General features: G+C 40.5%; 4 protein-coding genes across 8 annotated transcripts; 2 read left to right on the top strand and 2 right to left on the bottom strand.

Moving 5' to 3' along the window:
* The first annotated feature begins 12,775 nt into the window (after positions 1-12,775).
* LOC131233631 (enolase) lies at positions 12,776-21,481 on the top strand. The gene is made up of 17 exons (XM_058230413.1): positions 12,776-12,933; positions 13,194-13,257; positions 16,406-16,470; positions 16,785-16,832; positions 17,006-17,092; positions 17,209-17,289; positions 17,372-17,473; positions 17,598-17,678; positions 17,762-17,836; positions 18,664-18,726; positions 19,792-19,872; positions 20,040-20,234; positions 20,315-20,365; positions 20,553-20,641; positions 20,744-20,795; positions 20,931-20,987; positions 21,081-21,481. Exons 1-17 carry the CDS (start codon positions 12,868-12,870, stop codon positions 21,159-21,161), a joined length of 1,338 nt encoding a protein of 445 aa, XP_058086396.1. The 5' UTR covers positions 12,776-12,867; the 3' UTR covers positions 21,162-21,481.
* A 2,107-nt stretch (positions 21,482-23,588) lies between these two features.
* On the bottom strand, positions 23,589-49,032 carry LOC131233632 (protein cornichon homolog 4-like). 3 transcript variants are annotated; one of them, XR_009165303.1, is made up of 6 exons: positions 48,622-49,032; positions 36,003-36,184; positions 24,378-24,500; positions 24,207-24,285; positions 23,854-23,962; positions 23,589-23,749 (listed from the first exon to the last, which is right to left on the bottom strand). XR_009165303.1 is itself a non-coding variant. In XM_058230414.1 (5 exons), exons 1-4 carry the CDS (start codon positions 49,024-49,026, stop codon positions 24,255-24,257), a joined length of 741 nt encoding a protein of 246 aa, XP_058086397.1. In that variant the 5' UTR covers positions 49,027-49,032; the 3' UTR covers positions 23,589-23,749; positions 24,207-24,254. The 3 variants fall into 3 exon arrangements, 1 of the variants encoding a protein (XP_058086397.1); XR_009165302.1 differs by having other exon boundaries at positions 23,854-23,947; XM_058230414.1 differs by lacking the exon at positions 23,854-23,962.
* A 3,436-nt stretch (positions 49,033-52,468) lies between these two features.
* Positions 52,469-62,522, top strand: LOC131233079 (proteasome subunit beta type-1-like). Its single transcript, XM_058229678.1, has 7 exons — positions 52,469-52,789; positions 52,886-52,993; positions 58,724-58,805; positions 61,427-61,556; positions 61,665-61,807; positions 62,071-62,157; positions 62,264-62,522. The coding sequence occupies exons 1-7, from the start codon at positions 52,740-52,742 to the stop codon at positions 62,336-62,338; spliced, it is 675 nt and encodes a 224-aa protein (XP_058085661.1). The 5' UTR covers positions 52,469-52,739; the 3' UTR covers positions 62,339-62,522.
* Positions 62,421-71,073, bottom strand: LOC131233080 (uncharacterized). Of its 3 annotated transcripts, XM_058229679.1 has the most exons (7): positions 70,856-71,068; positions 70,712-70,768; positions 65,374-65,499; positions 63,559-63,637; positions 63,018-63,110; positions 62,792-62,905; positions 62,421-62,669 (listed from the first exon to the last, which is right to left on the bottom strand). In XM_058229679.1, the coding sequence occupies exons 1-7, from the start codon at positions 70,960-70,962 to the stop codon at positions 62,616-62,618; spliced, it is 630 nt and encodes a 209-aa protein (XP_058085662.1). In that variant the 5' UTR covers positions 70,963-71,068; the 3' UTR covers positions 62,421-62,615. The 3 variants fall into 3 exon arrangements, with proteins under 3 accessions (XP_058085662.1, XP_058085664.1, XP_058085665.1); XM_058229681.1 differs by lacking the exon at positions 70,712-70,768 and having other exon boundaries at positions 70,856-71,073; XM_058229682.1 differs by lacking the exon at positions 65,374-65,499 and having other exon boundaries at positions 70,856-71,072.
* Positions 71,074-71,866: the final 793 nt, after the last annotated feature.

The raw sequence follows: 71,866 nt of genomic DNA, 5'->3' as shown, positions 1-71,866 counted from the left end.
GACACACATACCTGCTCATGTCTAAGCAGCCGATCATGCGAGCTTCCACAATCAGAAAAAGATCCTTTCTTAAAATGTATTTGCAGCATGTTCATTTGATATGAATTTTTTATATGTATTAGCCGGTTGGGAGGGTTTTACTTCAGATGCGAGGGTGCTACATAACGCTTTGACCCGATCTGATGATCCCTTGTCTTACATGGTACTGGTTATCTGTTCAAAGATTACCCATCTGATTACTACTCATGAATAATTTGATTATTCGCTTAATGCAACATTCATTCAAATATGTAGGAAAATATTATGGTGTTGATGCTAGATACGCTCATTCACCTAGTTTTATGGTTTCATACCCGGGAGTTCGATCCCGCTTACAGGAATATCGAACCGGGAGAGCACTTGTAAATATGAAGGAGTTGTTTAATTACCGATATGCACAACTGCGCAATGCCATCGAGCGTTGTTTTGGTGTTATGAAAGACATATTTCCAATACTGAATACGACAATGTAACATGAATCCCATACACAAGTGAAAATTATGATGGCCTGTTATGTCTTACATAATTTCATACGACCTGGAAATGAGTCTCATCAAGATCTACATGACGCTGGTATACCTATGACTGATGTGGAGAGTAACCCAACACCGCATGAGGTATTAACGAATGATGAGAAGCAATGGTTACTGCGATTTACTCAATGAGAGAAGGAAGCGTGGATTAGAGTACGCGATGATATTACAACTCGAATGTGGGCAGATGCGCAACAAAATAGTAGGAGTAAATAGTCGAATTATTTATAGTTTTTCTTTTTTTATGTAATCTCTATAACCAAAACATTATATGTTTTGTTTCTTGTAATATTAAGTACTCGTCAATGGAATTATGGTTTCAAAAAAATTTAGAATATAATTTCAAATAAGTATGTCCGATGTCTGATTCTTCTTACTACCGTCATATAAATTCTAACCTAGTGGGTTGACATGAGATAAGCTTCATCTATTCTTGACACGTATTGCATGCGTAGCTAGAATGTCAGACTTCTGGTCAAATGATACACCGGTGCTCTCAACTTGATTTTCTTTACGGGGGAAGGACAGTGAAATCTCTCGCCGAGCCTCCATCCCGAGCAACAAAAATCAAATAGAGTAGAGCAATGGATCAAGTATTATTCGACATGTTACTCGAACAGGTTGCATTGGGACGTAAAGCTGACAATGGTTTCAAGAGGGAAGCTTACTAAGCAGTTGCTGAAAAGGTGACGAAGCATACAGAGATTGTTATGAACTGGCAGAATGTGCAGAACGGGTTGAGGTATTACAAGAGAATATAATGTCGTCAAGGACATGCTGACGACCAGTGAGTTTGGATGAGATAATGAGCAAATGATGGTTACGAACCCTGACGAGGTCTAGGAAGAACATCTTAGGGTAAGATCTACAGAAGTAGAGTTTACAAAATAATTTCGTGTATTTCCATATTTTAATGACCTTATATAAATATTATTATTTCATTACTTACAAGTGGTCATTTGGTGCAGTCTCACCTGCACGCTAAAAAACTATGCGGTAAAAGAATCGAGAAAATGGATGACTTGACGGTTATAGTCGGATCCGATCAGGCCACGGAACGTTACGTGCAAGGAAGTAGGAGTATAGTTGCATCCTCCTCTCGAATTCAACGAGATCTAATGAGGCCTGAATGGACCTCGAAGATGATCTTGAAGATACCATTAACCTCTCGGAGGATAACTACGCAGACTCGATAGGGAACAATCAATTTTCATTGGATACTCCCTCGATGGAAAATCGAATGTTCCGCGGCGCTCCAACTCACACATCTGATTCAGATAGTAGCCGGGGTGAGACTGCATCAAAGAAACGTATGCACCCTCCTCGTCCCTGTGATATACTCAGCATCTTTCTTAAAACTGTTGCAGAGGCTATGCATGATTTTGGCCTAGGCAAATAGGTAAATTGTACTAGTAAAGTACTTGATGTCCTCGAAAGGTGCAGGGGTTAACCAACTCAGAGTTCATCGAAGTTGGTCAGCTGTTGAGTAGGAATGAGAAGCTGACATCATTCTTTGTTGGTCTTTGACCTGAGCGCCGCGTCGAGTGGTTGAAGAAAACACTCCGCGATAAGTTTGAAGATGTAGGTGTTGGATCGGTTTAACATGGACTGTGCCCTGTTTCTTACACTTTCTTTTGTAGATCTGTAATAACTTTTTTTTAATGATACTTTTACTTTAGGATTGGTATATTTGGTATACAATGTATACCAAATTGAATGTTGTTATAATGAATATTTTGAAGATGTTATAACTTTAATAGATATATTCATATGCTTGCTGGATGCACATTAAGACAAATAGGACTACACACTTTCATCGGAGAAAGGGTACGTACTCACAGCTTTTTCAATACATTTGATCACAAACACTACTCTTTTTAGTCAATGGATATGCCTCATAATTTTTGTACGTGTTTATATTCAATTACATTTATATACATTTTGATAATGGACATGTCAATACAGATGGGTAAAGAAAAATATTACGTCATACTTGTGGAGCGTAGACCGAGCATATATCTGTCATGGGATGATGTTAGATTAGAAGTTGAAGGATACAACGATAGCAGATATCGAGCTTTCAAGAATTGGAAAGAAGTGTCTGCATGTTAGGACAATCACTTCGGTAAAACAGTGCTTAATTGGGACTTGGACGAGGATCTCATGCGGGATATGTTGCCGCATGTTGTGACGAGGTTGACATCCTTCATTTGTCAACTTCGTCTATCCAACAGACGACCTGAGCCATGGTTTCTAGGGCCACATCGACTGATGATCCCGCCATGTCTTTTTGAGAGAGGTTGGGTGCATTTGTGACGACCATCTTAGTTCTTTTCTTCACTTTGTATATTATAATTAAACTATATGTACATGTGGTAGTGTTTTGGATTCAAGAATACTACTTTTCAACTTTCTTGTTGGTGGGTGATTTTATCACATGGGTATCATTTGGTGTGGTCAACTGGATATCTAGGCTTGCTTTAGGTAGATTGTGATTTTATCACTACTGTTCCATTTGATGTGGTCCATTGGATATCTGAACCTGCTAAATGTGTAGGTGATTTTAATGCCGCCGAATCATTTGGTGTGGTCCACTAAATATTTGGACCACATTCATTTTTTAAATAATGTCATTTATACCATCTGTCATCTATATTGGACGTCTTCATTTGGTGTGGTCCACTCGAGACTGTTTTTTCGAGAATTTCTGGTGTTCGGCGTACCACACACAGCATGCATTTTGAGTTGGAAAATCAATCTCGGGATAAGGATCTATATATACAGACGGGTAGAATAGTTTCACCTCTGATTACTTCAATCCCATGCCCCATCCAAACACAAATCACAATCGTCCTTTCCGGATATTTCAACCTATCCAAACAGTCCATCAAAACCTGTCCCGGGGTATTGTAATACTTTGGAACTTAAACCCATCCACTAACAACATTATCATTACCTTAAAAATAGTTTCATCCCCTCTAATCCCACCTAATGCAACCGGCCAAACATGCCTTTATAGATTTAGGATTATATATACAACCTCTCCAGTCTATCGATTTTTCTTTTAAAGAGCAAGTGAAGTGGGTTTCTCCCAAGGTAAAGGAATTACAAACTGCATATCAAGTTCCTGCAGTGTTTTCTCAATACACAGTCTGACGGAATTACAAACTGCGTGTCAGGTTCCTGTAGTGGTCTCTCCATAGTTGCTCATGTAAAACCGTTAAAACTTGTGTCATCCTGAAAACGGTTCGCTAGCAACTTAATAGCAATCTCGTATTAACAAGAAAAAGTGAATAACACTTCGATTAAAAATTCCCTTTTTTAAAAAAAAATTCCATTTCTGCCTCTATTTCGTTCAACAAACACCTAGTTGAACATCGATTTATTGTTAGGTCCACAAATGTGATTTTAATAGCAAGTTAGTTTGCCAGACATTTTGATAAGAGTCCCGGCACACGCAGATATAAGATATTCCTGTGCTCCGTTTGTCGGAAGCTGTGTGGGGCCACATAGATGGCGTGACGAATCCTGTCCATCAGTTTTGCAGGACCACATTAGGATAGGAATCTGAAAATCAGAAAGATCTAAAACTAAGGTGGGCCATGCCAAATAAGACTTAGGAATGGAAACGTCCACCGTTGAAACCTTCTTAGAGCTGATCATGATGTTGATATGTCATCCAAACCGTTCATAGGGTTCTTACCACTCAGATAAACCGTAGACACAAATACCATACTCATAAAAAAAAACTGTGGCCCCACAAAGTTTCCAATGTTGGGCATTCAATCTCGGTGTTTCCTGTGATATGGCCTACGTGAATTTGGATATGCCTAATTTTTAGATCCTGGACTATTATTATCCTGCAAAACTGATGGACAGAGTGGATTGATACCGGGCATCTCTGTGGCCCCCACACAGCTTCGGGAATAGGAATTTCTCTGTCCCGGGGGACAGGCAATCGGCTTCAGTTTTCGTCAAAGTAGCTCACGTATGGAAGCATATTGGGTGGTGTACCACACACCAGCGATCTAGCTTATGTGTTTACGTCAGCAAGTTTTGTGGGTTCCATCACGAGGTATGTATTATATCCAAACCGTCCATCCATTTTTTGAGCTAGTTATAAGACTTGAGTAGAAAAATAAGACAGATCTAAAGATCAAGTGGACCACACTGCAAAAAGCAGTGGGGTATGGAACGTTTACCATTGAAACCCTTTTGGTGTCACAGAAGTTTTAGAGCAATATGATATTTTTTTACTCTTCATCCGGATCTTCGTGATTTTATTAACAGATTGGATGGAAAATAAACATTATGGTGGAATAGACGAATGTTTTAACAGTGAAAGTCATTATAGCTATTGTTATTTGTGGTGTGTTTCATTAGAGCTTTTTAAACGTTTCATTTTTTGGCTCATGCAGTAAAATAATCTTAAAAAATTGATGAACGGTGTGAATATAATAAATACATCATTTTGGGGCCACGTAACTTTGATCTCCTTTAAACCGTTGGTACAACTTGGAGCTCGAGGAGCATCAGCGCTCTTTTTCGCACGACACGTACCCATATAGCTGGTGTGTGTTACACCAGCCAATCCGCTTCCCTCATGTATGTACCATCTGATCCTTTTGTTAGGTGGACCTAACCACTTAAGTGCACCTAAACCTGATCCAGTCCGAACACGTGCGCCTCGTCGAGAAAGAGCACCTTCTCCTCCCGCTCATCTCACACGTGGCCACATGAGGGATACGTGTATGGAAGAACTCATCAAGCGATCACCACTAGGCATTCATTTTCTCACCGAAATCATGCAATCTGATGAGAGGGTGGGACGGACAATCATTCACTTTCTATTCTCAAGTGGGTCCCACCCCAATAATCAGATCAAACTCTTTTTTCATAAAGATACTTTCACAGGGTGGATCGCCGGATGAGCGGCTCCGATCTCACGCACGTGTACTTCGTTGCCACGTGTATTTGTCAGGCGAGTGCCAAAAGAAGTGGACTTGCTCCAACCTGCGCGCTGAAAAACTCCGTGGCAAAAGAATCGAGAAAACGGATGACTTGATGGTTATAGTTGAATCCGATCAGGCCACGGGACGTTACGTGCAAGGAAGTAGGAGTATAGTTACATTTTCCTCTCAGATTCAACGAGATCTAATGAGGCTTGGATGGACCTCGAAGATGATCTTAAAGATACCATTGACCTCTCGGAGGATAACTATGCAAACTCGATAGGGAATAATAAATTTTCATCAGATATTCCCTCGATGGAAAATCGAATGTTCCGCGGCACTCCAACTCACATATCCGATTCAGATAGTAGCTGGGGTGAGACCGCATTAAAGAAACGTATGCACTTTCCTCGTCCCTGTGATGTACTCGGCATCTCTCTTAAAAATGTTGTAGAGGCTATGCATGATTTTGGCCTAGGTAAATAAGTAAATTGTACAGCAAAGTACTTGATATCCTCGAAGAGGTGTAAGGGTTAACCAATTCAGAATTCATTAAAGTTGGTCAGTTGTTGAGTAGGAATGAGAAGCTGACATCATTTTTTGTCGGTCTTTGACCTGAGCGCCGCATGTTCACACCCCAAGTGCAGGGTTGTGATGTAGTAATAAACTCGGTAAGACCGAAGTCGAATCCACAGGGACTGAAACCTGTACGTTATCTGAAAATAACCAGATCTAGTACTAGGCCAAGATGAAATCTAAACCAATTGTGATTTGAGGAATAATGGTGAAATATTAATCTAAACTTAAAGAATTCAGAGAAAGGGAACTAGGGATTCAGAGGATCCACTTGTAGAGATCAGGGAGATCTTATGCCTGCTTCATGGATATTATACTGAACTTACTTGATATAGTTTTCAAGAGATGAAAGGTATAAGAATTAGGTATGATTCCATCACAAATCCATGCCTAAGAGACAAGGTAAACAATAGAACTTAGACCAATCCATAACCAACCAAAAGATGTATGAGTATTAGGAAGAATTCCATCATCCAACCATGTCTATGAGACGATGGTGAACAACAGGGTTTCCGAACATCAAAATAAAAGGAAAGGAATTATTCAAGCCATCACAGATCTACTGTAATTTAAATCACAACAAACCATTAATGACTAAAAGAATTTCTTAAATCAAACAAAGTCAATCAGTTCAGTTCAATCAAACCTGTAGAAGCTCCCATCATGCCACAAGCTTCACCTCTTAGCCCTAGTTAAGGGATTTAGCCTAACATAATCATAGGAAAAAGAAGAAAAATAAAGAAAAAATACATAAAAATTCCAAGCACTTCTCTCTTCGCCTCTCTCTCTCTCTATCTGACGTCCCCTATTCAAGCATACCCTCTTCTCCACGTTTGGAACTCTTTTTATAGCTTTTGGAGTGGTGGAAATCGGATTTGGGAAGCTATCGTACGCGCAGCGAAAGCCTTTTCGCAGCCAAGTTCGGAGTTTCATAACTCTCGCGTTCCTTGCATTATTTCTATAAAATCAGCGTCTCTTGGAATTGTTTTGGCTGGCCTACACGATGGACGGTTCAGATTTGCCATATTATCAAAGATGGTGGGCCACAACTGCTTGGAAAGTCTGATTTGGCGCTAACGTGATTGGTAGGGCTCACAGAGGTATTTTCTGGGAAATCCACCCCGTCCATTGGATTCAGGACGAAATTTTGGTCAAGAATGGGTGGTTTTGAACGTCCATTGACGCGGAATCAGAGAAGAAATCACCCAAACATCAATTTGAACGTTGCAAGACAGTCCACTTATGGCCTCTGTATCGTGCACGTGTGCTTGCATGGGTCCAAAAGTTTAGCATGGGTTTGAAGAACTCATGGCCCTCTACAAGATGGACGACTTGGATCATTCACTAGGACAATGTGTGGGGCCCACTGGCGTCCGCAAAACGGACAGCGTCCGTCCGTTTACAACGTGAAACGGCAATTGCCGTTTTAACGAAGAAGATGCGGGTCAGCAACGCTGACCCGCTTTAGCTGGTTTGGTGCGGCTCAGGTACGTGTGTACCTCATGTACACACGCTATATATACGGGGCCCATTGTGATGTTCTATCAAAATCCAAACTATCCATTTGTTTCCTCATCTTATTTAAACCGCCGAGACCAAAGTTGAGACAGTTCCAGATATCAGGTGGGCCTAGAATCAATGGTTTATGGGCTGATCTGTCAGTTGGGGCACTTTCATAGTGATCCGAGGGCTGAAATTTGATATGTACGGTTAATTTATGGCCCTCAGGCCATGTATAAAGTTTTGAGCCAATCAGATGGCGAGAACTATGTGATCTTTCATTTTTTACCAATTTCGGGCCTCTTTAACGTGAATGGCTTGATTTCCTCGGATCCCTGGTGTGTAATTCCATCGATCTTGGTCCCCTGGAGTCCGTCCCTTGCCTTGGGTGTCATCAGAGCATTAAATCCATGGTTTAAGCACCCTTTTTCAGTTCATGCTTGTAAATACACTCTGCATCACAAACACGATTAAATCAGGCTATTAAACGGTATCAATGATTGTAAATCCATGCAATAACTGGGTCTGATATGCAATATTTGACCCTCAACACGCGTCGAGTGGTTGAAGAAAACACTCCGCGATAAGTTTGAGGATGTAGGTATTGGATCGGTTTGACATGGACTGTGTCCTGTTTCTTACACTTTCTTTCGTGGATCTGTAATAACTTTTTTCAATGATACTTTCACTTTGGGATTGGTATATTTGGTATACAATGTATACCAAACTGAATGCTGTTATAATGAATATTTTGAAGATGTAATAACTTTAATAGATATATTCATATGCTTGCTGGATGTACATTAAGACAAATAGGACCACACACTTCCATCGGAGAAAGGGTACGTACTCACAGCTTTTTCAATACATTTGATCACAAACACTACTCTTTTTAATCGATTGGATATGCCTCATAAATTTTGTACGTGTTTATATTCAATTATATTTGTATACATTCCGATAACGGACATGTCAATGCAGATGGGTAAAGAAAAATACTACGTCGTACTTGTGGGGCGTCGACCGGGCATACGTCTGTCATGGAATGATGCTAAATTGGAAGTTGAAGGATACAACGACAATAGACATTGAGCTTTCAAGAATTGGAAAGAAGCGTATGCATGTTGGGACAGTCACTTCGGTAATACCAGTGCTCAATTGGGACTTAGACGAGGATCTCATGCGGGATATGTTTCCGCATACTGTGACGAGGTTGACATCCTTCATTCGTCAACTTCGTCTATCCAACAGACGACTCGAGCCATGGTTTCTAAGGCCACGTCGACTGATGATCCCGCTGTGTCTTTTTTAGAGAGGTTGGGTGCATTTGTGACGGCCATCCTGGTTCTTTTCTTTGCTTTGTATATTATAATTAAACTATAGGTATAAGTGGTAGTGTTTTAGATTCAAGAATAATATTTTTCAACTTTCTTTATGGTGGGTGATTTTATCACATGGGTATCATTTGGTGTGGTCAACTGGATATCTAGGCCTGCTTCAGGTAGATTGTGATTTTATAACTACTGCTCCATTTGGTGTGGTCCACTGGATATCTGGACCTGCTACACGTGTAGGTGATTTTAATTCCCCGAATCATTTGGTGTGGTCCACTGGATATCTGCACCATATTCATTTTTTGAATAATGTCATTTACACCATCTGTCAATTATATTGGACAGTGTGGATACTGCAGTCTTCATTTGGTGTGGTCCCCTCGAGACCATTTTTCTGAGAATTTCCGGTGTCCGGTGTACCACACGCAGCATGCATTTTGAGTTGGAAAATCAACCCTGGAATAAGGATCCATATATACAAACGGGCAGAATAGTTTCACCTGCCAAATTACTTCAATCCCATGCCCCATTCAAACACAAATCACAATCGTCGTCCCGGGATATTTTAACCTATCCAAACAGACCATCAAAACCTGTCTCGGGATATTGCAATACCGTGGATCTTAAACCCATCCACTAACAACATCATCATTACCTTAAAAATAGTTTCATCCCTTCTAATCCCACCTAATGCAACCGGCCAAACACGCCTTTACAGATTTAGGATTATATATACGACATCTCCTCTCTATCAATTTTTCTGTTAAAGAGCAAGTGAAGTGGGTTTCTCCGTTTTCTCAATACAGGAATTACAAACTGCGTAATAGGTTCCTGTAGTGTTTATCTCAATGCACAGTCTGACGGAATTACAAACTGCGTGTCAAGTTCCTGTAGTGGTCTGTCCATAATTGCTCACATAAAACCATTACAACTTATGGCATCCTGAAAACGGTTCGCTAGCAACTTAATAGCAATCTCATATTAACGAGAAAAAAGTGAATAACACTTTGATTAAAATTTCCCTTTTTTTTTAAAAAAAAAATTCCATTTCTGCCTCTATTTCGTTCAACAAACACCTGGTTGAACATCGAGTTAAGTCCGAGTTTGTTAGGTCCTCAAATGTGATTTTAACAGCAAGTTAGTTTGCCAGACATTTTGATAAGAGTCCCGGCACACGCAGATAGAAGATATTCCTGTGCTCCGTTTGTCGGAAGCTGTGTGGGGCCACAGAGATGGCGTGACGAATCCTGTCCATCAGTTTTGCAGGACCACAGTAGGATAGGAATCTGAAAATCAGGCAGATCTAAAACTAAGGTGGGCCATGCCAAGTAAGACTTAGGAATGGAAACGTCCACCGTTGAAACCTTCTTAGAGCTGATCATGATGTTGATATGTCATCCAAACCGTTCATAGGGTTCTTACCACTCAGATAAACCGTAGGCACAAATACCATACTCATAAAAAAAAAACTGTGGCCCCACAAAGTTTCCAATGTTGGGCATTCAATCTCGGTGTTTCCTGTGATATGGCCTACGTGAGTTTGGATATGCCTAATTTTTAGATCCTGGACTATTATTATCCTGCAAAACTGATGGACAGAGTGGATTGATTGCGGGCATCTCTGTGGCCCCCACACAGCTTCGGGAATAGGAATTTCTCTGTGCCGGGGGACAGGCAATCGCCTTCAGTTTTCGTCAAAGTAGCTCACGTATGGAAGCAGATTGGGTGGTGTGCCACACAACAGCGATCTAGCTTATGTGTTTACGTCAGCAAGTTTTGTGGGTTACATCATGAGGTATGTATTATATCCAAACCGTCCATCCATTTTTTGAGCTAGTTATAAGGCTTCAGTACAAAATAAGACAGATCTAAAGATCAAGTGAACCACACTGCAAAAAGCAGTGGGGGATAAAATGTTTACCATCGGAACCTTTTTTGGTGTCACCGAAGTTTTAGACCAATATAATATTTTTTAACTCTTCACCCCGATCTTCGCGACCTTATGAACAGATTGAAAATAAACATTATGGTGGGACTGACAAATGTTTTAACAGTGGAAGTCATTATCGCTATTGTTATTTGTGGTGTGTTTCATTTGAGGTTTTTATACGATTTATTTTTGGCATATGCACTAAAATAATCTTGAAAAACTGATGAGCGGTGTGAATATAATAAATACATCATTTTGGGCCACGTAACTTTGATCGTAACTTTGATCTCCAACTTGGAGCTGGAGGAGCATCAGCGCTTTTCTTCGCACGACACGTACCCATATAGCCGGTGTGTGTTACACCAGCCAATCCGCTTCCCTCATGTATGTACCATCTGTTCCTTTTGTTAGGCGGACCTAACCACTTGAGTGCACCTAAACCTGATCCAGTCCAAACACGTGCGCCTCTTCGAGAAAGAGCACCACTCCTCCCGCTCATCTCACACGTGGCCACATGAGGGACACATGTTTGGAAGAACTCATCAAGCGATCACCACTAGGCATTCATTTTCTCACCGAAATCATGCAATCTGATCAGAGGGTTGGACGGACAATCATTCACTTTCTATTCTCAAGTGGGTCCCACCCCAATAATCAGATCAAACTCTTTTTTCATAAAATACTTTCACAGGGTGGATCGCCGGAAGAGCGGCTCCGATCTCACGCACGTGTACTTTGTTGCCACGTGTATTTGTCAGGCGAGTGACAAAAGAAGTGGACTTGCTCCAACCAAACCGGACGCTGATTGCGTCTTACCCCGCCCGTCTCTAGCCACGAACGGGCACATCCGTGTGGCCCACCGTGCCGTGATGTATCTGTCGTCATCCTTTTCTTAAGTCATTTTAATGTCTGAGTTCAAAAAATAGGCAAATCCAACGCTCAAGTGGACCACACCACAGCTTCGTACATATGATGCAACCCAAGCTTACTATTTGGTGTGGCCATCTGCTTCATTTTTTGCCTTATACCTTAAAATGACCTGAGAAAAGGAATGGACGGCGTGGATAAATAGATACATCACGATGGGCCCAGCACAGATGTGCCGCTCGAGGCTAGAGACGGACGGGGTTAGGACACAATCCACGTCCTACCAAACCACATGAATGTAGTCGCGCTTTTCTACCGGTCGCCCGTGACGGACCGCGTGCAGCCCATGTTCATAGTTCTCGACCGAGAAGGGTATTTTAGTAATTAGCCCAAGGAATTTTCACCTGAATTCCGCGAATATGCTCCTCCCAGAGGACACGTCGACTGACTTAGTGATGATCAGGGAAGAACCACGCCGCCTTAAAAAAATCAACGGCCAGGAAACATTTACCTTGGAGAGCGGATCAGGTGTTGTTATAGTGGGTGTTTTCCTGACCGTGGTGCCCACCTCGTTGTATTGGTTGCATATCCACGACGCGCATCTATTTCTCCAGCTCATTTTAGGAAATGTTCCCAAAATTATAATATAATCAAATCTCAAATGGACCACACCACAGGAAACAGTGGTCATTGGACGCCCACCATTAAAACGTTTTTAGAGCCCAACGTAAATTTTATTTTCCATCCAACCTGTTGATAAGATCACACAGACTGAATGAAGTGAAAACATAAATATCAGCCCGATCCAAAACTTTTTGGTCCACAGGAAGTTTTTAATTGTCAATATTCACTGTTTCCTTTGGTGTAATCCACCTGAGAATTGAATACCATTTATTTTTTGGAATATAGACTAAAATAATATTAAAAAAGTGATGGACGGCGTGGATTTATAACAAATATATCAAGGTGGGACCCACGGTCAGGGAAACACCCACTATGGTGTTACACGGGTAACACCTGATTCGTTCACTTTACCTTGGTAGCTGATCGACTCGCGGCAATAAATAACCCGTTTTTACCTTGGTAGCTAGACTTCATTTGCAGTAGATCGCTAGAGAGAGAGATAGAGAGAACAAATGGCGACGATCAAGGCCGTTAAAGCTAGGCAAATCTTCGATAGCCGTGGAAATCCAACCGTTGAGGTGATTTCTTCTGTTTCTCATTCTACCAGCGATTTGCTATTCTCGTGTCTAGGTTTTCGATTTCCATTCCACGCCTGGATTTAATCTCTACCGTCTATTTGTCCTTTTCATCTTCCCGTCTGTCGTCTTTCATACATGATTGGATCAGATCGTAATCAAGCATCCGTTCATATGGTGTGATTCTGTCATCTGATGAAGAAGTTTTGGTTTCCTGTTCTTATATTCGATGGATGATTCTCTCTGCCTGTTTATTTCATCAGGTGGATGTTTGTCTGAGTGATGGAACCTTAGCTAGGGCTGCTGTTCCGAGTGGTGCCTCGACAGGTAAAAACCAAGAACTCGTTTCGTAGTAGAATCTGTACTGCATCGTATGATTTGGATCTGTATCAGATCTCTTGAAATTTTAGCTATCTTGAGGTTTTAGTGATTTTAATTATTTTAGTTTGATTGTAGAAATAGTGGACAAGATCTTGAGGTTTCCAGTTAATTGCATATGAAATGATCTGTTTTTTCAGACTGAAAGATTGGATAGTTCCTATTGTTTTGAATAGAAGTTGATCTGGAGAGCTTGTAAGAATGGCCTGTCTATTGATGTTTCCAGTGCAATTCGTATGAAATGTACCCGTTTTCAGATCATAGGATTGGAGAGTTTGTCATGGTGGGCCAGATCTTGATGTTTCCAGTGCAGTTCGAATGGAATGATCCTGTTTTGAGATCATAGGATTACAACGTTCGTATTCTGCTTTACAAGAATTCGATACTCAATGATCATAGAAAAAAACACATTTCAAAAACAACAGTAGTCTTTTATTGAGATTTTCGCTGGTCAAAAAAAATTGTAGGAACTGTTATTTCTGCCTTAAGTTTAGCTCTCAAGGCAACTGGATCCACTCCACAAGAGAGCTGCAACTGTGAGATGTAATTCTTACTCTGGTGCATTCATAAGAAAAACATTAAGAGAAATATTTTAACTTACTCAATGTTATGAGTATTGGTGATTTTATTGATAATATTGCATATATTATCGGTATCACCAGCTTGGTGATACCGATAACCCTGGTAGTATCAGAAATTCCAGGTATCGATGATATATCGCTGATATATTGCTTAGTATTGCCAATGCATTGATATCGCCAATGTTTTTGACTGTGTAAATTCCGGGTGTCATTTATATTGCCATTGTATTGGTGATATAACGATAATATCACCAATGTATTGATATCGCCAGAAATCTGTTTATTTAAAGAATTCCATTTCATTTTTTTTTTGATGGGTGCCTGGTTGGATGATAGATGCATGTTTGTACATGTGTATATGCATGTATGCATGCATGGATAGATGGATTGATCATGCATGTGTATTTATATGCATGCGGCATTGTATGTATGCATGCATGCATGGATGGTTGATTAGATGGATGAATGGTTGATGCATGTGTTTGTATGCATGTGCATGCATGGATGGATGGTTGGATAGATGGATGTATGGATGGATCCACCATTTTGCCCCATGTGCCCCCACCCAATGTTTCCCCTCCAACAATACATGCTTTTAGGCCCCCATCAAAGGAAACCTATTATTCGATTCCTAAATATACAAATATGAGTCTTCTTTTTTTTTGCTATTTTTTTATTCCTATTTTTTTATTCTTACAAATGTGTAGGAAACCTATTATTCGATTCCTAAATATACAAATATGAGTCTTTTTTTTTTTTTTGGCTATGTTTTTATACTTACAAATGTGTATTTTAACATCTCCTATAGTATCATTAAAAATTCCACCATTTTCCCCATGTTCCCTCAAAGTTTCCTTGTGTCAGTGTGACATACTTTTAGGCTCCCCTTAAAGGAAAGCTTATTATACATGCATCTTTATGTGTGTGTGTGATTCCTTAATATGCAAATATCTGTATTTTAACCTCTCCTGAAGTTCCATTGAGAAATTTGACTATTTTCCCCATGTTTCCCTCTCTCGATGAGACATTTCTGGTATCGGAGTGGACCCGATCAGCATTGGAGTGGACCCGATCATCATAGGGATTCCATGCTATGGAGCATTGGAGTGGACTTGATCATCATAGGGATTCCACCATTGGATCTCATGATTGTGGCCCACTGCCCTAGATGATTTAAGATTTTGAGTTTTGGTTGTTATCGTTATTAGAAACATCATGAACGGTTTCGATTGTGTTGATTAGTTGTTATTTTGTTACTTCGTCTCTAAGTAATAGTGTGCGCACATGGCGCGGCTTTTGGGGTTTAGAGTTTTCTTATAAATAGGCAACCCTATGGAGGTTTTTTTCCAATTGAAGTTTATGAATAAAATTTTGTTTTTTTTTTCTCTCTCTATTCCTCTGAGTTGAAGAAGCTAATTGGGTACGAAACTCTCCCTTCTTCGAAGGGTTAACTACCATGGTGCGAAGCCACAACCATCTCAAATCGTCCCCACCTCCTACACTCCACATCCACCATCTCCTACAGCCATCCTATCTTAAAATCTACCCTTTTTTGTACCCAAGTCCTCCTCTACAACAGGTTTTTAGATTTTGGCCCTTCAGGGGGTTGAAACTTTGGCGGAGTACCACGCTCAAACTGGACAGCAGATCGACACCCTAGGTCGCCGTTTCCAGTTTCGTAGGCCCCATACATGTGCGGACAGGGACCCACGCACGTGCATCTGGGCTGTACTGCTGTCCACACGTGTGGACTGTCTTAGGTTCTTCTCTCTCCTCCGTTTCTCTCCTCCTAACCCCAGATAATCCCAAATTCCAAACTTTTTTTCACTTTGCAAACCCTAGACTTTCTCCGAATTGAAACATGGTGAATCTCTTGAATTGGGGAACAATCCTTTGCAAGAGTGGATGAATCTTATACTCCTTTGTGCATTGTTTGGTTTATAATTTTATTTGATCCATCCCTAAACATGTGTAGCCTTGGACCCCCGTAGATTCCCCTTGTTGAATGTTTGATCGTATGTGGGACGTGGAATTTTGTGATTGTTTAAAATTGGTATCATCTAAAGCTTGAAATTTTGCTTGTCATATTTAATTTCATGTCCTGCATCAACTAGAAGAAGAAAAAAATCCATTCTAACATTCAAAAGGAAAAATAAATAGAAGTAATATTTCCCATTATTTGAATCGAAGGCTTGCTATCCAAGTTGAAAGCGAGGAATGCAAGACGGATGTTTACATGCCTGCATGCATTGTGCTGTCTATCCTATAATTTTGGTATCAAGCTGATGTTTGTTCCAGCTGGTGGATGGTTACTTGAGAACAAACTTTGCAAATTTGGAATACATGCCTGTTTTATATAGAACTATAACTATAATTTTTGTTCTTTTAGAACTGTAATTGAATTTGATGGAATGTTCCTCTCTTGTCTGTACAGTTTGCCAATGATTGTTTGAATTACTCCTTTTCTTTTTTGTAATTTGTGATTGACATTCATTGTTTGCTCTTGATTTTTGAAGGCGTATACGAGGCTTTGGAACTCAGAGATGGGGGATCAGACTATCTTGGAAAAGGTGTCCTCAAGGTCAGTATTACTTTTAATTCATATCTTTAAATTATCCATTCATTGGGAAGTTGATGCTCAGTGTTTGAGCAATGCAACCTTGAACACATCGTCACCCTGAATATCATGATACTTTGCTTGTTTACTCATGATACTTTGCTTGTTTACTGGGCTAGAAAATTAAAATAGTTGAGTTCAATCTGGTCTTGTCAGTCACTCCATATTCCTGCTTTTAGAAATTAGCATTTCACTCTTGAAATGTGCTGTTCTGGTGCTGTGTCTATTATCTAATTGGAGTGGCCTAACTTGTTACTGATGTATTTTATTGTGCACAGGCTGTGGAGAATGTTAATGCAATAATTGGACCTGCTTTGATTGGAAAGGTACTTGTGTGGTTTTCTTCTTTCTAATTTTTATTTTTTTTCCTTTTGTTTTCTTTCTTTAAGCATTTGATGTTCTCTCCTTGATAGTTTTGAGTTCATCATTTCAAACTGGCAAAACAACTGTTTTGGGTGCCCTAAAATGACTTGTAAATATGCTTATGTTATCTTTGCAGGACCCAACCGAGCAAACTGGCATTGATAACTTCATGGTACAACAACTTGATGGAACAGTTAACGAGTGGGGCTGGTGCAAGCAGAAGGTATCATGGTTGTTCCTTAATTATTGATGTTTGTTGTATTAGTATTGTGTTAATTTTGCGTGTGATGCTACAAAAATGTATCTGATATGATCTTGTTGTTGTGTTAATATGGTCAGCTTGGTGCTAATGCTATATTGGCAGTATCACTTGCTGTCTGTAAAGCAGGTGCTAGCGTGAAAAAGATCCCTCTTTACCAGGTATAGGAACTGATTATCTTCTCTCCATTTGGCACAAACTCTGCTATAGTATGTTTGTTAAGTCGCACTCTCTGTCATGCAGCACATTGCGAACCTTGCTGGGAACAAAACTCTAGTTCTGCCTGTGCCTGCATTTAATGTCATCAATGGAGGATCACATGCAGGCAATAAGCTAGCAATGCAGGTATGGTTGAAACAAGCAATATGTTGTGAGAAGTGCCGTTGTGCAAACGACAATTTTTTTGACTCTGTATCTTTTTTTCTTTTTCTTTTTTTTTTTAATTTTTTAATTTTTATTTTTTTTATAGGAGTTTATGATCCTTCCTGTTGGGGCATCCACTTTCAAGGAAGCCATGAAGATGGGTGTCGAAGTATATCACCATTTGAAGGCAAGCTTTTATTTTGCTTAACAGCTTCAAAAACTGTCCATTTAGGTCTCAGCTACAAACTTTGATTCCCTCTTCTCCTTCAGGCTGTGATTAAGAAAAAATATGGCCAAGATGCAACGAATGTTGGTGATGAAGGTGGCTTTGCTCCTAATATTCAGGTTTGTTGCTAATTTAGCTTTTCCACCCTGAGAGAGCAAAAAGGAAAGACAAGAATCCCTGAACACTGTCATGATTTGCATCCATATTCGTGTTCTCAATTACCAATATCATGACATGTATTACCTTATAGGTGCATGTTGATGGGAAATGGATGATTGATGAGCTTTTAATTTTCCATTTATATATTTTTCAGATTTTTTTTTTTGATAATTCAAGAAAATCAGAAAAATCTTACAATTTGTGGTACGGTAGCGATTTTGACAACATTGTGCTATTCATACGTGATGGACCACAGTGGAAAAGGCTATGAATTTCACATGGAATCTTTAAGAGAGATGGGAGTTCTTAATTTATGGGATTCTCAAGAGTCAAGAGCTCCCATAAGATAAAGAATCAATACTCATTAGGCATGCATGCATTATTATGTAAATTAATGAAAACTTCTAGTACATGGGAGTCCAACCAATGTCAAAACACTTGCTCATTGAGTTAGTACTCAGATTGGTTTGTCCAGGTTTGGTTATTGGAGCAGATGCACATCATTCTCATGTTTGATAAATTCTGCCTACACCTTACAAAACCCTGTGGATTCTCCATTCTTTCCGTGACAACCTTTAGTTGTTACTCATCATAACATGCATTGCTGGGTTTCTGTTTGTTGGGTTATCTGACACCCATGAGCTGCTCGTTTCATTGGGTAGGTGGGATACAGTGTAGTACACCGAACATGGAATAATATTCTTCCTGTAAATTTGACTTATAAACAGTCTACTGAGCTGTTATTTTTATTTTTATTTCATTTTTCCCATTTTGTATCAAAATGCAGGAGAACAAAGAGGGTCTTGAACTCTTAAAGACAGCTATAGCCAAAGCTGGATATACTGGCAAGGTACCCCTCCCCTTTTATATTTTTATCAATAAAATCAGCTTTGGTGCTGGAGCTGGGTTCATTGCTTTAATCGAAAATGAAATTTGAAGACTCACTCACTCCTTGTTTGGTTGCCACCAAAAACTGATTTCATCTTAATTTAGGTAACAGTAATTATGGATTAGTGATCATATGGTTTATGTGAATTATGGGTTATGATGATATTTTTAATCCTTATGCGAATCTCCAATGCACAATTACTGCCAACTAAAATGAGATACTCATATCTAAATGGCAGAACAGGGGCTTAGCTAGGGGTGTACATCGAGTCAAGCTGGCCTCAGCTCGACTCGACTCGGCTCGGCCACTAGCTGACCCCAGCTCGAACTCGGCTTGGCTCAGTCTTCGAGCCTGACTGGCCAGCTTGGCTCAGTTTGGTCAGCAGCTCAGGCCAGTTCGAGCCAAGATCGAGCCAAGTTTGCCTATGCAGCATTTTCACAAACACATGAACTGCACCTTCAAAATCTCACTGTATGTAAAACAACAGCAGTGGTTTTACAGGTATTTTATCAAACACCTTCTAAGCAAACATAAAAACCAAGAAAAAAAGGGTATTTGTTTCATATACATACCATCCTTGCCACCAGCCACACTTCATCGAGCCATTTCATCAAACACTTGGTGAGCAACATCAATATCAAAGTAACCGAGTCACCGAACTGGTTCAATCCGAGTTCGAATCGAGTTAGGTTCGATCCGAGTCGAGTCGAGCTGGGGCCAGCTCGAACTCATTTTCGAGCTAAAAAAATCAGCTCGACTTGGCTTGAACTCAGCTTTGAACCGAGTCGAATCGAGCTTTTTCAAGTCAAGTCGAGTGAAGCTAGCTCGGTTCGTGTATACCCCTAGGCTTAGCTTCAGATGCATGTCCACAGGATGCTTAATGAGATTGTGGACACCCTTCAGAAAGAAGGATTTGTAGAGAAATGAAGATCTTTATAATTTCTTGGCTCTTTTTTCCTCCTTATTACTGTCTTTGCTTTTACCCTTCAGTGGGTACATTATCATTGGCCTTTGTTTTTCCTGTAGGTTGTGATTGGCATGGATGTTGCTGCTTCAGAGTTTTACGACAGCAAGGATAAGACCTATGATCTAAACTTCAAGGAGGAGGTGAGCCTGCTGAGTTGTAGGAATGCATAACCATAATAATAATAATAATAATAATAATAAACTCTCTTTGAGGCTTTGCTCACACTGCTGATATGGATGCTGTAGAGAGATACTGTTCAATTCTTTAAACTTAAGTCTTAAATTAAATTGTTCTGAATCTGCTGCAGAACAATGACGGATCGCAGAAAATATCAGGAGACAGTTTGAAGAATGTCTACAAGTCATTTGTTGCTGAATATCCGATTGTTTCCATCGAAGATCCCTTTGATCAGGATGATTGGGAGCATTATGCTAAGCTGACTGCAGAGATTGGTGAGAAAGTACAGATTGTTGGTGATGATCTACTAGTCACCAACCCTAAGGTACACCATCGGTATGACCACCCTTGGAAACTAGGAGTAAAATTACCATCCTAATACTTGTTTTAATATGAATTCTGCAGCGTGTGGAGAAAGCAATCAAAGAAAAGGCCTGCAATGCCCTTCTGTTAAAGGTATGGCTAACCATAGTTAACCTTTTTTTGTTTTTTTGTTTTTTTGTTTTTTGTTTTTTTTTTCCAGTTTTCCCCTTTTTTATGGTATCTGTGCCCATGCCACCATCTTATGATTATTTATGATGCTAGAGAATAGTAGTGTGCATTGATTTGAAGGGTAAGCCGGGTTGTTTCTTTGGCGGGACAGGTGAACCAAATTGGGTCTGTCACTGAGAGCATTGAAGCTGTGAAAATGTCCAAACGGGCTGGTTGGGGTGTGATGGCAAGCCACCGCAGGTATGGGTCACGTAGTAACTTTCCGGACCAACTACACAGTGTAATCAATGTCATTTTCTGGGGCTTTCATTGCTAAGGTTTGGTTCTGTTTGCTGGGTGCAGTGGTGAAACAGAGGATACATTCATTGCAGATCTTTCAGTGGGCTTGGCTACGGTAAGTATTGGGCCACTTGTGTGTGTGCACGCGTGCTCTATTTATGTATTATTATTTTTTGTAATGAGGGTCATATGCACATGCAAGAGGGGCTGACCTAACACCGGTTGGCTGCTTATGCTCATGGTCTAACAGGGCCAGATCAAGACTGGAGCTCCATGCCGTTCAGAACGACTTGCAAAGTACAACCAGGTAGTTCCCCAACCTTGCATTTTGTTCCAACCATAATGAACCACAGAGAGTGTGTTCTGATCTTTAAGCGCTGGCGTTTTTTGCTGCATGCAGCTGCTGAGGATTGAAGAGGAGCTTGGGTCCGCTGCCATCTATGCTGGTGAAAAGTTCCGCACTCCAGTCAAACCCTACTAATTGACTGTCCTGAGATCCAAGGAGCACTAGTTGATTTGAGTTTTTTTGCATAAAATTTTGGTATGGACTGAAGCTGCTCCTGTGGAAACTGAGTGCCGGCCCTTGGGTATTAATAGAGAATAGGGTAGACAAAATATAATAAAAATTCTAAGTTGGCCACTATCAAGCAGGATAGCATGTGAGGGCCATTGACAATGAGCCCTACTGTTGCTTGTTCTTCTGGCGTCTCAGAGAGCAGTTCACTTTTAACTGATATGCTTTTTTCACTCCCCTTCTAGAGTTATGGAGGTGGAGATCTTAAATGGGTGGTTTCTTTAACATGTGCTCTTATCATATGCGTTTAAGAGGAACTATTCTCTTTGAAGCAGTACGTGGTGCTTCTGTAGTGTGCTCTTGATCAGCTTGCAGAGAGAGGATGCGGTTTTGAGAATGCTGTTTGTTTGCTTGAAGAGAATTAATTACTTTTGAGATCATTCCGTGCTGGGATCACCCGAGATGATGCTAGACAGCTCTAGGGGAAAGGGATATCGTTGGTGGGGCCATCCAATGCCCTATATCACAACTAAATTGTAAGATTGTTTGTGGTTTGGTTTGTCTTGGGGTGAGTGTTTGGATTGCACAAGCCAAATTGTGTTTGGCAGAGCTTCCTGTTATGACGTGATGCAATTGATGTTTGCGAATTTGTGCAAGTGGGGCTGTCTATGGCCCTACTTGCGCTCGTCCAGCTCCAGTTATCCAGCATACAGACGGCTACCCCACCTTCATTGCAGTCCCCTGTAGAAACCTGACAATTGTAGCTGTGCCCACCATAACTAGTGCTCAGAGATAAATAAACATAAACAATTGTCCACATTCCATCTGCAAAAAGCCCAGTGCGATATGGGATCCATCGATTGGTGCAGGGTTCGGGCTGGCGGACAACCGTGCTACACCGAAATAATATTTTCTTTAATCAGTATGAATCAGAATGCCGGTATAATGTTAGAACAGGCAAAATCCTACGTCTCACAAATATTTTACTTTTTTGAGTTCATTCTAAAAAAAAACTAAGAGAGAAAAACGAAGAATAGCAAAACCCATGGGCAGTGACCCACTCATCAACAGGCCAGCAGATACTGAAGCAAGAAACATGCAAAGCCCACATAAAACATTCAAACCATTAAAGACACCCAATTAACCCGAAAGAAGATAACACCACATTAATGCGGATGATCCTTATTTTGATACGTCCAACCCATGAGATATTATCCAATAATAATTTCTAAGAGTCCGTCCCTCTTTCCACAAACCCTGTTGATTTAAATCACAAGCGTATCTTCGATTATCTCTCTTTATTTGAGCCCTGAATGGCCCACCAAGCTATTCCCCCACCACATTTCCAACTTTGAGAAATTCAAGGTCCAGGCAGCTCCCAACACGAGAAAGTATAAAGCCAACGCCCCCTAGCCATCAAGATGCCTTGACACTGATCAAATATTTGCATCATTCAACTTCCGGAGCACAAGGAGGTTAGCAAAGAGCCCAAATTCCTCATCAGCAAGATTTCTCTGTCATCTTGATAATCCAAACCACGTCTTCCCCACCAACACAACAATCCGGAGCCTTTTGCCTTCCCTCCTTTTGCATGCTCTGGTAGCCCCTGAGATGTCTCAAGGGATTCATCACCCAACAAAGCATCCCACCAAAAGTTCCATACTTCCAGAAGGCCACGTCCACATCTCCGTAAAGCTTCCGGCTCATAAGGTGGAGGAATTTGTCAACCCTCCAAAGATTTCCTGCTGAGCCGCTCAAATCTTTGGGGTCACCCCGCCAGAATTTCCACTATCATTTCTTCCAACAGGCCCCATGGATGAGGCTTGCTAATCCCATGCATCTGTATACGTCTGCCTATCTACATACCACCACATGTGGCAATGTGTGGTGCACATGAGCATGAGACACAAGCTGTCGATCAGATATGTCCACCATGGGCATGAGCATGAGACACAAGCTGTCGATCAGATATGTCCACCATGTAAATGCCCATGTCTAGAATTCAGTCTAGGTGAACCACTGTGCATAAAAAGAACTGAGCTAAAGAAACTCAACGCGGTTTTGATGATCGGATTGGATATTGCAGCATGCTCTACGTACCTCATACCTTTATTGAACTAAAACCCCATTTATACAATGGCTTATACCCTCCCAAATAGTATTTGAAACTTTAATTTCTCTGACTTTATGCCTGTTTTCCTTCACTATTTCTCTATCAATTTTTGGGTTTATTGACCAACCGACCACTTCTTAATTAACCTAAACTTGCGAAAACTGCCCCGAATAACGAGTTCAACTCACCTGATATAGAACTTCAGGCAAGCTGATCTGTAAGTCTGATTTCCTGAATGTCAAACCTTGTGAAAGACGATATCATTCACCGTGAAAAAATAATCAGCAAACACCTTAAAATCAAATAGATAAACACATGTTTACAACAGCGGAAAATCAGAAATGGGGATTGAAATCCAAGACAAGCTTGACAGGCCTACTTCAAATTCTACAAACTCCTACTTCTGAATCTGCATAATCATGAGATCCTAGCCTCAAGGTACCTGATATTGAAAGTCAGCAAAGAATAGCACATCAGTGTAACTTTAAGCACAAAAAAAATGACTTGGTAAGGCATGCATTTTTACTGCTCATGCTGGAAACTTACCAATTTGGGGAATTTTATACTTGAGAGTGCTTAAAGCTGCTCAAATAGGCGGGTGCGTGCAAGATCTGGGCCGTTAATCAGGCATGCCTCCAAACTGCAAGTGCCATGGCTGGAGAATCAGGTCAATCAGTCATCAAGAGGACTGCATGTTACAACAAAGGTGGACATTGGACAATCCTTGTCAACTGCCATTTTATTCACAGCCACCAATTTTCGGACCATGTGCATGTGTGGTGGAGCCCAGCTAACAAATGACCCGGATCTGTGCACAAGTGCCACAGTGATGAATGTGGAGGAGGCCATGATTCAATATCCTATTCTCAAGAGTAGCCGTTGCATCTCTTAATACTTACAGCTGGATTACCCAGGGAGGTGAAGAGATGCATATCAACCGAAACTGATCAATCATCCTCCAATGCCGACCAAACCATCCTGCAATGAAAAAATGCACAACATATAATGATCAGCTTAATTGCTCCCCATGATATTCTCTTTAAGAAATAGAAGTTTCTAAGTTGCAATACCAGAATATGGAGAGGAAGAGAAGGAACACGAGATAAATAAGCTTGAAAAGGCGTTGCTTCTTTTCTCTGTTGAGAAGGTTAAATATCTCTGTTACATCTATCAAGTGTTGCCTTGCTGTATACCTGACAGACAATTCAAAATGGAACACATAAATAGCCTGTTTCATGTATCCATTGAATGCATGTGGGTTTAGAAACAAGAAAAACACCTTCAAAATTTTATAAATGAAAACTGGCAGCAGAGACTGCTTGTTGATTATATTTTCTTTTTTAATACAAAGGTTTCATGTGAGGCTTTGGAGTACACAGCTATCTGTGTATGTGCAGAGCACCGTACTGATGGTGTACACAGTATTGTGTATTCTTGATGAATACCATATTGATGTATATTTCTTAGTTATTATCTTTTAGGTATCTTTTGGTAATTTGATTGTTTTGGTGATTATCTCTTTGTAAATAGAACATTATCTTTACAATCAGGAGATCATAAATAAAGCATTCGAAAGGAGCAGAGATGGTCTCTCTTATATGCTTTTACTTATTTCTACATGGTGTGAGAGACTCATAGATGTTTTTTCTTTTGTTTATCTCCTCTTAGAGTTAGGAGGGATGATGATGGGGGAATTTATTTACAATTCATCATCATATAAAGTTCTCTCTCCCCCTTTGATGTAGAACCTGTCACAGACACGTTCCTAGCATGGTTGAGCCAAAAGAAGATGGACCGAGAATTGACTATAACTTTTGATCCGGGTATCGTTACGGGGCGCACAACCTATCAATCTTTACTGAAATGGGCCATCCGAGGTGAACCGACCCACAAAGTGGGTCGCATCTGTCCGTTTCGTCAAAAAAGGCGCGCTTTCAGCTCAAAAACGAATTTTTAGGAAAATTTTACTATTTTTAGTAATTCCGATTTTTTAAATATTTTTAGAGCTTTAGATTTTCTTTCCTTTTAGAAATAACTTTTAGTTATACTAGGACTCTTCTAGAGAAAGTTTATTTGCAATTTTTATTTTTAGAAATTAGGCCTTAGAAGAGTTTTATTAGAATTAGGATTTTTATTAGAGTTAGAATTTTGCTATTTTTGGTAATTACGAATTTTAGTTTATTTTTTTTCCTATATTAATGGTGTAAGGAGACACATTAGGGAATTATCAATTATTCATTAATCAATTTTGAATTTATTAGAATTTATTTCTATTTTCTGCTTTCTTTCCTCGTGGATTCGAGAAGTCTCTGTGAGGAGTCCAGAGAAGTTCCGTGGATTCGGAATAGTTATCCTCTTGAGGAAGACGATGCTCGACCTCACGTCCTCCCCTGCGTCAGTTTGGTATCAGAGCGAGGTTTCTCCTCGGATTGATGGCTTCTAATGACGGGTCGGGCAACAATCCCATGGGCGGTGCTCTAGGGAATTTACCTTTAACGGCGGCAGCTTTCGAAGCAGCACGGCGAGAGAATCGGCAAGCTATGCAAGGGCTGCAGGCTTCCATCGATCGCATGGCGGATTGTTTGGCGGAGGCCCTAGGGCAACTCCGTGTTCATGGTAGTGATCCACCATCAACAATTGCTAGAATTCGTAATCATATTGATCGTAGGGCGACGCTATCAGTGAACCACAGGATCACTCCTAATAGAGTGGGATCTAGCGACATGATTTTACAACATCCTAGACGAGCCATTGATCAGATGGATCGGATGGACCAAGAATTTAAGATGAAAGTCGATCTTCCTAGTTTTAATGGTCAACTCTACTTCAAGGACTTCCTCGATTGGTTGCTTAAAGTCGAACGTTTCTTCGACTACATGAACATAATGGAAGAAAAGAAAGTTATACTCGTGGCCTACAAGTTGACGGGCAGAGCTTCAGATTGGTGGGAGCAACTTCAACTCGAGCGAATGAGACAGATGAAGGCGCCAATCCGCATGTGGTCGCGGATGAAGAAGTTATTGTGCATGCGATTCTTCCCTACCAATTACGATCAGGTATTATTCCAACAAAATCAAAATTATTGGCAAGATAACCAATCATTAAAGGGTTATGCAGAGAAATCCTATTATTTGTCGGCGAGAGGTGACCGAGTCAAAACGGAGTTGCAACAAACCACAGGATTCATCAGTGGAAAACATGTGACCCCTATGGGAACGGTGAGCCAACTCAAGACTTCTAAAGTGGAAGGACAATCTCTCATGACTGAACAGGCCTTTGTTAAACAATCTGAGGAAACGGGAGACATATATACAGTAGTTGAAGAGAAAAAATATGTGGAGCCTGTGAATATCCTAGAGGATTTGGAACCAGTATCGCAGGAGTTCAAGGGGGTTGTGCTCGATGAACTCCCTAATAAATTACCTCCCATACGAGATATGCAAAATCACGTTGATCCCATCGCAGGGGCAAGTCCGCCTAATTGCCCACATTATCAAAAAAAATATGAAATCTTGAAGACAGATGTGAAGGAATTAATCGATATTAGTCAAGTCAAGGAAAGCATGAGTATATGTATCGTATCGGCTCAAAAGCTTAATGTCAAGTACAAAAAAAAGTCTAATGAACATTGGCGTCAAAAGTTATCTCAAACTCATGTGCCAAGTCTCTTGTGTAACTCGAGGACGAGTTTTTTTCAAGTGGAGGGGTCTGATGTAGAACCTGTCACAGACACGTTCCTAGCATGGTTGAGCCAAAAGAAGATGGACCGAGAATTGACTATAACTTTTGATCCGGGTATCGTTACGGGGCGCACAACCTATCAATCTTTACTGAAATGGGCCATCCGAGGTGAACCGACCCACAAAGTGGGTCGCATCTGTCCGTTTCGTCAAAAAAGGCGCGCTTTCAGCTCAAAAACGAATTTTTAGAAAAATTTTACTATTTTTAGTAATTCCGATTTTTTAAATATTTTTAGAGCTTTAGATTTTCTTTCCTTTTAGAAATAACTTTTAGTTATACTAGGACTCTTCTAGAGAAAGTTTATTTGCAATTTTTATTTTTAGAAATTAGGCCTTAGAAGCCAGCAAAACCAAATAACTAAACCATAAAAAAACTAAGCTTTTCACCAAAATTACCCTCAACCTTAAAGTATTTTCCAGCACCCTCATAATACGACCAGAAGAACACCCCACTAATTTATCAGTGTAACAAACATTTCAACTCCCCAACCTTTCCCCCTTAGCCACAATCCAAACCAATCCCAGCCCAATCGCAGGGATTCCCAATTCGATGCCAATTCCCTTTCGCCCGGTACCCTCCCAGAGATCAAACCATGCAAAAAAAAGTTTTTTACTTTACACCCTTAGTTCCCATTAATTTTTTCTTTCTTTTATTTGTTCACTTATACATAAAAACTACATCGAATCATACTACTCAAAAACAAATAAAAAAATTAGAAAAAGGTAAAACCTATAAATAAACACTAAAAAATTAAATTAGTTAAACATTGGGATTTTAAAAGGGGAGGCTACCAAACGGAAAGTAAAGGTGGACTTACTTTTCCATTTCTGGAACACGACGGGCTCTACTATGCCGGGAAAAACACACAACTTCCCAATACAGGGGCAGTTTTATTAGAATTAAGATTTTTATTAGAGTTAGAATTTTGCTATTTTTAGTAATTACGGATTTTAGTTTATTTTTTTTTCCTATATTAATGGTGTAATGAGACACATTAGGAAATTATCAATTATTCATTAATCAATTTCGAATTTATTAGAATTTATTTCTATTTTCTGCTTTATTTCCTCGTGGATTCGAGAAGTCTCTGTGAGGAGTCCAGAGAAGTTCCGTGGATTCGGAATAGTTATCCTCTTGAGGAAGACGGTGCTCGACCTCACGTCCTCCCCTGCGTCACCCTTGCTACCCTTCAGCATTGTCATCTGATTAGAAGACCACTCTGATTCAGATACCTTGGGGTTCTAGTCGGAACCAGTTGCCATCACTGATTTGCCATCAAATCATTATCAAGCCACCGAAAAAGAAAACGATTCAAATCTCCACCACCGGAAGTGCCGTTAGATCCTTCGGCAGTCTCAAGACATGCTAATGGTTCACATTTCAGGAGTCATGGAAAGTGCAGTCTGCTTCTCCCACAACTCCCAGACTCAACAGCAAGCGGGGGTTGCATGATACACACGTTCCAGCTTGGGGGGGAATGATGGAGTACACAACTGTGTGTACGTGCAGAGCACCATACTGATGGACAGTTGCGCATTCCCAATGAACACCATATTGATGTATATCTCTTAGTTACTATGCTTTAGTTATCTTTTAGATATCTTTTGGTTATTTGATTTGTTTTGGTAATTATTTCTTTGTAAACATAAGAATATCTTTATAATCTCTTATTCCAGAGGAGCAGGGATGTTTATCTTCCTTTTCTTTTTTTTTTTTTGGAAACATTCTATTCTCTTCTTTTCCTATTTCTACATGAGGGAACATCTAATATTGGGGATTATAAGAGATAAATGTACAAATATGAAGTTATGTTTTATTTTTATTTTTTTATTGCTATTTGAAACTCCCTCTTTTTATCAGCAATTTGAAGTTCCTCTATTGGGTAGCAAAAACTTGTTCTAATAGGCAAAGCAAAGAGAGGGAAAGTGAGTATAAAAAATGTGTGATTGAACCAGAGACAATGCTGGTAGCAACCATCAAGTCGAGAAATGATCACATACAACAATTTCATTTTCTGCTGATGTGTCACGTCCATGAATAGGGTGGAACATACAATGAAGATCACTTGGAGCAAAAATCTGAACAATCAGGTGGGGTGCACACATACATTGAGCCGGACCATTCACTGTACATTGATTTTGATAGTGTAGCCTGATTAGTGAATGGATCGTTCTGGTTTTCTTGCCAGGTGATCTTTCTGATGCAACCCACCTTTTGCATGGATCATATGCTACAAAAAAGTGACACGTCAGCAGAACATAAAAACATTGTGTATGATCATTTCTGTCAAGTCCATAGGTCACTTTACAATTGTTTTCTACATTGTTGGTTCATATGTTAAGAATAACTCCTAACTCTTCCCTAAGGCAACAAACTGGATTATCTATGTTAGTAAGAGGACCATCGATTTTATTTTTTTTTCCAAACACGTATTGGGAAATATTATTAAACATTAAGAAAGAGGGAAAGAATTCCTAATACAAAGGGCCAAGCAATTAACTCCTTTCACCACAACACATGCAAAAACATTGGCTTCTCTTCTCACATGAGTAAACGAAATGTTTAACCTAAAGCTTACAGACCTAATTTCATTGAAAACATACCAAAGCTCCAATGGCTCTGTAAAAGGGCCATCATAGTATGGAAAAGACACTCAAAGCAACACAAGCCAATTCCTACAAGAAGAATCAGAGGGTCTTGACTGCTGAGCCAGCAAAGATAAATTTGGGGCCATGGTTCAGCGAATCAGACCATTGATATGACGGGCCCCCATCTTTGATGTGAAACCCCAAAAATCTTTTTATTATCATCTAAGCATTATCCCAATAATTGGAGATGGGAAGCCGCAAAGATTGGAAAATCAACTATTCTGATACTTCCACCTCCTGCACAATAAGATACACTTCCACTCTCCATTTGCGTTTACCCCATCAGAATTCCCCTTGTTGGAATCAATGACTTCATCCAAATCCAGGTATAATACTCTTAGACATCGGAAGGCTAGGCTGAGGCCACCTTCTGATCTGGGGCCTGAGCTTTATTTAGCAGCAGCATTTTGGAAGAAATGAAATCCAACTACTCTATGAGAGGGACTTCAAATCAATTCCCAACACAAGGGATTGACTTCCTTCTAGAATTCTGATTCCTAAAGTCAAGGGAAAACCAACCCTCACTCCTTCAGGAACAATAAAAAGTTCACCGTTGATGCTCCACTTCTCTAGATGTCATGCAACACTCCATAAAGGAACTCTTAATATTTCAGGGCACATTTGAAAGCGTGCAGTTCCCAAGGTCAACAAGATACTACAGTCCCAAAACACAGCTGGGACTCGGGATAAGAACACAAAGAAGACCCTGTTTTCATCTCAACCACACTTCTGAGGCCAGAAAAGGAAACTGCTAGCTGGCTTAGTGCATGTTGCTTTTTCTGTGATACACTAACACCTGCCAACCACAATTGTGAAGTACACCAAAGTGCTAACTTTTTAACACTTTCCACCTACTGAAGGAACAATTTTAACACTTAACATCAGTCCAGCACGTTGGCAAAGTTGCAGGGATCTTTACCTTCTGATGCCAAACCCAGCCGCATCGTCACTGCTCAAAGTGTGAGGATAGTATTCAACATATCTTATATTCTATTTTTATGTCTAATTGGCTAGGAAATCATAATAGGCTTTATTGTTTAGATAACGACAACGATATTAAGAAAAGGAAAGCTACAAAGAAGATGGCCAAATGCAGGTGACCCTTTGTCACTCAACAGACTTGCCAACCAGAAACTAAAACAAGACACACAAATAGATATTTTTTTGGCCATGCCTAGTGAATTTCAGAAATTCATCATTCCATAAGCAACTGGATGGGGAAGGAGATGCTTAGGAGAAGTTTTCGCACTACCCTCTATATTTAATTGAAAAGTTTTAGTGCCACTTCAATTTAAATACCAAAAGTTTTAGTGTCACTGCAATTTAAATACCAATGTGATAGACCCAACTCTCTCTCTCTCTCTCTCTCTCTCTCTCTCATTAAAACTAAGAGCAGAAATAAAAATATAAAAACCGAAAACAAATAATAGAACAGGGAGATGATCTCCTGTCCACAATGGACATGCATCAAGAAAAACCTCCTTAGCAAGGGCATCGGCCCTATCATTTGCCAATCCACTTACCCTAATGAATGATACCCTTTTACAGCCAGCTTTCAGAGTATCAGTGTCATTACGTGTATCAATGAGTGGGGATACAGAAACATGTATCCATATCACTGATATTGCTTAGAAAAATATTGGTGTCTAAGGGGGGCATTGGAAAACGTTGGGAAAAAGGTGAAATTTTTCAGTGAAATGGAGTTAAAATATTGTATTAAAAAAAAAAAAACCTATACATAATAAATTCCCATTTTATAGGTGCCAAACCATGTGTTGTTGAAAAAAATTAACATAAAATGAATATATAAAATTTGTAGCCAATCAATAGATTGTCCAACAGTCTTTAATATTATAAGATTTTCGCATTAATTAACAGAGAAAATTAGGAATTTCCTAGTTTTCCCCATTCTTACTTACATGTTATTTTATTTATTATTATTATTATTATTTTTCCATAAATCCATGTCTATGCATGAGAATCATGCATAGATTATGCATAGACATGGATTTCCATTGCAATCCATACTAACATTTGAAAAAAGACAATGAAGTTTCTATCGGTTTTTCATTACAGCCTATCGTTGTTTTTTTTTTTTTTTCAGAAGTGACGATTTTATTAAAAAAGAAAGGAGAAAACAAAAAGGATCTGCTGAGAAGGCAGATCCAGAATTACACACCTAAAAACAGCAAATTATAGCCCTTTAGAGAAGGGGTATTAGCAACCCATTCGATGAGGAGAGTTTTGGCCCGAGTTCTAACAGCTTGCACCGAAGAGTGAATGTTGTTAAAACATCGGTCGTTCCTTTCCGTCCAGACAGCCCACCAGATAGCTAGGATAGCCATTCTCCAAATACGCAAGTTTGGTTTCCGGAAAGAAAATCCATGCCAGTACAGAAGAAGGGAAGAGGCGGTCTCAGGAATACACCCGTAGGCATTGAAACGTTGGAAAAAATCCCACAAGATAGGAGTTATGAGAGCACAGTGCACCAACAAGTGATCAGCCGACTCCTCAGCATTCATACGGCAAAGACAGATGTTAGGGAGTTGCATGCCTCTCTTCTGCAAATTATCTACTGTTAAGATTCGCTTCCTAGCCACCAACCAACTGAAACAGACGAACTTGGGAGGAGCGTGGTACTTCCAAATAAAATGGTGCGACGAGGGAGTGGGGGAATTGGGGCGAGAGAGGAGAGAATATAGCGATCTGACCGAAAATATGCCAGATTTGTCCCCTTAATCAATAGTTTATCAGATTCATCCCTGATTGATGTCACCAAGGAGAGAATTGAGGAGAGCTGCGTATTCCTCCAACTCCCAATCTTGTAGATTCCTTGTGCAATTGATTTCCCAAACTAACCCTGAGCCGATTTGTGAGAAGAAGCTGCGAATCGGGCTATTTTTAAGGGCTGTGATTTGGAATATGTTGGGGAATCTGCTTTGAAGGGTTGTTTCGCCGAGCCAGTGATCCTCCCAAAATCTTATATCAGCCCCATTCCCGATTTGAAATCCGATATTCTGAATGACAGACTTTTTTGCACGCAGAATTCCTTTCCACAGATAGGAAGCTCTATATTGCGAAGAATCTTTGGTCCACCAGTCCCCATGAGACGAGCCATATTTACCTTTGACCACCAAGTTCCATAAAGCCTCCTTCTCTATTCCCATTCTCCAAGTCCATTTGCCAACGAGGGCGCGATTCATCACCTTAAGTCTTCTAATGCTAGCTCCACCTTCTTTGATATGGGAGCAGACTTCTTTCCAGTCCAACAAGTGGATTTTTTTCTGATTATCCTTACCATTCCAAAGGAAATGACGACGCAGGTTGTCGATTTTGTCTAAGACTTTTTGGGGGGGGGGGGGGTGGGCGCAGGTAAACAAAGACATAAAGTATGGGAATGTTGGACAGAGCGGCCTTGATGAGAGTGAGTCTTCCCCCGATGGACAGATAGCGACACTTCCAAGTGGCGAGCAAATTGTTAAATTTGTCAACGACTTTATCCCACATAGGCTTCGGCGGGGGGCCTAACGCCAGCGGCAGGCCCACAAAGAAAGTCGGAAATGAAGCGGAGGAGCATCCCAAAATGTTAGCATATGAAGATAAATCAGCGTCAGAGCAATTAACGCCGAAAATTCTGGATTTAGCCATATTAATTCTTAAACCTGAAACGGCTTCGAAACAGCATAAGGTTGTGTGGAGATTTTGCACTGATTCTGACTCTGCTTCCACCATGATTAGGATATCATCAGCGAATTGTATGTGTGAGATCGTTGGATGAACACCTAGGATTGAAACTCCTTTGAAGAGACCGGAGCTCTCGCCTTTAATGAGCATCTGAGATAGGGCTTCTCCAATCATGAGAAAGAGGAGAGGAGAGAGGGGATCGCCCTAGCGAAGCCCTCTTGTGCTTGGGAAGAATCCTTTAGGCGTGCCGTTAAGGAGAATTGAGGAATGCGTCGATACGAGGCAGGCCTGCATCCACCGTTTCCATTTGACGCCGAAGCCCATTCGATCGAACATATAGGATAAGAATCCCCAATCAGTGTGGTCATAAGCCTTTTCAATATCCAGTTTGAGGAATATATATTTATTTCCGGACCTGTGACAAGAGTGGAGAACTTCATCGGCAATCATGGCCCCGTCAATGATTTGTCTGCCCTTGATAAAAACATTCTGATATTTGGAGATGAGATTGTCCATGACCGTCAATAATCTGGAGGATAGAATTTTAGCGAGGATTTTATAAGGACTGCCAATGAGGTTGATGGGCCTGAAGTCAGAAAACGAGGAAGCACCGGCCACTTTGGGAATGAGAACAATAAAGGAGGCACCCAGGCCTTTCGACAGTTTGCATCTTGCATGGAATTCATGTAAGAAGTTCATCACGTCACTTCGAACTGTGGTCCAGAAGGTTTGGAAGAAGATGATGGGAAAACCATCGGGACCTAGGGCTTTGTCACCATCCATGGCGCTAATAGCCGCTAATGTTTCTTCTTCAGAGAAGGGGATTTCCAGAAGTTCAGCTTCAGCGACTTGAAGAGAGTGAAAAGGAATACCATCGAGTTGAGGTCTGTGCCAGTCCTCCGCCGAATAGATGGAAGTAAAGTGGGCGATAGCACAGTCGACGATTTCTTCCTTACCATCAATCAGCCGACCAGCGACTGATATGCAAAAGGTAGCTTTGGCTCGAGCTTTCATACTAGCAATGTTGTGGAAGTATTTTGTGTTTTTATCGACCTCAGAAATCCATTTCGCCCTTGCTTTCAGTTTCCACAAGATTTCATCTTCGAGGGCCCTAGAAGATATTTCCTGAATTATTTGGATGCGTCTGGAGAGGATATGCAAGGGAATATCATTGCCTTCAACAGTTGAATCGATTGACTGCAGTTCCGAAAAGAGGGCTTCGGTTTCTTGATCTCTCTTACGAAGCTCCTCCGCCTTCCAGCGTTTGATTTTTTCCTTCAGAAGACGCAGTTTGCATAACAGACTGTGACCAGCATAGCCGGTGACATGGAATGACGACCACCATTCCTCAATCCGCTGTTTGAACCCGTCGATCTCGAGCCAGGCTGAATTGAATTTAAATGGCTTCGGACCCCAATTTACTTTGTTCGACGAGAGAAGGATGGGGCAGTGGTCCGAAGTAGTTCTGGGAAGAGCTAGGTGAGAAATGGAAGGAAAAGCGTCAATCCAATCTGTGGATAGGAGAAACCTGTTGAGCCTGGACTGAATCGGATGACGACGCCCATCCGACCAAGTGAATTTGGCGGCCGCGAGGGGAAGATCGACCAGCTCCATTTGTTGAATCCAGTCCGAAAAAGCTTGCATGGCTGGGTTGGATCTCCTCTGACGAGAGTGTTCAACAGCGAAACGGCCTATTGTTGTTTTGAGTTAAGATTTCTCCCCAAATCAAACTTTTATTCAATAAAAACCAGGAGTGATCAAAATCACCTAGGAACAAAATTCCAAAGAAAATCCCTAAAAATGGAGATTTTTGGGTTTTTGAAAAATTTTCCAAGTTTCTGTCAATCTTTGCCTATTTACAGATGCTTCCTTGGTATTAGGGATATTATCATTGGTATCAGGGATATCATCAATGGTATCAATGATACTAGGGAACTTTTGTAAGAGATTCTTCTCAAAGTATCACTGATATCAATAATATCATCAAGTACCACCAATATTATCGAAAATATCAGTGATATTTGAAAGTTTTATACTTTCAGCAGTTTCAGTATTGCTGACCGGGCAACACCAATAATGTTGCAATATTATCGATAATATCGCCAATATTTGGAACACTAGTTACAACTAACCAGATCAGACAGCTCCTCAATGATACTTTCAGTCCTCCAGGACTGATTTTAAATTTGGCCCAACTGATTGCCTTGTAAGTGTCCCGTTTAATAATAGAATAAGAGTGATACACCCAACTATTATTCTTTCCCCTAATTTTCCACTGTAGCTAGTGAATGAAAAATAGTTCCCACAGCAATTTAGATATCCAGCATCTACAGATCTTCTTCTTTTATATCTATAGATATTTACAATTCATGTTTGCGTACTCATGATGATCATCTAAGCAATTATTAGATTACTCCATCATGCTTCAATTTCTATCAACATGTTTTGTGCTAACCTTTCTAGCAACTTCCCATCCCTGCTACCACCATTATAGTTTTATTCCAAGGGAAAAAAATTTGAGCAGTTACAATAACACAGCAAATATATATATATATATATATAAACAGGGGTCTTCTTTCCCAGGTGACTATATACGTGCAAAATATCGGGAGTAGAACTTACAGTTTCACATTGTAATAAAGGTTTGGTGCAGAGAACAGAAACATAATCCAGTGCCCTGAGAGAAGAAACACTGCACATAAGACTCCTTGAGTGACAAACTCTGGCAAGATCACGCTGTTTATCCGTGATGCTGAATCATATGGGTTGATGTAGTCAAACTCCAAGTCTGCCAAGCACATAAGCTGCAATGAACTTTTATCAGTTGGAATTCATGCTGCATAATTGAAAAGAGAAACAAAGGGGAAAAAGGTGCCAGAACAAGACTTATTTAACCAATATGCATTTTCTAAACTTCACAAAAGGCAATAAATATTATCATAATTTCTCAAATAACGCAATGAATGAAGAAAATCATGTCCTAGTTGCTGCTTAGTTAGGCATTCATGAACAAGAAAGCATATCTTTGGGTTTGGGATGCAGGTGTCTGTAGCCATACTATTTTTTAAAGTCAGATGAAGTACAAAAACTTCGTTGAATAGAAGTTTGAAAATCAAACCACGCTATTGGTCTCATGCACAATCACAATCTGGTTCATGTTCACGCGCGCACGTGCACACGGTTTAGTGAGAAAAGGATCTCCACATGGTTTTTGTTGACTTAAAGAAAGCATATGATAGGGTCCCCAGAGACTTGTGGGTGTTGGAAAAGAAAAGTCTCAAGTGGATATATTGTCATGAATAAGGATACATTATACATATGAAGGAGAGGTAACAAATATGAGGACCACTAGTGCAGAGACCAATGAGTTCCCAGTTACTATAGGTTTACACCAGGGGTCAGCACTGAGCCCTTATCTTTTTGTATTGGTTGTGGACGAGTTAACAGGGCATTTACAAAAAGAGGTTCTGTGCTGTACGTTGTTTGTAGATGACATGATTTTAATTGACAAGACATGGGAGGGATGCTTTAGAATCTCTAGTCTTTGAAATTAGTCGGACTAAAGTAGAGTATATGGAATAGAATTTTAGTAACAACAGGAGTGGAAATGAGGAATTAATCAAGATTGGTGACCAAGAAGTTGGGTCAATTATTCATGAGAGCAGAGAAATCAAGAAGGATGTAACTCATGGAATTCAAGTTAGGTGGAAGAAGTTGAGATGTGCCTCTGGAGTTTAATGTGATTGTTGCATACCAATCAAACTTAAGGGGAAATTTTATAGAATAGCTATAAGGCCAGACATGCTTTATGGGACAGAATGTTGGGCAGTTAAAGAAAACATGTTCCTTTTTTTTAAGGATATGACAACGTTTTCATAGGATGAGCGTAGCTAAAATGAGGACGTTGAGATGAATGAGTGGCAAGACGAGGAAGGATAGAATTAGAAATGGATGCATTCGAGGGAACTTAAGAGTAGTAGCAATGGGTAACAAGATGAGGGAAAGTAGACTTGGTTTGACCATGTGCAATGGAGACCAAGAACAGCTGCAGTTCATAGGACTGAGTTGGTTCAAGTTGAAGGCTCTAAAAGGGACAAGGGGAAAGCCCAAAAGGACGGGGAGGTAGCACAAAAGGGCTGATGACATATGATTTAACTGAGGATATGGTCCTTCGTAATGTGGAATGGCAGAATAAGCTGCATGTTGCTGACCTCAAGTAGTTGGAATAATGCTTAGATGATGGTGATGATTATATGAAACTCCAATAGGAAATGAAAACTTGTGGAGAGAAAAGATACAAAAGGGTGGTAGGGTAAAATAACCAACCTATGGGGAAGGTGAAGTGGCAGGAAGGGCTAGAAGATTGGCTGAAGATGACACACTATAAATGGAATAAAAATTCAAACAAACCACAAAATAACGAATTCAATAGTTAGATCTAACGAAAATGCAATGTCACAAAACTGAACCACACAAGAAGATTTTCTCTAGATAGATACATCATTGTTATTGTAGTCAGTACCTTGTCCTAGCTATTCACAATTACCTTGTCCTAGCTATTCACAATTGGGTCCATGAATCCTATTTCACCTATAATCAATCATATCTAAGGCCAATAGTGGCAAAGGGGCAACACGCCAGGTTGGCCCGTCAAGTTTCAATTCCTGGCCTGATATGGGCTAGGATCGGGCCTATAATAGGCCCATGGGTTGGCAATGGCCCTAGATTTGGAGTCTGTTTAATAAGTAGGTCAGACCAAGGCCTAGGTTTTGCAAAGTTTTCTGTAAGGCCTGACAGGAGTTCAAGGATAGCCTCGTTTATGTCTTAACAGAGGATCTGGGCCTGAAATTGAAGGCCTTATTGCCAAACAGGTATGGCCCAGGCTTGGCCTTCTAGCCCGATTGACAATCAGGCCAGGCTCAAGCTCACCTTGACCTTGCATATTCCTACCCATAATCCTTGGCAAGCGAACAAGCTTTCATATCCCTTATCACTTCCATCCAACCCTTTTTAGATTTTTCTCTCATTCATTTTTCAAGCCCTTCAACCCCAATAAATGTTCCCTTCTTGAGTAGAACTGTCTTTGGTTTTTATTACACATGACCAAACCAACAATTGGTTCGTGAGCTAGCTGCATTTCTTGTGAGTCGATCCATGGATTGGCAGGCAACAGATGTAAGATTGACATGATGATGGAAGAAGGTGATGCGAAAAGGAGGCTCCCTGCCGATAGGGTCTCCACCGCTTTAAGGGTTGCCACCATTTTATCTCGTATTGGGATTGCACCTAGGTTGTTTTTAATTCTATCATTTCTATCCTTCCCATACATCCATCTCAACATCCTCACATCTCTGCAACACTATCTTTGCTTGTGTTACCTTATAATTGTTACTATTGTGTGCCACGAAAAGCCAATGTTACTCTCAATTGTTGAACATGATAACCATGGGTCCTGTATGGGCATGTTATTAATGCCTTAATCAATACATGGGTTTAACATGTATTTATGGGTTCAAGGTGAGGATTTCCTCCGTTATCCTTAGGAACTAAAGTTTGGGCATAACAACCAGTGGTCAAAGGGAGAATTGTGCTCCGTGGATATCAGTACCATGCTGTTTTATATCCACTTTGCAGGTTTGAGGACAAACATGTGGTTATTCATATGTAGCCATCCTGTGTGAGGGGATCAACGATGAATCGGGATGAAATGTCTCCACCATTGGGCTCAACCACGAGTTGAGACTAACCTACATAGGAGTGAGTGTTCATGGACGTGAGATCTTCTTATTAGACCATTTGAACACTTGCATTGGAGGATCGCTACAAGTCTCTAGATTGAGACACCCATCACCTCCAATCTAGATCGACTTATATATGTACCAACTTTGACTAATCCTTAGACCTGAGAACATATGGGAGTTCAAGTTCTTAGTATAATATACTTTGGCCCTCCTTAGGAAGTCAATTCAACAGCTCATATGTGGGTATGGCTAGGTGCAAGCATTAAGATATGGTTGAGGTCCATATAATCCACTAAAGGACTCATTGGTTGCCTAAGATTGCTTTTATGGCTTAGATGATGATCAGACCATCCATCAAGTTGTTTTGAGATAGGCCCAACACTCAAATGGTTTTAAAAGTTTTCAACCATTGATCTTTTGTTTCAACTTTTTTATTTTTTTGAGCAATGGAAATTTTATTAGAGCCAAACAAGCAAAAACCAAAAACTATAAGCCCAGGAAAAAGAACAACAATCAGCCCCATGGTTGAACCGAAGCCCCAAGAGACTTGCACCCCCACTATGGAGCCCAATTCCTGAACAACATGAGGACTTTACTGAAAACCTCGACTTCAAAGATGCTAGAATTGTTGATTTGTTTCATTACCATTAGGAAGATTTTAATTGTGCTTGATTGACATCTGATAGTTGAGATCTCATGGTTCATCCATTGATTTGCACGGGTATTGGATCAAGGGTGGATGACCATGGTTAATCAAGACTCAAGAGTGGATTAATTTGGGTGCATGAATGGGCAAGGATCACGACTTTTGATCTAGTAGGGCATTCAAAAGTCTATAAAGATAAGGCATTTTACAACTGATGCATCTCTGAAACCCTAACTCCTTGTATATAGATTGTATCTGTAAGGAGTAGAGAAGCTTGGATGTCCCTACTCCCCTTAGGCATCACAAAGAGACATATAGAAAAGTGAGGAGAGAAGGAGAATAAAAAGGGGGGAGAGAGAGAGAGATCATCTCTGATGCAAGATGGATAGCCTAAACTATAATGATGTGAATGAACTAATAAACGGATTATTAAAGTAAATCAAAATATAAAATATTGTCAATCTATCGCAAATCTAAAGAAATCAAGTAGTCAACTATGCTCAAATTCTGGATCCAAAGACTAAGCTCGGTGAGGAGATGGGGGCGATTAGGATCAGAGTTAGAGGGAAGAAGGGAGATATACTGCCCACATACATTCAAGTCCTCGTAGAGGACAAGATTCTGCAGCTGCGTGTACAAAAGGAGACCACAAATGCTATAACACCCCGTTGGGGAGACTGTGGAGGGTAAGAGAGAGGGGTGTAAACGCAATTGAGAAAGCAGTAGCAAAAGCGGTGGAAGAAGGACCACCGCTTCCATACGATCTTGGAGCACCAAATGTTGAAAAGGCGGGGTGTCAGATGGCAGAGGCAGACCATCATGACGCCATATGTTGCGAGACGCGTGGGGCGTTACTATTCGTCAAGAATTCGAACAGCCCTCGAGTGTCACAAGACTCACAAATTGAATCCCAACCATCCACGTGGAAGGAGGATGGGAGCTCCCCAACCGATGATATTAAAACAGCTGATGCTCTCGAAACAGACTCTCATCAATGCCTACAGGAAGAGATGACACGTGGCTGCGATGTTACAAAAAGTTACTTGGACACGTCATTACACCCGGACCCGAATCCGATTTCGAATGAGAGACAGATGGCCTTGGCAGAATACTCGAGTGACCCCAATACTCACACGGTTACAATAGCAGACATGAGAACTCCCACTCCTTCGAAGCAAACAAGGAAGTCCATTTCGCATGTGCGAACAGAAGATGTTCCTAATTTGATACGTGCGGCATGTGTGACTCCCTGTACCGATGATATATCCTTCTCAGAGGATGAGGAGACTTATATTGCGCCAGATGCAGACCTTCTCCCTTGGTACTCAGACTGTGCAGAAACTCCAGACAGCCTGACTTCCTGATCGTCTTATAGCCAGGAAAACGAATCAGTCAAAGACCTATCAAGATTGTTTGAAGAAGATACGGGTGAAGGGATTATTGCAGTGGAACCTCTTCAGGTTAGGATGGGAACACAACTGTGGAAGAAAGCGGAAGTCGAGGAATAAAGGGCTAAGATCATAGAAGTTATCCAGAAGAAGAAATGGATTAGAGATGCAATGGGACATGTGGGAAGATCGATCGGTCTTTCGTTTGGAGGTGACCCGGAAGACTTTATTGCTCTCTTCCACTGTGTAGAGAATCGGGGTAGAACACTGATGAGAAACAGATCCTCCTCGACAAAACGCGGTAAAGATCACAGTAGAAAGAAAATGTGTAAATATACATGTCATCCTGTTACACCAGAAGGGATCGCAGTTTCAAATGGGTTACAGGGATCGCGGGGAAGTGTGGTTTCCATATGAAGATTCTGTCATGGAATGTGAGAGGGTTGGGGTCAAAGAAAAAGAGAAGAACTATAAAGGACGTATGCGGTAGAAGTAAATCGGATGTCATCTGTTTACAGGAAACAAAGGTCGTTAATTTTAGTGACAAACTGTTAGGGTCAGTTTGGAAAGCTACGTATGTTGGTTGGGAAGCGTTGGATGCCATCGGCAGCGCGGGAGGAATTCTGGTGGCGTGGAAATCGTCTGGTTGGATATTTATGGACACCTGGAAGGGACTTACTCAATTTTGGTAATCCTGAAGGATTCATCGTCCGGGTTTACTTGTCTCATCTCTACTGTATATGACCCTAACGAAGAAGGCAAAAGAATGGGCTTCTAAGAGGAACTATCAGATATCAGAAAGAAATTTAAAGGTCCGTGGTACATTGGGAATGACTTCAACACAGTGCGTTTTGTGGAAGAGAAATCCAACGGCCGAAAGATTACTACAGGTATGAGATCCTTTTCCAATTGGATCGGTGACCAGGAAGTTTTGGACCTGCCTCTGCTAGGTGCCAAATTCACGTGGTCCAATCAGCGAGTGAGCCCAATCATGTCCAGATTGGATCGGTTCCTCATTTCCACTGAATGGATAGAGGTCTTCCCCTTGGTCGCGCAAATTGTTCTCCCTAGACCTACATCTGACCATAGCCCGATCATTCTCTTAGTTGAAGAACAAAATTGGGGTCCGAAGCCTTTCAGATTCGACATGGCATGGCTGAAAATTGAAGGTTTCCAACAGCTTATAAGAGAGTGGTGGGCTGATTTCAAGGTGATGGGCTTCGCTGGTCACAGACTATGCCGAAAATTAAAGCTTTTAAAAGAGAAGATCAAAGAGTGGAAAAACACGGTGCTGCGAAAAAGGGAAATGGAGACAGGAGATCCTTGCCGAGATTTTAGCTTTGGATAAAGAAGGGGAAGAAGGTCAGATGCCCTCAGAGAAATCGATTATAAGAATGCAGCTTATCCAAAAATATTTTGCTAGGGTGTTGGAGGATGAAATATCATGGAGGCAAAAATCTCGGACTAGGTGGATTAAAGGAGACAAGAATACAAAAATTTTTCATAGTATAGCCAGTGCGAGAGCTAGGAGGAACAAAATCAGCAGTTTGATGGTGAATGGGATGCGAACCGATGATCAGCAAATTATATCTGATGAGGCTACTAGTTATTTCAGAAATCTTCTCAGGGGTGAAGTCTGGAAGAGGCCGACTCTACACCATCTGTAGTTCAACAGCATTTCAGAGGAAGAAGCTAATGGGCTAGAAGGTTCAATATCTATAGAAGAGGTGAAAGGAGCTATGGAAGATCTAGGAAGTGATAAGGCCCCGGGTCCTGATGGTTTCCCAATAGTGTTTTTCCAAGCCTTCTGGGAAACTCTAAACGGAGATATCATGGATTTCATGTCAAAATTTTCAACTAGAGGCCGATTATCGAAGGAGTTGGGCGCATCTTTCATCACTCTAATCCCAAAGATTTTAGGGGCGGAATCATTAAAGGACTTTAGACCAATCAGTTTAATTGGCAGCCCCTATAAAATCCTAGCTAAAGTCCTTGCTACTGGATTGAAAGGGGTGTGAAGGAAGATTAAATCAAATAATCAGAGTGCATTCATTCCGGGAAGACAGATTATAGATAGCGCTCTAATAGCTTCTGAATGTGTGGACTCGAGTCATAGATCCAAGTGAAAAGGTATTCTATGTAAGTTGGACATTGAAAAGGCTTATGATCATGTGGACTGGGGTTTGCAGTACATGCTTCAGCGGATGGGCTTTGGTGATAGGTGGAGGAAGTGGCTGGGGGAATGTGTGGGCTCCGCTTATTTTTCGATTCTCCTCAACGGCTCCCCTAAAAGCTTCTTCAAGAGCTCCAGGGGATTGAGGCAGGGGGATCTGCTATCCCCTCTCTTGTTCTTGATGGTGGTGGAAGCATTATCGAAAATGCTCAAAAAAGGTCAGGATCTAGGCATCATTAACGGTATTGGTATTGAAGGTATGGATAAGCCGATTTCCCATGTGTAGTTCGCTGACGATATGCTCCTCTTTAGTGAAGCAGACGAAGAAAAAGTTATTAATCTTCGAATGACTATTCGCTGTTTTGAGGTGGTTTCGGGCCTCAAAGTGAACATGGCAAAGTCAAAAATGTTTGGTGTGAACATGGCAAGAGGAGATCAATAAATTTGTTGAACATTTTGATTGTCCAGTGGGAGCATTTCCGACTACATTCTTGGGGCTCTCGCTTTGTTTTGGAACGCCACCGTTGCATGTTTGGGATAAGGTAATCTCCAGATTCGATTCATATCTAGCAAAATGGAAATGCAAATATCTTTCTCTAGGCGGGAGAATCACTCTTATAAAGGCAACCTTCTCGAATCTCCCTCTTTATTTTATGTCTCTGTTTATTTGTCTGACTGCAATTTTGGATAGATTGGAGAAGCTAAGGAGAGATTTCCTATGGCACAGAAGGGAAGACAAAAAGAAATTTCATCTTCTGAATTAGAAAGAGGTTTGTAAACATGTGCAAGATGGAGGGGCCAGAATAAAAGATCTCGAAAGGATGAATAGGGCTCTCTTAGGCAAGTGGATTTGGAGGTTAGGTATTGAGAAGGGTACTCTTTGGAATTCGTTAATTAAGTGCAAGTATGGGCGGTCTCAAGGGGGCTGGTGGACCAAAAACTCTTCCAACTATAGGGCCTCGGCGGTGTGGAAGGGGGTGTTATCCATAAGAGAGGAAGTTACTAAAGAGATAGCCATTGTAGTAGGCAGAGGAGACAATCAAATTCTGGACAGATTCATGGGTGGGGGATGGAATTTTAAAACAGGAATTCCCGCGCATATATCGCATCACTACTAATAAAGATATTTTAGTAGCGGACAGTTATTCTGAGATAGGAGGTGTGCTGCTGTGGAATGTGGAGTGCAGAAGGAATCTCCTTGAGCATGAGGCAGAAGAATATGTGGCATTGCTAAAACGTATCCAAGAAGTAAAGATAGATTTGAAAAGTGAAGACAAGTTAGTATGGAACAAAAAAAAGGAAGTTTTTGGTCAAATCATTCTAAAGGTGCATTGAAAAAGGAGATGAAAAGGAAGAAGAGATTTTCACCAACAAGGTTTGGAAGTATCAAGTCCCTCCAAAGATTGTGGGGTTTGCTTGGCTTGTGGGCAAGAGTAGGGTGCTCACGGTAGATAACTTGAGGAAAAGAGGGATGATTATCCCTAATGTATGCTTCTGTTGCATGTCAATGGAGGAATCGGTGAATCATCTATTTATTCATTGCCCCTTTATCAACCACATCTGGACAGACTTTCTGTCTCGTTTTGAAATGGCTTGGCCTGCCCCAAATTCGACAAGTAGTTTATTAAAGGCTTGGCATGGTATCTTGGTGGGCAAGAAAAGGACGAAGCTATGGAGAATATCCCTTCTTGTTGTCTGGTGAGCAGTTTGGGAAGAAAGAAATAGCAGATGTTTCAACGGGATCTCAAAATCGGCGGAATATGTAGCTGCTAGAGCTAGAATGCTAGTTGTTGAGTGGGCCGTTAATGTCGACAAATTAAAGGATTGCAATTTGTTATTCCTAGGCGTGTAGTAGGCTGTGTAGCTCTCTCAGCGGTGCAGCCTCGTTTCTATGTATTTCTTTCTATTATTAATATAATCCAAGACTTCTCAAAAAAAAAAAAAAAAACTATGCTCAAATTCTAGGCCACATCATCTTGCGGATGGATCTTAAGATTATTGATCAGAAACAGCCTAATGGAATGTAAAACTTCCATCTAGCATAGGATTCAATCTAAATTTGAAGATTCACTTGCGCTTTGTTAGGGTTAGAAAGAATTAGAGTTCGGAGATTTAAGGTTTACAGAATTTGGGAGAATAGGGTTTGGAAATCTAGGTTCTAGGGTTTTGGGGTTTTAAAGGAGAAGGATCGTGGACCAAAAAGAGGAAAAGAAGGGGGGAATGGGACTGGCCGTACAATTGTACAATTGAGTAGGGTTTAGGTCTAGAGGATTTTCGAGATGTTGGGGATGGGATTTGAAAGGAAATAAAAGAAAAGGAAAAAAAAAAAATAGAGAGAGGGAAAGAAGAAAAAAGAGAAAAGAATATCTTGAAGAGAAAAAAAAGAAAGTGAAGATAGCTGGAATCACTCCATGCCTCCATGGCTTCAAACCAAACTCCAATCACATAAGGTTTTTTACTTTGCTCAAAGCAACAAAGAAATTTTTTTATTTTTTCAATGTCTCATAGGGCTTTACATGCCCAACCCTTTAATTATCTTTTTGGGGTGTTTTTACAAAAATACCCTTATTGCATATAAGATGTCTAAAACACTATTATTTCAACTGGATTATAAAATAAACCAAAATAACTAAACTACGACATCCCAATGGCTCCATTATGTCCAATGGGTCCATGGTCACGATCCAACGGTCTACATGTGAAATCCAATGGTCCAAAACTCCCAACTAAGCAGCCTGCATGCATCTTCCGAGAGTAAGATCTTCAAAGATGCACAATCATGCATGTGGAGTTTTCAACAAGTCTAGGAACTTAAATTGGGCCCACTAGGCCCCATGTAATGATCATCTAGCCATAACGAAACTCAGGTAGCTCCCCTCCATCTCTGATAAACTCCAAAATGAGCTCGGATGTCCTCATCAATCTCTCTCCCTACTTCATCATCCACATGTTCATATGTGTGAAGTCCACCTATCTGGACAACTCTCATGCGCATGTCGTTGGCCCTATTGCAAGGGTTGTGCGTGTGGCTTCCCAGCTAGCTCTTATCTAGGATAGATTGGGGAGAGACCTAGTTTGGAGGATTGACACCGATACTTCATCCGGTTTTTTGTGGCATTGGTTAGAGGTAATCCTAGTTGTGGAATTTTAGTTTTCATATTAGAAACTTCATAATATATGGATGGAGATCCACAGATTTGGATTTTATTAAAAATTTGAAAACTCTTAATTCCATTACAACTTTGAAAATTCTCCGATGTTAACTGCTCAACACTCTGCCCCATATCACAGGTACACTGATTCTCCTCATAAGAGTGATTAGGATGTACTTTCATACAGAAGTCATTGAGATAGTAATGCCTCTTCAATGCGATGAACCCCATTATCATAGTGTCCTAATTGAGAATATAGTTAAACATACATTTCCACTCGAGTTTGGCCATTTGGACATCATAGAAATAACAACCTCACCACCTTGTATGAGGAACCAGAACATAACATACAACCTTCCGCTAGAACCACAATTAAACCTTTAGATGCAAGAACCTTCGCTGTCACTCCCACTCTTGCTTTAGACTCGATCTCTTACTTTCACTCTCGCTCCCACTCCCTGGGCATTTACACTTTCCAACATTTAAAATATACTCATTCTACTCCTGCCCATGAATCAACTCACTAACATAAATTTAGCTAGCAATTTTGAAGTGCAACTCACCTAGAGACCGAAACTGGTACAGCTAGTACCAACTTGTTACATTGCAGTCCTGCGACTTGTTTCATTGCCCACCGGACTGAAACAGTTTCATCAAACTGAATTATATCAAACGATATTTTGCACCATGGAAATGAAGGTTGTTAACTATTAATTTCATAGCTGTTGCAAAAGCAAAAAAAGAATCTAACTGATAGCGACACATCAGCTGGTATTACACTCGGGTAAAAGGGGGATCATTTCAGGTGAGCAACTTGTCGGCAAAGCTCACAAAAGAAAAGAGATGCAATGATGAGAAATCATCAGTTCAATTACAAAGATGCCCCTCTTCCCAACTTTCTTTGATTTTCTCATGACAACACACCACAAAGGATTGTAGTCCTATAGCCCATAGGATTGCTCTAGTTTTAGAGTAATCTCGACAACACCCCTCTACCATTACCCTTGCCAAACTTTTGCTGATCAATCATGAGAATTCCTCTTCTGATTCTTCTGATTGGACAAACAGGATTTGTAAAGCCAGCCCCAAATAGCTTGTACAACATCGATGATGGTGATGATGATTACCACGGCGAAAATGGTGATTTCAAGACAGTTCAAGTACATAGATAGGAGAAGGGAATATCCTAACCCTTTGACATAACAAACATTGGATTGAAGAAAACATTTTATTTAGCCGAAAGGACAGCCCTGAATACATTATAGTATAGACTATTTACTCCTATTTCATTCTCAGCTCTAAAACCTCCAAATGCCAACTGTATTTCACACGACAGAAAGAAATCAATATAAACTCTTGCTCTTCGCATCCTTTCTCCTTTCCACTAGTTTTCAAGATTATTCCTATCTCCATCACCATCAATCATTTTCTCAAAATAGGCTCTAAACCTCCAAATTGCCAACTGCATCTCACCCACTGAAATAAGTCAATATAAACTTTCTCTCAACGCTTTCTTCCTCCTTTTCTTTCCCATTTCCCTTCAAGATCCCAACTTTAAAGAAAAATCAACAAGTCACACACTAAGCATAGCAATTCTACCAATTATTTCTTTCTGCATCACCAGCAATCACTTTCTCAAAATGAGATATACAAATTCCATTCTCCCAGCATCCAAGGCCATCAAGCACGCATCCCAATTCCCGGCACACATTTCAAATGGGATTTTAAGGATTCCACTCTGAATTGTGCTCGGCCCAAAAAAAGAAGACTGACCACCTACTGCTGATTATACGCTACAACCTACACATTCAAAGTTCCCAAAAACTCCAATTTCACACCTTGACAATATATCCCAACTTCGCCCGCAAAATGTTCATAGAAAGGTTGGTAATAAAACGGAATTCTTCACCTCATATTTCTTACCAAGAATTGCACTTTCCAGATTTCTATAATTTCCTGAAATCTTCCAAATTTTAGAAATTGTAAAGACAGTCCTCAATGCGTTGAACAGCAGAAACCCTGACTACGAAAAGGAATACGAGAAATCAAGAAATTTTTCGAAATACGGAAATGAAGAAGCGGGGGAAAGAGAGACGTGTACGATTTCTAGGGTTTTGAAAGGGGTATTGATGAAAACATACCTGGTAGACGAGAAGACCGAGCAGAGCGATGAGGATGAAGAAGGAGAGGAGCCATACGAGTAGATCTCCCTCCATCATATCCCCAAAGGTCCCTGCTATCTTGCGCCCCACCCGCGCGCTACAGCGACATAGGAAGGGAAATAAATAGCGGCGCACGATAAAATCGTTGTTCGGACACCTTTGAGGTGCGAAATGCGCGGTGTCATATTTATACGCCGTAGATCGAGCAGGGAGAGAGTCCCTCACCCTGTCGACAGAGGCATTCTCGGGTACCCCCGACCTGAGGCCTTGAACTGCGTCCTCGGGGGAAACGGATTGGCTACTCCCCCTGCCACCAGCCCGTGGCTGGTGGTCGGTGCTCTGTGGGCTCCACCATGATGTATATATTTCATCCATTCCGTTCATCCATTTTTACAAATCATTTTAGGACTTGATTCCAAAAATGAGATCGATATAAATCTCAGGTTGACCACACCACAGGAAAACAATATTAATTGGATATCCACCATTAAAATCCTCCTAAGGCCCACTGTACTGTTTATTTGACATATAATCTGTTGATTATGTCATACAGGCCTAGATGATGGGAAAAAACAAAAATCAGCTTGATCCAAAACTTTTATGGCCCTCAAAAGGTTTTTAATGGTCGACACTCATTCAACACTTTTTCCTGTAATGTGGTTCACTTGAGATTAGAATATACCTCATTTTTGTCCTTATAACATAAAATGACTGAACAAATAGATGGACGGCATGGATGAATCACATACATCATGGTGGGGCCCATAGATCACCGACCACCAGCCATTGGCTGGTGGCAGGGGGAGTAGCCAATCCGTTTCCGTCCCAGGTTCCCACGAGTAAGTCCCAGCCATTAGCTGGTGGCAGGGGAGTAGCCAATCCGTTTCCTTCTCGCGCGAGTTACTTGATACTCTGGCAAAGTATCATGCTCGAGCCGCCGGTACTATGAAATGATACACGTGGCATATATTAACTCAAATTAAACGGAATATTGGGGTTGAAGTACCAGAATCAGATCGATCGAACAATTCTGACCTTTGATTAGTGGCCGCTTGTTTGTCGTAACTAGACAATTTAATATTTTTCATTTTAACCATCCAGAAAGTCCACCGAACCCATGGATAATTTCGGCCGTTTAATCAATTTTTGTTTCGTCACATGTCTAAACTGGTAAAAAGAATTCGGACAGTTTAAATATGAATAACTCGATTGCCACGTCCGCAGTTTCTCAGTGCCCGCATATCATCCATCACAAGGGCAGAGTAGGTGATGGCTGTAGATGCGTGTGCAAGATCCAAGGCGATTATCAGGAAGGACCGACCGTGTAGATTCCCTGATGGGCTGCACGTGTACATAAACGTCAACCATGTACTTCTTTTGCAAGACATGCTTCCCGCCCAATGACCAGATCAGCGTGGCATCTTTTAAACCAAGCATCTACGCCCTGCTGTTTTTTTCTTGTACGTGTGTGATCTGACGCAGTGAGCCATTCATCAGGTGGGTCCCCCCTATGTCTCGTGGCCCGAAAGCTAGATCAGTCCCCGTCATCAAGTGGGCCAAATACATATATTTTATTGTCGTCCATTTTTATTTTTTTTCCATTTTCATGCGGCCTAAACGATGACCATACTGACCCACTGGATGAACGATTTCGGGTTTCTCACACGCGTTACAGTGGTACGTGTGAAGGCAGGATTTGGTCCGCTTGCAAAGGTACGTGATCACCTTTACATTTCATCCACATTAGGCCCACATTAGATATTATCCAATGATCGCAATCATCCATAGTCTCCACGATATTTTTAATGGCCCATGGCACACTAATCACAGATGAGAATATTATCCCAACCGCTAACTTTGAAATTGAGCGCGAAATACTGAAAAATATTCGTTGCAATGATACAAAGCCCTTAAAAGTTATACATCAGGGTAAGTTTGGCTTTTGGCTTTTTTATTTTATTATTTTATTTTTTTACACAACCACCGGAATAAGAGTAAGGACCAGTTTTTGGATTCCGAATGCGCTGTAATAAACCGAAATAGGTTTTGCCAAATGACCCTTATGATTGTTGTTTCCTCCTCATTGTTCCTGTGGTGTGGTCCACTTGAGTTGGTGATCGGACTGAATTTATCCTAGGACACACAATGGATACAATATGGTAGGCCCCGCGAAGCTAAGTGTTGCATGGGTGATGCATTGTACAGCAGGTGTTGCAAAGGGGTTTTTTTTTAGTGGGGTGGGGTGTCCCATTAAACTCATTACAGGATAAGATAACTAGAGATGGAGCCTTGGGTCGCACTCTACTAACGAGGGGTGCGGATATCCAAAATATTATTGAAGTGACATCACCAAACTTTATAGAACCTACCATGGGGCATGTGTTGTATCCATACTTCCATCCATTTGGAGAGTTTGTTTCAGTGCATGAGAAAAATAATGAGATAAATCTAAAGTTCAAGTGGACCCATCGTTCAAGTAGACCCCACCATAGAAAACAGTGAGGATAGTGCCATCCATCGTTCAAAACTTCTCAGGGGCCACAAAAGTTTCTGATCAAGCTTATATATATATATATATATATATATATATATATATATATATATATATATATATATATATATATATATATATATATATATTTTTCACTTCATCTATGCCTATGTTAGCTTATGAATAGGTTGGATCTAAAAACTGCATCATGGTGGGCCCTATAAATGCTTCAACAGTGGGTGTGATTGATCTACATATTTCTGTGGTGGGTCCCGTTGAACTTTAAATCTATTTTATTCTTTTTCTCACCCCATAAAATGATCTTTACAAATGGTTGGATGGTATAGATACAGTACACGCATCATGGTGGGGCTACAAAGCTTGGTAATGTCACTTCAGTAGCAATTTAGCTATTGACGTTGTCAGTGTCTAATCTGCGCCCACTAACCAGTGGGGCTATTTCCATCACTTTTATGCAGCACCAGAAACACCTTAACCTGTGGCCCACCATGTTGTCTGCATAACGTTCATTCTATACATTTGGTGGGCTCCTCAATTATAATTTCAGGGTGAAGAAATCAGCTGAATAGACAATGAAGCAACTGGAACAATGTGATGGAACGTCAACCATTGGTTTGGGCGTAGGTCACAATGGTGCGTATCTCACTAGCACCAAGGAAATCAGCCTGGTCCAAATGGATACGGCTTTGATGGATCTGGCGCTGGGTCCCTGACTGTGGGGCCCACCGCAATGTATACATCTTATATCCATGCTGTCCATTCATTTGGTTAGATCATTTTAGGGTATTAGCCAGCATGTATAAGTCACAAGTGCACCTGACCATTAAAAATTTCCCAAGGGCGAAAAAGTTTTGGATCGAGCTGATATTTATGTATTCTTTTATACCCGTATTGGTAGCTTTATCAACAAGTTAGATGGCAAACGAACATTTCAATGACTCTAAAAGTTTTAAACTTTGAATGGTTACTCACCACTGTTTCCCATGTTTCTTATGGTATGGCTCACTCGAGATTTGGTTCTATTGTATTTTGGGCTCATACCCTGAAATGGCTAAATGGATGGAAAGCGCGGATACAAGACACATGCATCATGGTGGGCCCCACAGTCATGGATCGATCCAAGCTGCCCGTGGAAACAAATTTCAGGTGGACGACACTATAGGAAACACTGGTGATTGATCATTAAAAACTTATCAAGTTGATATTTACGTTGTCCTTCCATGAGTCTTCGTAAACTTATGGTTTGTTTGGATGGAAAATAAACGTTCCTATGGCCTAAGAAGTTTTTAATGGTGGGCGTTCAGTCGCCACTGTTTCCTTTAGTGTGGTCCACCTGAGATTTGGATCTTCTAAAATTTTCGTCTCAATTCATAAATTGGTCTCGAGAAACGGATGGACGGCGTGGATATAATACACGTACATCAGGGAAGGCCCCACAATCGGGGATCCACCGAAACCGCGTCCAGTGTTTTCCGCGCGGCCTCGACGGTCTTTCTCGCCCTCGTTGCTTGAGAGGAAAGGAAAATCCAACAAGGAAATCAAAAGCAGCAATCGCAGGCATCTCTCTCTCTCTCTCAACAGATCAATGGATCCAAAGCAACATGCTAACTGGTCGCCGTACGACAACAACGGAGGGTAAGCTTCCCTCTCTCTCTCTCTCTCTCTCTCTCTCTGAATATCTCAAACGGATTTGAATATCTGTCTAACGTTCTTCGTCGTCTCTATACTCAGGACATGTGTGGCGATCGCGGGCTACGATTACTGCGTGATTGCTGCCGATACCCGGATGTCCACCGGCTACAGCATCCTCACCCGCGATTACTCCAAGATCTCCAAATTGTACGGCTCCCTCTATCAACTTCAAATTCTCTTCCTGCCACTTCTCCGATCTTAAACAAAAATAAAAAATAAAAAAATCATACAAAAATCATTGTTGTATGTCATTGCTCTCGTGTGCTATTCAATTCATCTGCATTTTGTTTTATTTGGTCGATTTCAATTGGAATTTGCTATTTGGTTATATGCATTGATGATTTGAACAAAAACTAAATAACGAAAGAAAGTGATTCAGTAGCCGGGCTGGTCATTTTTCATGGTATAGTTGGCCCAATTGGCCTGTTGGATCCAAGTTGATATGGTATGATGCGGGTTTTTCCCAAGTGTTATTTTGAGTGTGTTTGGGATCTGCCTGGCGAAATGGCATTGAGGAGCTGAATCAGTGAGATTCTGCCTCAAATTGGAGGTGGCAAACTCAAGTTCCTCTTACCTAGAATAAGAGAATGAGAAGTTTCAACTAGTGCTGTGGGATTTATACAGGTGGATACACAGGACATGATGCATTTCAAACTACAAATACAGGAGAAGAAGGGTAAGGATAGCACAAAATGAGCAGGATAAAGATAGCAAGTGTGAGATAAGGGAGGTCTTCTCAAGTTGAGATATCAACAATACCCAACTTGCACAATGCCTTGTGAAATCTACGCTTTCCAATGGCTTTTGTGAGACTATCTGCCAATTGATCTTTGGTCTTCATGAAAGGCATGGAAATTGTATTTTCTTTAACCTCTTCTCCGAGAAAGTGGCAGACCACTTCAATGTGCATTGTTCTTTCCCGAAACACTGGATTAGATGCAATGTGAACAGCAGCTTGTTATCACATAGCATTTCCATTGACTGTTGAATAGGAAGCCCATATCTTCTAGCAGGGCTTTTATCCAAATTAATTTGCATACGTTTGTGGCCATTGCCTTGTATCTAGCTTTGGCACTAGAGCAGGCCACCACATTTTGTTTCTTACCTTTCCATGTGACTGGATGCTACCTAGAAAGGTGCACATTCCAGTAGTTGATCCCTGTCAAATGGGCAGCTTGCCCAATTAGCATCAGCATAGCCAACTGCTTTTGGATTGTTATTACACTTTATTAGCACACCTTTTCCTAGAATTCCCTTTAAAAATCTGAGGATTCCGTCAATTGCATCCATTTGTGCAGAGCATGGATATGCATAAACTGACTGACAAGACCAACAACTTATGTGATTTATGGACGAGTAATTGTAATGTGTATAAGACGACCTGCCAATCCCTTATATTGCCCAATATCTTTAATTGGCCAATTTTCCCGCTTCCTTTAGTAAATCTAAGCTATATTTCCTTTGAGAGATAAATATACCTTTCTTCGAAGAGGCAACCTCAATTCCCAAGAAGTATATCCTGCCAAGATTGTTTAAAAAAAAATTCAAATTGAGAATTGAGATGACCTTTTGGTTGCCTGATCATGATATCATCAACATAAATCAACAAATTGATCTTTCATGCTTTGTTTGTCTAACAAACAATGTATGATCTACACCACTTTGACAATACTTGAAAGTTATGACAACCGACCTTAGTTTTTCAAACCAAACTCTAGGAATTGTTTAAGCCTATAAATTACCTTTTCTAACTAACACACAATATCTTACTCTCCTCTTAAGGATATCCAAGTGTCAACCTCATATATATATATATATATATATATATGCAAATCTTTGTGTAAATGTGTAAAAAAGCATTTTTTTAAAAAAAATATCCAGTTGATATAAAGGCCATTAATGCGGACTGAATTCATTTTAGCTACAAGAGCAAAAGTTTCTTGGTAATCAACACCATAAATCTGAGTAAAGCCTTATGCATCCAGTCTAGCCTTATATCTGTCAATGGAACCATTACTATTATATTTTATAGTGTCAACCCATTTACATCCAACAAGTTTCTTTCTATTAGGCAATTGCACCATCCTCCATGTGTTATTCATGTCGAGAGCGGCTAATTCCTCTTCCATACAAGGTATTCCAAAACAGTTACGTAACGACTGTTATGTTATGCGTTCTGCATTACGGGGTTGTAATGACCAATATGGAAAAATTGATCAGTAACGGTCTTGTAACGGCGGTAACAGTTTGTTACGGGGCTGAAATAGATTAAAAAAGAAGAAGCTATAATGACCGTTATGGGGGCTATAACGGCTGTTATGACTTGTATTGTAACTGTAATGGCGGTGGCTGTAATGGCCACCGTTACTGTTATTGAACACTTTGTTTCTGTATCCGTTTTCCGTACAATTTGGTATTGAGCTTCATGGAAACTTGTAAGTTCTAAAGATGAAGAGATAACAGCTAGAAATGCATCGTGACTTTCAGAGAAGCTTTTAAAAGAGAGAGATGATTGTATTGGATATGTAACATGATAAGATTAATCAAACAAACGAGTTGGAGGATGGACAACTCTTTTCTCTTTTTGTGAGGCAATTGGAAGATCATTGGTTGAATCTTTCTGAGGGATATTAACACTTGGTAGTACCTTGCATAGGAGAAATTGTCATGGAGGCATATGATTGATGAGAAGAGGGCACATGAGTCTTGCTTAATGAATCGGGGCTTTGAGCATCATCTTGAAATTCGACAGTTGATTTACATCTTAACTTCAAGACAATGGATTGACAAATTCATTAGGACATGATGAACTCTCCCCTTGAGTCAAGACATCTTTAAATCCTAGATGCATAGATTTAGAACAATATGGAGTATTTTCAACAAACCCCAATTCTTCCTTTTTATTAAATCAACGTATTTGTATCCTTTTTTAATAGGTGAATAATCGAAGAAGATGTTGACGGATTATTTATTTATTTATTATGAACTAATTTGCATCTTTCTGTGTCTGTTAAATGGACAAAACACAAACATCCGAAAACACGTAGATGAAATGTTGGGATTTTTTTTTTAAAAATTATTTATTTAGTATTTGAAAAGGACTTTTGCCTTTGAGAACAACACTAGGTAATCTATTAATACTAGTAGGCAACCTAAACGACATTTGGCCAAAATTTTTTGGAAACATTCATCCAAAACATAAGGGATCTAATAATTTCCAAGAGAGGACGATTTTTGCGCACAGCGATTCCATTTTGTTGTGGAGTGCCTGGACAAGTAGTTTAATGTATAATTCCATTTTTACTATGATACTCAGTAAAAATTTTACTCAAATATTCACCACCATCATCGAATCTTAAAATTCTTACTTTCGCATCATATTGCGTAATAACCATATTGTGAAAATCCTTAAAAGCATTAAAAACATCTCCTTTTTATTTTTAATACAAAAATCCATAAAAATCTTGAGTAATTGATAAAACTAACGAAGTACTTAAAACTAAACTATGAATCAACAGGGTAAGTCCCCACATATCAAAATGAATCAGATCAAAAAGTTTATAAGAAAATTGTTTCCTAGTCTTAAAAGTCTAGAAGGTTTTGCAAAGCGACAAGTCTCACATTTATTATAGAAAGGATAAATAAAAGGACATAATTGATGCAAAACTTGATCTGATGGATGCCCCAATCTCCAATGCCAAGTCTTATCCATATCAACATTCCTTTCATTGCTTAAAAAGGCTCTTGCATGTTGATCCAACAGGTAGAGGCCCTATGCTTCTTGTCCTCTACCAATCTCCTTTCCCGTAATCAAATCTTTAAAAAAAAACACAAATTTGGAAAGAACGTGGCAGAGAAATTTAATGAGTTTGTGAGATTGCTTACAGAAAAGAGATTTGAAGGAAATGCGGGGATATAAAGAATAGAGGGCACATCAACTCCTGAAAAGATATTTGTTTGACCAACTGCATGTACTGGAATAACAGAACCATCTGCAAGAGATAATTTGCATACATCTAGTATAATCATGGAATCAAGATATTTTGAATTGCTAGTCATATGATCGGTGGCACGCGAATCAATTATCCAAGAAGTTGACAATTTTTGGGTCATGTAACAGAAGGACTGAGAAGTACTTGGATCTTGTGTAGGAGAGGGCATTGGACTTATCTTTTGACTATTAAACTGATCAAGAAGCACATACAACTTTCAATAGATATGCTAACTTCATTTGGTTCAGTTAAGTTAGCATAGTCAGCAGCATTGGTTCTAATCTTATCATCTCCAGGCTTACCATGAAGATCCCAACATCTATTTTTGACGCGACCAAGTTTATTACAGTGGGTGCAACAAGGCCTTTCACCAATACCTCTGTCGGGTCCTCTTCCACGGCCTCTACCATGACCACAGTCACAATCACGTCCTTTATCACCCTGATTTTCTGATTATGCATCAGAAAGCAAGGCTGGATGTTTTACTGAATTCTTAACATTAGCCTCCATAACTTTTTTCCTTGTTTCTCGTTGGATTTGTGCACACAGTATTTAGAGAAAGCAAATTTGTGACCATTAAGTTTTGGCTATGAATAGACTCATATTCGGTGGGCAATCCAGCTGAAATATGAAAGATTTTATCTTGCGCAATCCTTTTCTTTTACTTCACTGGGTCATTTGTGAAAGGATTTAAGTGAGCGAGTTCCTCCCAAATACCACAAACACCTCCAAAATATTAACTTTTTTTTTTTTGGTATTCCATGTGAAGTTGAGCAATATCTTGTTAGATTTGATAAATTCGAGCAAGGTTGTTTTTTCAGCACAAATATCATGCAATGAGGTCCAAATTTCACAACTAGTTGTAATGAAAAACAAACCTTCAGCCATATGATGTTCCATAGAGTCTCATAACCAAATGGTTACTTGATTCCCACTCAAAGATTTTTTGATCATCATCTTTTGGAATTGGGATTTTGCCATCAACATATCCCATTTTTGCCTTTTCCACAGAGGGAAATTAGTACCTATGGAATCCATGGAGCAGTGCTTCAGTCTATATTACATTTATATAAGGCTGGAAACTGGTGTTGGGCCATTGTGTTTTGGGTCCCACCTGATATAGATCAGGCTGTAATATAGGTCCATGTGTTTGGGTGGGGACAAGTTATATTTTGAAGCCTGATTGATAGTTGGGTCAGTCCTGGGCAAAGTTACCTAAAACATGAAACACCCCACGTTTTCTGTTCCAGGTCGTATGATCCAGATTATGAGTGTTTGCAATCCAATTGCTATTTTTAGCGATCCAAAATTATGGCTTTATATTCTTACTATTCATTAATTTAGTGCAAATTTATTATTTACAATGTAGAGATATATACTCATATTTGTGAGTTATTATATAACACTAAGCATGCGGGTCTTTAATAATAACATTCATCATTTCATAAATAAATCGCAATGTGAGTTCATATATAAACTCTATTGCATATAGAGTGTATGTATTGGACTGATGCACATGATTCTATCCATAGTGTGCCATGCATTGGAAGAAGTACCATACCAAGTAACTGTTCCCGTACCACATACCAACTTAGTCCATTGCCTAGGTTTTGCAGAACTTTCTATTAAGGCGTCACTCAAGCCTGGGTATAGGCCCACTTATGATTTTAATGGCTGAGCTTGGGCCTGAAGTCGAAAGACTAATCACTAAGCTGTGCTCTGGTATTGAATCAGCCATTCAAAGCCTGGCCCACCTGGCCCATGGGTGCCCCTACTTTTGGACATGGAAGTGGATGACTGGACGGATAACTCTATTGAACTATGTTCTGTAATGGAAGATCCATGTCTCTGTTAATAATGGGTGTTTATATTTGTATCCTTGCAGAGCTGACAAATGTGTTATGGCCTCCTCTGGCTTCCAGGCAGACGTGAAAGCTCTACAAAAGAACTTGGCAGCCAGGCACCTGGTATGCCATCAGAAGTTTGAATATCTAATTGCACACTGATCCTATATACTTCCATGAAAATCTAACATATCAAAGTGTGCTGGAGTTTGACATTTCACTTCAGATTCAGTAGTCCAAGTTCGATTCTTGGTGGGGCTTGCCTTCAACTCATTTCAGTATTTTCTATGATGATTTCCTAAGATTTCCATGAGCACTATTGAAACATGGATTTCATTTTTTTGTGGTCTTGTTTGGATAACCAGTGGAAATCTCATAAAGCTCTCACAATGGTCACCTCGTCTCTTGTGCATGAGAATTTATTTATAGTGTTTGGTTAATGATTGCTTTTTGAAATACAATATTTCTTTTGCTAGCCAAACATAGCAAAATGTCCCGTCATGGGAAAATTCATCCATTTGCTTTTCTTTCCTTTTTCTTTTCCCACCATCTAAATAGGCCCTACAAAGTAGTATACGTTTGGTCATGCCATGCAAATGCATTCCAAATGCATGTTATTTGGAAACTGGACTTTCCATTGAACCAAAATCTACATTTTGTAGGCTACTTATGGCTCCCTAATAACTTATTAAAAAATTGAAAATTTTAAACAACCATAAAGAAACAAACATATAAGTGTTGGCCCTGGGAATATGTTCAAATGATAATGATATTCTCAATCTCATGGAATATTAAAACCTTTCCCCTAACAAAATAAGCAGGCCAAGTAGATAACTAAAATGCTTTATTATGGAGCATCAATTGAAGATTGATCGGCAAAGCCTTTTGTATATACGATTCAGTGTCTGGAATTTCTTTTATTGATTTCACATTTTTGACATATTGCATGGTTAACCATGCGATATGTACTAGAATCGCTCATGAACAATAAGGGTGTATTGGCCCCTGCATCAGCCCGAAACAGCCTGATATGGGGTGATATGGAGTAATATGTAACGGTATTGGCGATGAACAATACGTTACATAGTACACCGATTTCAAACCTTGACTTCAAATGAAATCTTGGCATGGACTTCTATAAGGAGTGGGTTCTCTACCATCGTGATCAAGGAAAAGATTATCAATTTTGCTCAGATTGCAAGTATAGTTATGACTTACTACCTAGGTGGTTCCAATATTTGTTTACCTGTCCCATTGAACATCAGCTATAGCTTAAGCCTCACTGGTGAATTAACGGGTGTTTCTGAGATCCTTTCTTTTTTCCAAGACTGTAAATTTGGAAAGGCAATTAGGGACTCAGTTATCCAGACCTATCATATTTTAATCTTAAGGGCACTGTGTATCCAACACAAAACGTTAATAGTTGCCAATTTCTGAATGATTAGACTGGTTTTCAGGACTTCTTGCATGAAGGCATATTTGATAAAACTGTTTTTATATCAAAGGCACTTTGAAGTAATCATCTTTGGAGGGCATTGCAGCATCATGAATTAATTGGTGGTTGCTGCTGTAATTAGGATTCTTAAACCGTCTCCCAAAATTTTGCTTGATTAAATGATGGTTTATGAATGAACAATGAATTTTGACTGTTTTATTTTATTTTTATTTGTGATAATTAACAATGATTTTTATTTTTAAGAAAAGAAACATGGATTACATCTCTAACGAAGGGTGCATTTGGTTGCACCAAATATCATGTAGTTTCATATTTCTTTTTCTTTTTCTTTACTTTTTTTGAGAATAATACCATTTTTTTGGGAAGATAAACAACCAAATTTCATGATATTTCATGTTTAATCAGTCTAATTTGGTGCAAAAATATCATGAATTTCATGATATTCAGTGCAACCAAAGACAACGTAAAGGATTCCCAATGCAAAGGGAAGGCCTAAGGACCTGGTCAACAAGTCAGGCAAATCGTTAGCCTCTCTCTTTACATGGAAATGCGGAATGGACAATCTATATGTAATTAATTCATTAACAAATAGTGACTAAGTTGGTTTCTTGATGTGTAGGAAAATTTTCATTGGAACTTTGGGTTCTTATAGGATGAAAAAGACTCAGTACATTAACAAAAAAGCTACAACTTCTAACAGTTTCCAAAATATAAGACCTGATCTTAAAATCCTCAAACCCAGGAATCATGAAAATGGAAGCCCAGGATTTCTTGTTTGAGGAAAAATGGTAATCCTATTTTAGTGTTAATGTTCCTCAAAACTGGAAAGTTTACTGGATTTATTTTTGTCACTAATCTCAAAGGCAGAAAGGATGTGTTCAACTGTTGGAATCTAGAAAGAATTCGTTGGGAAGGACACTCCATTTCAAGCCTTTGAGATTAGCCACCATATGCATTTCACAAACCATGTTATTATTTGCAATACTCCAATAATTTGTCATCGCATGCCTAATTTTAACGTGTTGCCCTTATCATGGGTCTCGTTTGTGCTTCTTTTCTGATTAAATAAACTGATCTTCACACACACACACACACACACACACACACACAAAAAGGAACTACTCGGATGCATGTGGCACACTGGGTGGTAACCTTTCAATGGTCTTTTGCTTGCATGCCATGGATTCTTCTCTTCTTCTTTTTTTCTTCTTCTTTTTTTTTTTTGCAGGAAGTTTGTTGCTTAAACTGATTGCTATCATTTTTATTTTTTCTTTTCCCTGCGGTGCAGATCTATCAGCATCAACACAACAAGCAGATGAGCTGCCCTGCTATGGCCCAGCTTCTCTCCAATACCCTTTATTACAAACGCTTCTTTCCTTACTATGCTTTCAATGTCCTAGGCGGCCTTGACAATGAAGGTAAGGTTACAAACTCAAAAAGTTAAGATTTTAACCTTAACAGGATACTCTCCCAAAAAGTCAAAGGTAATTTTACAAACTCAAAAAGTCCATTAACTTACTTTTCAGGAAAGGGTTGTGTGTTCACATACGATGCAGTTGGATCATATGAGAGAGTTGGATACAGCTCCCAAGGTTCTGGTTCTACACTCATCATGCCTGTTTTGGACAACCAACTGAAATCTCCTAGTCCTCTTTTGTTACCCGCAAAGGTAAGGATCCAACTTAATTTGCCTGTTGTGATCTCTATTCCCTTTGGAAGTACCACAATCTGGGATGGTTTTGGGGTTTGAGCAAAACCCATCTGCCATGTGTCTGGGTTGGCGTGGAGAAAAGAGACTGCACTAGGCAAGATTCTGTTTTCCTTATCTTCCAATTGAGATTTGGGTGGAGCTCATCTCAAGGGCTGCTAGAAGTGGAACTTCCAAACTGGCCTTAACTCATTTTCCACACTCAAAACCCATTGGATGCACAGGATGCCGTGACTCCATTGTCTGAGTCAGAAGCTGTTGATATGGTAAAAGATGTTTTTGCTTCGGCAGCTGAAAGGGATATCTACACTGTAAGTTCCTCAGATCCCATATGCCTATTATTAAAAGAAAGAAGTTTTGGTAAGACATGAGCTGCCCTTCATTTTTCTGCTTCTAACTTCCTTTGGTTGTATGCAGGGAGACAGAGTAGAGATAGTCATTGTTAATGCTGGTGGCATTCGGCGAGAGTATACAGATCTCCGGAAAGACTAACATCTCATCTGCTGTCGCTAGCTGTGGTGGATCTTTGGTTGCTTCCAAGTCCATCAAATACTTGTGTTAGCTTCTTAGGAAATGATATCAAACAATTTCACTTCATTATTTTAAAGAAATATGATGCATGCAGACATGTTTCTGTGTTCCTCAAAATAAAATGGATGATTTGAATTTATGCCCATTACGGGTTTTGGTGTCTTAAGAAATACAACATAGACTCATGAATGAATGACTGAAACAGCCGCAAAACAAAACATGCCGTTGATGATGGTTCTCAGTAACTACTCTCTGAAGCCCATCCCTTCTTCTCTAACCCCAACCGCAGAGCCTGTAACAAACAGCACAAAAGTCTCAACAGTCACATGCCATACCTTCCTACCCGCAGGGTGCATTTTATGCAAAACTCTTTTTTTTTTTGGCTTCCAAAGGGAAATGTCACAAGTGATTTACCTTGATTCTCTTTCTGTTAACATCAAAGTCATAGTTTCCCAAGCGGGATGCGGATCGGTATTCGACAATCGATTTCTTACCAGGAGGAAACCAAAACTCCACATCATCCACAAACTGGAAGGAAAACCATAAAATAAAATAAAATAATAAAACTATTAATTTTTCAACTTTGACTTGACCCGATGATTAGGAGTAATGTGGTAACAAGGTCCCCTCTAAGACTTACCCCCATTATCGGACTCTCATACTCCACGCGTATGTAATTGTCATTCTTCTCCACCACACGAGGAGTAAACCTATCTGGCTTTGTTGACTTGATCTGCGAAGCAAGCATCATTGCATTTAGCTGCTACTAATCTCATAAATCACATATTAAATAGGACTGTTAAAAAGAACGGAGCGCTTTAATTTCTTTTCCAATGAAAAAAACTGAGGTTGCATCATATGATTGTTCTCTTTCGCAAGTTAGTTTGATCCCAGCTTATGCACCGGAAAAATGGGGTATACCACGATGGACGATCATGTGACCAAGGTCTGAAACACACTACTCTACACCTTATAACAGCCAGCATGAAATGGGAGGAAAATGAAAAGGTGAAAAATGCTACACCATGAAACAAAAGAGCTGCTTTTTTTTTTTTTTTGTTTGTTTGTTTATAATGAAAATGGCATTGTATATGATAGATAATGGTTGTTATGGAGAAAATAACAGCATAAACAATCTTGCGCATGCACACACAAACCATAGAGATATAACAGGGTTATACCACTTGAAGAAGCTCGGCCATGGCTTCTTCTTTACTCACAGGCTTTTTCTTTCCACGCCCTTCTTCAGGATTGTAATTCCTAGCAGAGTACAAATAAATAAATATCAGAAATATACAAGAGCCGTTTGGCAGTGATCACAGTCCTGAGGAGCTACCGCCCAACAATGGCTGCTGAAACTGGCCCCCAGACCTGGTCTGGTTGCCCCCCAATCTTTTTCAAGGTTGGGACCTTGCTACTTGGGAGTGGCAGTCCAGTCTCCACAGGACAGAGGGAAAATCTCTCTCTCTCTCTAGAAAAGCTTTGATGCTCTGGAAGAAGGTGATGGATAATACACGATAATACACAGGCACTTAAAAATTGCAAACCTGGTGTACAAGTCAAATTAAGCTGTCCAATTTATTATTTATGGGTGTCAGTTTAGATGCATGGTGTGCCAAAAGCTGACGCTTATTTACTTATCCGACTATAAGATCAATGGACATTTATTAGAAGGTTTGAAAAATGAAAATTTTCCAGTGGCCTTATTTCCACAAACTAGCGTGTCCACAAATCAGAGGACAGGATTGTTCAACTAATCTGATTTTGGAACTGTGGCTTAGCCACAGGTGGGTTCCATAATCTAGGTAGTTTAGTTTGAGTTAATGTATGCCACACGTAAACAATTTTTGAGTGCCTGCACATCAAGTGTCCTGAGTGTCAAGTAACTCCCCTCCCTCCCCCTCTTGCAGTTGGGAAATGCTGTTGCGATGCGTTAGAGGGCAGATTCAAGAGGTGGTCCACGGCACAGGTATGTGAGATCCATGCCTACCCTCGACAGATGAGCCACACGTGTACCCTGAATGCAGATGGCAGGTCTTCTTTTGGTTCCTCCATTCTTATCATACACATTGGGCCCACCTGATGAGTGGACTGGCATTGAATTTTGGCCCATGACATGTTCATGGTGGGCCCCACTGGATTAATGGACTGGATCTGGCACGTTGTGCAGTATATCATCTCTTCAGTCTGCTCTCCTGCCAAACCCATCGGCATTTCTCAGAACCAGACAATGCCACAGACTTAACACTGACACGAACAATAGGGACACTTGACGGGTATGCATATTAATCAGGACCGTCCATCTAGTGGCTGTGGCTCCCTCTGTGGATGGCATATGTTTCAGAAGCCATCCCAGACGTATCTCATCTTACCATGCTTATGGTCATAAATTCACCATCGGAAACATCAACAGCAATAAATTCTGCTGCGTGATCTGCTCAATATTTTACCAAGGGTAGCCTCTAGAAGCAACCCCTTCATTCACCATCACGTGGATGATCCAGACCATCAGTCCAGGTGGTCCCACCACAACCAGCCCACTTGACAAAGGAATCTCGCTAATAAGAGATCCTCGCCCATGCATCCGCAATTGAGTTAGGAACTGCTTTTTGCAGACCCCTGTCTAAGTTTCTATGAACGAGTAATCTCTAATGAGCAAGATCCTTGCCCACGTGCAAGCTTAGAGCTGAACAACCTATATCATCACGTGGTGGGGCAGGAGGGAAGACCATTGTTGTTATTCCTCTCTCTCTCTCTCTCTCTCTCTCTCTCTCTCTCCCAAAAAAAAAAAAACATGCAGGACGATATGACAGGAAAATCATTCAAGCTAAGAAAATCTCAAGATCTCCCACTATAGTTAGAAAAAACCAACACCCACAACCGGATGTAGATTAACATAACCTACAACACGTAGAAAAGGATTTATAAATAAATAAACAAGGGTTGTAGAGTACAAATTGATGTAGGTTAGAGGAGAGAGGGAGAGGAAAGCATACCATGGTGGGGCATAGTGTGTGAGGTCACTCATCTCCTCTGCAGTAGAAAGACAGTTGTTAGTTGCAGGGCACAACGCCAATGACTGGGAATTCCTTTGCACTCCTAGATAGCTGGGTTTTGTACCACTGTCAAGTACATACAAATACTGTCTGAGTAATCCCTTTAAAATGAGAGGTAATAAATTACATGATCTGCTTCCTCTTCATGTGCATATACTCTCATATTTTCAGTCTGTCAAAGTGGGACCCATGCTTCAGTGATCTAGATCATTGGTTTGATGCGGATAGACTTAGATGGATGGTTTGTCAAAAGATCTCCCCATTTGGAAGATCCCAACCACCAATCTTGGGCCCTTCATTGAAAGGTTAGGATTGTGCAATCGAGGATATAGTTCGGTCATGTTCCATTCTACTAGAGTGGACTGCTAAACCATGTGCCCCATTTTTACAAATTGAAAACATTGAGTCTACTGTGGGCATTCTAGCTTCAAGGTTCTTCTTCCCAAGTTCACATGTGTATGATGATCCAAACCATTCATTCACTGGGGACAAAAACGAGTGGGTCCAAGAAAACAGACCAAGAATGGCAGTGATCGATCAATCCAAAAGCAACAAAATCAGGTTTTATGATATTTTAACACAGCAAGGATTAAAACCCGCTAACTCGACTTGATTCGGCGTCCAGCTGGGTTGGGTAGACTCGAAGACTCTGCTGAGCCCTTGACTCGATTTCATATTTGATGAAAAAAAATTTATAAATATTTACATGGATATTATAAAATTGCTAAATTTTCCATGACTGAAATGCGTACTAGTAGGGTATAATTCCCCTGAAACATTGTGCTTTATTAGTTTAACAGTTTGACCAGGCGACTGACTCAGCTCGAGTTATCAGTCCAACTCATTGAGTCTGCAAGTCAGGACTGAGTCAATATTGTGAGCGATTTCCTCAATGACTCGGCTTACAATCTCTCCAAGTCGAGTTTTGAGTCAAGTCAGCGAGTTATAGTACGATGGTATAAAGGTTGGCTGCTCTTGTGGACTAGTTCATTGACAAAAGGGGGCCCACTTATGGACGGCTGAGATCTTCCACTAAGTGTTCTTTATGTTAAAGCACATAGCGAGCAGCTAAGACCACACGTTCTTTTGTTAGGCAAGCCCGGCTCAAATCCAAATACCTGATCGCCTGTCCCTAGGCTTGAAAGGGAGCTATTTCACATTCTCTGGCACTGTCATCGTGGTTAAAAGACTCCGCGACTCGGACTGTCTTGTTTGGTCCTGAGTTGAGTTGAGGCTGAATCGGCCTGACTTGGCAAGGTAACTTACATATCAAAATGAGATTGGGTCTGACTGAGTCGGAGTCGACTCGGATGAGTCGCTACAGACTCGTCAGTGTCTTAAAATCATGACTGTGATAGCTGATAAGCACGCACCAGCAAATTATCACGTGGAATGCTTTAACTCAAAACCTGTCCAAACTGCACTGTTGCTATGCCATAATCCAAAAGTCAGATTAAATGATCCTAACTTCTCAATAATCAGCATTCGTTTGTTGGATTTAAACAGTTGATTATTTTCATTTTGATAATCGATTAGATGTCCACCGATACGCCGGCTATCATATCAAATCACTTAATTTTTGGTTTACAAGACATTTAAACTGGAACCAACTATTTTGCTGGTTTAGCTTAATTTACTTATATAATTAGGGCAATTTCTTAGAGTTTGTGTATCAACCAGGGGTATCAAAGCTTTTCATTTCCATCTAACTAATCCACAAGACACGGATTGTGTCCTAGCTCCGCCTTTCTCTAGGCACAAACGGGCAGATTTTTGTGGGAGCCCACCGTGAGGCTTGATGTATCATTTTAGGGGTTGTTTGGTTGCATGTAATTGCATGCATTTTCATGTAATATGCATCAAATCAAACAATAAATGTATACTTTAAAAATTACTTGAATTTGAAGTTGCAATTGGAGGAGATGTACCACATTTGGAAGCACCTGCAATTTTCTATCTACATTTCATCTGTTACATTTTAATATACGGATTACATTCCAGGCATGACAGTAGATTTCTTGTGCATTTATTATCTAGAGTGTTTTACATTCAAACACTGTTGAGAAGTTATAATTCGGGATTTAAAAAGGTCGTTGAGATATGAGCATATAAATGAAGCAGATCCAATGCTCAAATGGACCAAGCCACAGATGAGTTGCATACTTGCATTTAATGCAACTTGCCAACCTTATCCGAGAAAAGGGATGGCGTGCATCATAGCCATAGCGGCCTCACACAGATGTGCCCGTTCGTACCAAGAGAGGGGCGGGGTAGGACGCAGTCGGCGTCCCTAATCCAAGGTCATAGGACCTTAACAGGGAGGCGGATTGGCTGGTGTACCACACATGACACACCAGCTATATAGCTGGTGTATTGACGTCAGCAAGTTATGTGGGTCACAACATAAGGTATCCGTTATATCCAAACAGTCCATCCATTTTGCGCGCTCATTCTAAGGCTTTACCCGAAAAATAAGGCAAATCTAAGGATCAAATGGACCACACTGCTAAAAGCAACGGGGGATTTAACGTCCACCATTGAAACCCTTTTGGGGGTCACAGAAGTTTCGGATCGATATGAAATTTATTTTTCCTATTCATCTAGGTATTTGTAACGTTATGAACAGATTGGATGGAAAATAAACATTACGGTGGGCCCTACGAATTTTTTAACGGTGAAAATCATTATCCCCGCTGCTATTTTTAGTGTGGTCCATTTGAGCTTTGGATATGATTCATTTTTTGGCTAATGCTCTAGAATGATCTCGAAAAATGGATGAACGGTGTGGATATAATAAATACATCAATGTAGGCCTATGGAACTTTGATCTCCTTTGAACCGTTCGTACAACTCGGAGCTCGAGGAGCGTCGGCGCTCGTCTTCGCACGACGCGTACCTACACCAGCTATATAGCTGGTGTATTGACGTACATGTGCGCGTATTGCGTCTCACGGGGGTTATTCTAGTTAAGCGATGCAGTACTACCCTCCTGCCACCAATGTGTAGGCTCCGTCTGGAAGGGCATTCATCGCCTAAGAGGCAGCGGATCCAAACCATCCATCTAGTTGCTCCTGTGGATTAATGGCCCATGGGCGAAAATCAGATTGAATGGAAGACCTTGTCCATATGGACAGTGGCCTTCAGATGGATGGCTCAAATGGAAATGGATTTGATGGGAGAAGCTGATAGTGGTATTTTTCATTACTCTTGCCCCTGTGGTAGACTCACAAGAGTTTCAACACCAAGTCAAGGTTCGAGTACGCGAAATCCCACTACGGTACGGCGAGAGTGTGTGTGCGTGTGAAAAAAGAAGAAGCTGATAGTGGTAGTTTTCCTTTGGTGTGATTTTTCAAACGGTGGCCATCTAGACAGGACACATCAGATAGATGCACGGCCAGGATCCCCTTCCCACCCGGAACATGTCATCAAGTGGGTGATGAACTGCTCTTCGAAATCCCGCCACACCTGAGATGGGAAACGGATTGGCTACTCCCCCTGCCACCAGCCCCGTGGCTGGTGATCGGTGCTCTGTGGGCCCTACCATGATGTATGTATCTCATCCGTTCCATTCATCCATTTTTAAAGGTCATTTTAGTACTTTATCCCAAAAATTAGAGGTATATAAATCTCAGGTGGTCCACACCACATGAAAACAATAGTGATTGGATATCCACCATTAAAATCCTCCTAAGGTCCACTGTATTGTTTATTTGACATCCAATCTGTTTATTTGGTCATACAGGCCCAGATGAAGGGAAAAACCAAAAATCAGCTTCATCCAAAACTTTTATGGCACCAAATTTTTTTTAACGGTCGACGCTCATTCAACATTGTTTAATGTGGTCCACTTGAGAATGGGATATATCTCATTTTTGGTCTCATACCGTAAAATGTTCTGTAAAAATAGATGGACGGCATGGATGAAGCACATACATCATGGTGGGGCCCACGGAGCACCGACCATCAGCCATTGGCTGGTGTCAGGGGGAGCAGCCAATCCGTTCCCCCTGAGATGCCCCAGAATCAGAGTAGGCCTCCTAAAAAAGAGATGAATCATCTGTACGGCACAGCCAATTTTCCCGCCAACGTAACATATGCTGAATATCATAGGATAAGGTGGGCCGCACTCATGGTGATGACCAGATATGGAAATCAGGCCGATCACTGGTGCGGTTCACAAAGAGTGGATCTGTGTAATTTTCGTACCAGGTGATCAACTCCACCTTTTCTATGGATAGGATAATCTTCATATGTGATCCGTTGGCTGGAAAAAAACACCGTATCATAACTTATGATACAGCTGCTGTATCTAATCACGTCTCCTAGAAAATATAGCCCACCTGCACAGCCACGTCTGGCGTTTCACAATTCCATAAACGGGCGGCTCAGCATGTCGGGTGGGACACAGGTTGTGGATGACCTGACAAATGCAAGAAAATATCGAACGGCCTAAAATTGGCAAAAAAAAAATATTTTTTATTGCTGACCGTCCATTTTATTAAGATAGGCCTCCCTTACTTTTAACCGGAAAACGTAGGCACCAAAATTGAACATCCAGGTCTCAAAAATCCAGCCTATCTACTCATCAGATCACCACACCACACGTGTGCATAGGGAAACTGCATTAGCCGTTGATTTAATCCATTGGCCATCAATGTTTACCGCCGTGTGACACACCTGATGAATGAAGAAGCCTGTTGTGCCTAAAGATGCTCAAGGTAGGGTGAACGTTTTCAACGGCTCGGATGTGTTATGCTGTCCGTGAGACGGTTGTGAAACGAGTCTAGGTGCAATAGTAAGCACGATTTATCCAGTGGCCCCATCGCCATAGCTCGAAAATCAAACCGACCAGAGTATCATGGCCGAAGCATCAGTGAACTGCAAATGGATGGCTGAAATTCAATCCCCATCCAAATCGAGGTTGTCGGAAGTCCAGAAGCTGCAGTTTCTGGACCATGGACTATTCATATGGTGGTCCGCCAGACAGACCATCTGGAATACACTCGACGTTTCGTGCCCAGGATGCTTGCGCACACGTATGAGCGGACGATCCTGACTTTTAATTTTGAGCCATTTGGGTCCACCAAAATCTCACACGTGTGCCGCGAGGAGGATTCTCAATCCTCTTCGCGCGAATTTCCTTCGCATTTAGGAAAGGAATTTAGAAAAGAAGAAAAACCAAAATCCCGTCACGGAGTCGGGGTTATTTCTGTCATTTCAGCAACAAGAACAGATGCAGGAGATGGAAGTCATGAAGCTAGGGCAGAAAAACGAATACCTGAAATGGAAGATGGCGGCAATCGTTGCCATTTCGCTGCTCCTCAGTATAACCTCCCTTCAATTTCACCATAACTTCATTTGAATTTCATTTCTCGAAAATTATAAAAGTGAAAAAGAAAAGAGAAGGGATCTAACTAAATACCTTCGACCGATTTGTGTCGGGCCCGGCTCGGGCGATTTTTTCTGCTCCGATACAATACGGGGGAGAGAAGAGCGATAAATGCTCGACTTCATTGCAAACGAAGCCATGAAAGAGAGATTTCGAGCTCTGTTTCTCCCTCCCTCTCTCTCGCTCACTCGCGCGCCTTCTCAACCATGTAGTCGGATATTCGGCTTCCTGGGTATTTTTGTCATTATATACTGGCACATGCTAGTCACTAGTCATTTTATAGCATGATCCCAAAAACGATTCGTATCCAAATATTAAGTGGACCACACCATAAATCACATAGGGACAATGATTCTCACCGTTAAAACATTCGTAGGGCCCACCATATCGTATTTTCAATCTGTTCCTAAGATCACACGGACCTAGATGAAGAGGAAATACGAATACATGTTGATTCAAAACTAATGTGATCCCAAAAGAGTTTCAATGGTAGACGTTCGATCCCCACTGCTTTTTGCAGTGTGGTCCACTTGATCTTTAGATCTATCTTAATTTTCGGCTCAAGCCCTACCACGAGCTCGCCAAAGGAAAGGACGGTTGAGATATAACACATACCTCATGATGGGACCCACAAAACTTAGTGACGTCAACACACCAATCAGGTCAGTGGTGTGTGGTACAATAGCCAATCCGCTTCCAAAAAATTAGGCTTACCCTAATATCAGGTAGCTCACACCGTAGAAAAACAGTGATTATTAAACGCCTGCCACTAAAAGCTTCTAAAGTCCACTATAATGTTTATTTGCCATTAAACCTTTTGATTTACTCCACAGACCTTGAAGAGAAAACACAAAATCAGCTTTTTTATTATTATTATTATTTTATTTTTTTTACACACCCCCGCACACTTACGCTGGTGGAATTTCACCACCCATGGGTACTCGAACCCTTAACCGGGCGTTGAAACTCCTGAGAGTCTACCACCCGGGCAAGGGCAAAGACCCCACAAAATCAGCTCCATAACCAAATGTAGTACCCGAAAAG

This window comes from Magnolia sinica, chromosome 18 (genome assembly GCF_029962835.1).
Source record: "Magnolia sinica isolate HGM2019 chromosome 18, MsV1, whole genome shotgun sequence".
Taxonomy (NCBI): domain Eukaryota; kingdom Viridiplantae; phylum Streptophyta; class Magnoliopsida; order Magnoliales; family Magnoliaceae; genus Magnolia; species Magnolia sinica.
This window is presented reverse-complemented; position numbering and strand designations above follow the sequence as displayed.

Coding starts and splice junctions, on each gene's coding strand:
- LOC131233631 (XM_058230413.1), top strand. CDS start 12,868: ATGGCGACGATCAAGGCCGTTAAAGCTAGGCAAATCTTCGATAGCCGT. Junction 16,471..16,784: donor TTGGAAAAGGTGTCCTCAAG/GTCAGTATTACT, acceptor TATTGTGCACAG/GCTGTGGAGAATGTTAATGC. Junction 20,796..20,930: donor TTTCAGTGGGCTTGGCTACG/GTAAGTATTGGG, acceptor ATGGTCTAACAG/GGCCAGATCAAGACTGGAGC.
- LOC131233632 (XM_058230414.1), bottom strand. CDS start 49,026: ATGAACGGAATGGATGAAATATATACATCATGGTGGAGCCCACAGAGC. Junction 36,185..48,621: donor TCGGTCTTCTCGTCTACCAG/GTATGTTTTCAT, acceptor AGTTCATTGCAG/CTTATGTGCTTGGCAGACTT. Junction 24,286..24,377: donor CTCTTCCTCTCCATATTCTG/GTATTGCAACTT, acceptor TTTTCATTGCAG/GATGGTTTGGTCGGCATTGG.
- LOC131233079 (XM_058229678.1), top strand. CDS start 52,740: ATGGATCCAAAGCAACATGCTAACTGGTCGCCGTACGACAACAACGGA. Junction 61,808..62,070: donor CTCTTTTGTTACCCGCAAAG/GTAAGGATCCAA, acceptor TTGGATGCACAG/GATGCCGTGACTCCATTGTC. Junction 62,158..62,263: donor CTGAAAGGGATATCTACACT/GTAAGTTCCTCA, acceptor GGTTGTATGCAG/GGAGACAGAGTAGAGATAGT.
- LOC131233080 (XM_058229679.1), bottom strand. CDS start 70,962: ATGGCTTCGTTTGCAATGAAGTCGAGCATTTATCGCTCTTCTCTCCCC. Junction 70,769..70,855: donor CCGACACAAATCGGTCGAAG/GTATTTAGTTAG, acceptor GTGAAATTGAAG/GGAGGTTATACTGAGGAGCA. Junction 62,906..63,017: donor ATGAGAGTCCGATAATGGGG/GTAAGTCTTAGA, acceptor TTTTCCTTCCAG/TTTGTGGATGATGTGGAGTT.